General features: G+C 46.2%; 3 long non-coding RNA genes across 4 annotated transcripts; 1 reads left to right on the top strand and 2 right to left on the bottom strand.

The window, feature by feature from the left end:
* Positions 1-24,172: 24,172 nt before the first annotated feature.
* LOC140607564 (uncharacterized) lies at positions 24,173-29,915 on the bottom strand. Its single transcript, XR_012009535.1, has 3 exons — positions 27,993-29,915; positions 27,694-27,909; positions 24,173-24,972 (listed from the first exon to the last, which is right to left on the bottom strand). It is a non-coding gene; the product is annotated as an uncharacterized lncRNA (long non-coding RNA).
* A 2,202-nt stretch (positions 29,916-32,117) lies between these two features.
* On the bottom strand, positions 32,118-41,393 carry LOC140607071 (uncharacterized). 2 transcript variants are annotated; one of them, XR_012009233.1, is made up of 2 exons: positions 41,168-41,393; positions 32,118-34,249 (listed from the first exon to the last, which is right to left on the bottom strand). It is a non-coding gene; the product is annotated as an uncharacterized lncRNA (long non-coding RNA). The 2 variants fall into 2 exon arrangements; XR_012009232.1 differs by having other exon boundaries at positions 41,208-41,393.
* A 1,437-nt stretch (positions 41,394-42,830) lies between these two features.
* On the top strand, positions 42,831-56,427 carry LOC140607563 (uncharacterized). The gene is made up of 3 exons (XR_012009534.1): positions 42,831-43,598; positions 53,355-53,426; positions 54,197-56,427. It is a non-coding gene; the product is annotated as an uncharacterized lncRNA (long non-coding RNA).
* Positions 56,428-71,898: the final 15,471 nt, after the last annotated feature.

Here is a 71,898-nt window from a genome sequence, read left to right as displayed (position 1 = left end):
TGCATGCTTAAAACATCACGCTTACTGCATGTGAAAAGATTGGTCCAATAAATACTGATAAAGGGTTGCTGGAGCTCATCTTCTAGAGATGGGTGGGCGGTCTTTAAGGAAGAACAGAGATCTCCTTTGCCAGGGTTCCATGAGCCCTACAGAGGTGGGTTTTGAGGAGGAAATGCACAGCTATAGCTGGTAGAATTTGGTGGAATCAGTTCTCCATTTTATACTCGCTCTCAATCTCCCCTATAACTAATTATAAATTTGTGAAGGGTAATTTTAATCATCTTATCAAATGGGAGAAAGAAAAAAAAAGAGAAAGAAAATGGGATAAAAATAGGATTTTCTATTCCAAAGACAAAACGTCTGAAAAGTTACAACTTCTACAGATGTGTGCCTCGCATTTGCAAAAGACAGGTGCCTTGACAACCTTGTGGATATGGGAAACTTGAAGTGGGTGAGTTTTACACATATTTAAGGAAATTACCAGAGGAAATCTTTGGTGGTTTCTTTGTAAAATGCATGGTTTCTTTCAATATTCATTATCCAGACCTTCCTGCCTTAATTTGGATTGGAATAGAGTGTCCCAAAGCTTTGGTCAAACAAAAAAATAGGCTTGGTCTGGGTAAAAGTCAGAGTAAGCAGAAAGGTCTTTGGCACCTTCCTATCTCTCCTTTTGATACCCATTCAGCGTTTTGGGGATGCGTGGACAATTTTTCTACCAGTCTCTACAGTTCCTTAGGTCACATTTCTTCTTTATACATCAAATGCACTGGCCAAAAACTCTTTGATTATTTATTTATTTATTTATTTATTTATTTATTTATTTATTTATTTATTTATGGTTTGTTTGTATTTTAGAAGCTTCTATGGCATGGAGACCCCTAAGAGACTGAGAGTTTCTAGAATCACCTATAATGTATGTTCTGCGTCAATGTATAAGCTACTCTTCTGAGAAACCTGATGTTTTTTTGCCATCTCTGATAATAAACCCCTTTTTGATATCCAGATTACTTAGTCAACAACTGCAGCAGGAAGAAGTAACAGGAACTAACCAGAAGCATCCTGCAGGGAGGTACTGGGCAGAGATGGAATAAGTCCATTTTAGATGGTGGTGTGCCTTCCAGCTCCAGGTTTGAATCAACATGGAGCTCCCAGAACTCTTCCAGCTTAAAGAACTAGTGGCTTCTCTCCTTTGGTCTTTCCTGGGCTCTGATTGATTTTAGTATAACTCTGTTCTTGGCAATGTAGACTTGGAAGCCAAAAGTGGACTCTTTATACTTTGATCCTTAAGGAAACTGGAACCAATGCAAGTTGTTTATAAAAAATAAAATTAAAAAAAAAAAAAGCCAAGGGTGAGGTCCCCGGGGGTGTGGTATGAGGATTGTGCTAGAGAAGGGAGGCCATGGTCCAAGCAAACACTGCTGAGAAAAGTCTTCCAGCTGGACTGGGTTCCTAACAATTTCTCCGGGCAAAGGGGAGATCCACTCTCAGATAAAAACGCAGCTCATCACCCTCCGAGCAGCAGCTGGGCTGGCAGCCAGGCTAGGAGAACAATGATTTCCTAGCTTTTCAATTTGATTATTAGTTCATATTTATTGGAAGCCTGTGATACACTTAGCCTTGTAGCCAACATGCAAGAGGAGGCAGCCCTAATGGGATTCATTTTTTCCTATTAAGTTTTTCCATATTTCATCAACTGAGTCAGCATCTCACTAGTTAAGAGATGTTAAGCCAAATCTCATCTGATCGCCATACAGCTACTAAAATGACTCTTGCCCTCCTTGTCATCCCAGCCGTTGGTCAGACTGGCCTGTGCATGCCCCACCCCACCCCCTACCTCTGTCAACATCTGTATCAGGGGATCCCTGGGTGGCGCAGCGGTTTAGCGCCTGCCTTTGGCCCAGGGCGCGATCCTGGAGACCCGGGGTCGAATCCCACGTCGGGCTCCCGGTGCATGCAGCCTGCTTCTCCCTCTGCCTGTGTCTCTGCCTCTCTCTCCGTGACTATCATAAATAAATAAATAAAAGTTTAAAAAAAAAAAAAACATCTGTATCAATGAGGTGAAATGGCCAATGTCATTGAAAATGCCTCTTCTATCAAGGATTTCCTATTATTGCCTAGAACAAACCTCTCCAGTGTTTAATGTGGTATTTTAACTAGCTTTAGGGATAGAAGAGGAAGGAAATGGGTCAGGATGGTGAGCGTTCTTTCCTGTTTGTTTCTAATATTTACTGAGGGCCACCGTCTGTCGGACTCAATGTTTTGTGAATTCTCTCACCCCTCCTCACAAACCTCCTTAGGAGACAGGCCATGTTCTTGGCCCCATTTTACAGCTGTGGAAACAGAGGCCAGGAAAGCTATAGGACATTTCAAGGCCTGGCAGCTAATGTTTGTCTTCCCACCAACAACCTGGGCTGACCCACTCTGGATACTGCCTCCTGTGGTTTTTGGTCAGAGCCCGGTGTCCTGAAAAGTCAAAAGCCGATGGAGAAATACCAAGTAGCATCTCCACTGTTCCTCTAGGAAAATAACTGGGGAATTGCCTATAAAACTCAGGTCTGTAGAAATGTTGATGATTAGAGGTATGACTTGCAGGGCATCTTGAAACTTGAAGCATCCATTTAAGAATGCACGCTTATGCTTGAATTTGCTCCTGAGACCAAACTGTCGCTGTCTTATTTTAAAATTGGACTTTTTAGCAGGGCACTGAAAACCCAAGTTGCCATGGGATAAGCTCAGCTTAGATGCATCCAGGGGGAGAGCTGCTTGCACGCTTGTCGAACAAGCTGGTGGCTGTCTGACAGTTGAGCAATCTCACCCCGTGAGTCCAAATGGAGCATATGTTGGCGACCATCCCTGGGGATTACTGGTTCTGGTGCTACCTGAGGTTGACCTAATGAGGAGTTGTTTCAACTCCTGTGTTTGCCCATTAGATGAGCTCTGGATGAAACAATTTGGGTATGAGTAAGTGCTATAGGGGTTTGCATACGAGGCCAAGATTTTTGCAATACGTTGATGTTTATTCTTCTGGGGATACAGGGATTGTGGTTTATAGCCAGATACAGAGCCATCGTAGACTGCCAGCAATAGTGGAAGCCAAGAGCAGAGGGAGCCGATGGCAAAAACGGTGTCCTCTGGGGTATTTTAAGGCATCCCCATGGATGTCCCTGAGAAAGTCAAAGTAAAACATTTAAGTCAAGTTTTTGTAAATGACTCTGGGTCCAGAAGAAATGTTTCTCATGACAGGAGATTAATGAAACACATCGTCAGGTCCTGAGTCAGCACTGTGTATTCAGTAGGATCTTGTTGGGGGAGCTAGTTGGACAGTAGTGGGGTGATATCCTGTTTTCAGAGAGGGTAGTAGATACCTGTGTAATCTGGCAGGAGTCCTGGAGCCCATGGGTCCTTTCTAGGTGATCATCTCCAAAATAAGAATTTAGTGCAAGACTCAGGCATCATTACACTGAAATGAGGGGTTTAAGGAAGGCAGACTCCAGATTCTAGCGGGCTAGCTAAACAAGCTCTTCCTCCCTGAGCATACAGGGCTCCATAGCCTCACTCAGCATGATGCCCCCGAATGGGACAGATGCAGTTTATGCCAGCAGCCACCCACCAGTCATGTTCCAGACTGCTCTGTGGACAATGCTGGGTATGTTATCCAGGTCTACCAGTGTCGAGCTCACAGGTACATGGAAGTGTTGGTTCTTATGGACTATACTTAGCTCTACATCTGCTTAGATGATGTCAAGACAGACCTGCAATTTCCACATATTTGTTTTTGCATTCTTATGTCTGGCCCAAATCCCCTCTTTATCCCATAAATATCTTAGGTGGTGATATTTCCTGTTAACTCCATCCCCTGGACCTAATACGAGAGGCTATGAAGAGTGGGTGTGTGACCAATTTTATTGGTGGCCTGAGATCTTTCCTCTAGATGTTCCATTTACCTGCTGCGTCCCCTTGTCATTGCCCCTGTACCTGGGAGGTGACATTCTAGGACTAGTAACCAGTAATTGTTTCCGTTCCTCGTAACTCAGGGAAAGTTTAAAAACTTCTTAAATCTCACTCTCCTCACTGGTGAAAAAAAAAGAAAAGAAAAGAAAAGGGTCATTGTCGGAATTAACATTTATCTCACGCTCACATGTGTGACCTCATTTAATCCCTATGATGACCCCATGAGACTGTGCTGGGTATTTTCAGTTTGTTCTCCAGATCCACCCTATTCTGTGCCCAAGAGGCTGAGCTGTAGGGACAATATCAATAGGTTGGCTTCCTATTGATCCAAGTATCAAGCCCTTGGCTTCCAGTTGGGTTCAGCTAAGGGGCAGGAGACAAAGGTGAGCCACTCCCTACCTTTCAGAGTCACCCTGTCCAGTTGCATCCCTCCATCAGAGTTCACAACTGCTCTTTGGGCATATCACTCTTCTTCTACATTCTTGTCCTTCAGCCCTGAGAGTTGGCCTTGAGGTAGTGCTCTATCCCCCCTAGTTCCCTACACTTTGCTCACTCCTTTATAAGTATTTCCTTCATTAACCTGTCCCTAAATTACCTAATTTGAGTGTGTCATCTGTTCCTCCCAGGACGCTGACTAATATAGAAGTCATTGCTAATGTGATTCCCATTTTACAGGCAAGAAAACTGAGGACTGAGGAGAGCAAGCCACTAAGGCTAAGGGCTCCCACCTTATAAGAGGTGTGCAGGTCCGGGTGTATCTGAGTTGAGGCCAGTGATTGATGACTGTACCTCAGGACTTCTGTGCGGTTCCTTCCTGTGTTGGCAGCCCCTGATAATGACGTCAAAAACTCACCAGCTCCGAAGCTCTGCTCTCAAGGCCTACTCATCCCTCCCACCCCGTCCCCTGAAAGGGGAATCATGCAGATCCACCTGCTTTCTCATTCCTTCATACTCAGGATAAAAGACGTGAATCTGTGTGGCAGCAGATCTAGTCTGGGATGCAGATGACATCACAGTGCCAAGAAGCCCCTTGAGGAGTGGCCGAGAAAGGCTTCGTTGGCTCTGTGCCCCTTCATCTGAGGGACACAGCATGGAGGGAGTGCTCCATGAGGTGCAGAAATCGCTGAGCTGTTCACCTTGTGCTGGAGTCATTCTTCAGAGCATATATACACTTTCAGGGGACCCGCGAAGTTGGCTCAAACCCTGTCTCGAATTTCTTCAGATCTGGGTTGATAGAAAATGCAGGTGCACATGGTTGACAGGATTCCAAGCACTCTCCTCTCCTGCTTTTGTGCATCTTTATTACACTCTTTTCCACTGATGCTTTGATACCAGTGGGTGAAGTTTTGTTAATATGCTTGATATGCTGTAAGTTCTGGATATTGTTGAAAGAAAGAATGAATGGGATGAAAGATCCTGCTTAGATCCTACATGGAGAGTATGGAGAGGCACTGGAATCACTTCCCATCACTCTTTCAGGGCACAGATTAAGGTCAGGACCAAGAGAAAAGATTTGCTGGGAATTTAATAATGGCTGGGAATACTTTCCAGACAAATAGTAAATGATAATAGTCCCATTTTTGAGAGCGTCATACTTGCCAGGCATTGTGCTGAGGTTTAATAGGCAATACCTCATTTAATCTTTACAACTCGGTGAGATTGAGAAAATTATCCCATTTTACAGACGAAGAAGGTCAGGCACAGCGAAAAAATCTGCATTGCACCCAGATATGTATTTCTAAATGGCTGCATTAGCATGAAAAGCCAAATCTGTCTTCAGACCTCAGAACTTTGGCTAATTATTCAAAACTCTGGGTTGGATGCCTGGCATTTATGGTCTGTTAATCCGATCTTGTGGGTATGGTCTAGATGCCGCCCTAACGTCCCACCACACCTATAACCTCACCACCCAAGCAATTTCTCTCCCTACATGATTCCTTCTCACCCTGTCCCCTGTTTCTTGAGGCTTCTTTCTCTCCAGTTTCCTCTTCTCATTGTGAAATGGTTTTCTCTCTGTTGCTGCCTGTCCCAGCCCTTAGGCGAGAGGCACTGAAATTGATTCGCTAGCGTTTGCCCTGACCTGTCTGTCGCATCGCACAGCACACCGGGGGATGCTTTGCCTCTCCGCCTTATTAATCATTTCAATTTGACATTGTGTGTTTTATGGTCTTTACTTCCGCCCCCACTTTGCCCCCATTCAATTATGTTTACCTTTTAAAGCAGCACTGGAAGGGAAAAATCTATTTCTCCTGCCAAATGTTAAAAAAAAAAAAAAGAAAGAAAAGAAAAGAAAAAAAAAGAAAAGAAAAGAAAAGAAAAGAAAAGAAAAACACTCGCTACACACACACACACACACACACACACACTCATTTCTGTCTTCAGTTTTCATCTTTAATGAATAGGAGACAAATAGAAGAGGTGAGTAAGCTCCACCTCCTTGTTTTTAATAACGAGTAACAAGGATGTTGTCCAGAGTATGAAGACCTCTAAAGCAATGTGTCTCACACTTGAACGTGTGTATAAAGCACCGAGGACATGATGTGAGAATTCAGATTCTGATCCCGTGGATCTTGGGTGGAATGTGAGAGATTTCTGCATTTCATGGCAGGGACAAGCCAGGTAAAACTCTAAGGGCGGCTCTCATGTTTCCCTCCACCCTGTTCTATGGGCCCCCAAAACCTGTGCCTTATGCTTCTCTGTTCCCCACCCCGCAGGGAAGCGTGTCCTTGCCCGTGGAGGCTCTCTCGGGCTCCCCAGAGAGGCCGCATCTCCCACAAATGCTGTTCCTAACTCAGTGGCATCGCCTTTTCGGGCTGAGGGCCTTTTATGGTTTAGGCTGGAGTCTCCCTACTAAGCCCTTCCGAGGATAACAGTGAGTTGTCACTGGCTGGGAGACAAAAGAAATGCATTTTGCTGGAGCCAGTTTTCCCCCAAACGCTAATGGTACCTTTATCTCCAGGTAATTAAAGCTCTGACTGATGAATACATAATTATGCATAAGCCGAACTGAAATGATCACCTTGGTCTTTCATCTTTTCGCTTACTTCATTTAGAGGTAACAGTCTCAGGCCTGCTTCAGAGAATAGCTGTTTCGAGGTGTCTGAGTTGGGTGGGGTCACTTGGGGGCCCAGCCGCCACCACAATTACTGCGCTGTGTGAAGGCCAGGGCTGTCTCGGTGTCCATGAGGTAGTGGCTTCTGGTGGCTGAAGGGGCCTTGGGGGAGGCATAAAATGTGTCAGGATTTGCCAGACTGTGTGGAAGTTCAAGCTGGGGCGTGTGGGTCTGGTCCAGTTCTGCCTCTGGATAAATGAGGTGACAGGGCTGGGCTCTGTCTCTGTTACTGGGGCCACTGGCCTCCCCTCTGCCCCTCCCTGTTTGGGAACAGGCTCGTCCTTCATTCCGGCTGCCCTCGAACATAGCTACCATCCCACCTCTCGTGGCTGGGCCAGGGCTGACTCCGGCCTTCTCTCCCTCTGGGCCTCCTCTCCTTCATGGGGCAGAGACAGCACTGAGTAAAGTTCCAGGTCTCCAAATATCTCATCAAAAAGAAACCAATAGAGCAACCACAGCACTCATGGGTTTTAGACACAAACTGAGCTCAAAACCCTCTTCCTCCTCACAGGAGCTCTGCACCAGCTTGTGGAAATGGAGAAGATTATCGTGCCAACCTCCTAAGGTGAATTAAGTGGAATAAAGTCTGCTTGGGTTTAGCACATGGCCTGGCTACCGTATGGGAGGGCCATCATATGCTCCTTGGGTGTGGAGAGCTACAGGAATGGTTCGAGTCTCCACTTCTGAGGGGTCCCTCCCCCACCACAGGGCTCCCAAAGCTGCTGGGAAATCCGAGGCCATGTGGGATCCAGGTCACAGTGCAATCGGGCTGTTGCCTTAAATGATTGGCATGGGTTTGCAGCTTATCCGATCTCCATAAGCACACAGACATCCGTGTGGGGGGCATGTAGCTAGATCTAAAATTGCATGATGAAATGGGGGAGTGAATCTGAAGCCATTGAGGAATATGTAGATATTTGTTGGGTAACTACTACCTGACCTGCTCCGTGCTATGTATTTTCACACATGTTAATTTATCTCCGCCACGATCCCACATGGTAGATAGTAATACTTTCATGGGACACATGAAGATACCAAGACTTGGGGGGGTGGCTCCTCCCCCTAACTAATCCATGTAGGGCTCCCCCATCCCAAGTAAGACTTTGACACCACTGTCCTCTTAGCCTCACTTTCTAGCTCCTTTTTTCTATTTTCAATTCATACACAGGTTTCTTAAATGTACCTCCCTTCACCTACTAGATAATGATTCTTCAATCCTCTTCAGGTAGGCTTCCATCCTCAGCCTTCTGGTGACACTGTCACTCAAAAGTCAACGATGACTTACCTCTTCCTTTGTCAGATTCAATCACCTTTTCTTTTTTATTCTTCCTTTCTGGCACATTCGACTGCGGATGGAAGTTCTTTCCTTGGGCCCTAAGACGATGAATCATACCAATTTACCTTCTCCTTCTCTCTCTATACTCACCACTGCTTTTCCCCCTCTACTGTCTCTTTTTCCCTCCTCATACTCACGATTTTGGTCTGATTCTTCTAGCACATTCCTTAACAAACCCATCTAAGGTCATGATTTCAACTCTATCCTTTATGCTTACCTTTGCTCCAGCTTGTATTTTTCGACTTGTCCTCTATTGTGCTGCATGCATGGACACCCCAGTCGTCTTTTTGCTAGTATTGCCATGATCTCTAGCTTTGTAATTCCAAAACAGAGGTCCCTGTCTCTCTTTGATTTTTCATTCCCTTGCTGACTTCTCTGTTTTGGTCAAGGTACCATGGCCGTTCAAAGAGAAATCTCAGGCACCTTGGACTACTCTGTATCCTGACCCTCAATGTCAACTTAGTATCTGAATCCTATAGCTTCAGGTCCTGACTGCTCAGTCCTGTCCCCTTGGTGAGGCCCTGAACACCTCACACCTGGCTCATTGGCATGATTTCCCAAATGCCTTCACATCTTCCCTTAGTTCTTTAAACCGGGACACTATAAAACAGAGTGTGTATTCCTCTAGAAATGCCACTTTTTCTATACTTGCCTGCCCAGAAACCCAACAAAATCACTAACAGGTGCCTTAACATGAGTTGAGAAGTTCTTCACAATCTCCATTTTTTTTTTTCTGACCCGCTCTCCCATGGATCATCTACAGGAACTCATCTCAAGTCAACTTAGACCACGTTCTAATTAGGATTAAGTTCAATTACCAGTAACACCATAGCCTAAAATAACCGTGACTTACACTACACAGAAGCTTGTTTCTCTCTCATTTCAAAGCCCAGGATGGGAATGATAGCTGTGCTTTATCGACTGCCCAGAGACCCTGGCTCCTTCCATCACGTTGCTCTACCTTGTGTGACCTCCATCCCCAAGTGCATCCTGGATACAGAGTGGCCATGTCAGGTCCTGCTGTCAAATTCACAGTCCACCCAGAAGGAAGTAAGAAAAAGTGAAGAAGGTTACAGCCCTTCTGTATAAGGACATTTCCTGGAAATTGTATAGACAGCTTCCACTTAAGTCTTATTGGTCAGAATTTAGTCACTTGACCACAGCTGGGCACAAAGGAGGGGGGCTAGGAAGTGTATGCTTTACTATGGCGGGGCATTGTGCATGCCTGGCCAAGACTCAGGGCTTTATTACCAAAGCAAGAAGTGGCAACGGCTGTTGGGATCAACCAATAATCCCTAGCAGAGATAGAGCCAATCCTTTCATTTCCTCACAAAACATGGTATTTTGGTGACCATGCTGTGCTGCATCATGGTCTCCCCTGCCTGACACAGTCTCCTGTTTATCTAAGTCCTGCTTGTCAGGGAAACGCTCTGACTGAGGAGGATGAGCACTACTCCTGGAGTCACATAGAATGGGGTTTGCATCCTGATTTTTACCACTTTCTCTTGCCTTGAGACCTTGAACTCACTCAATGTCTCTGAGCCTCAGTCTTCACCTCTGTCAAATAGGATAACAAAACTCACATTGGTTATTATATGAGAATCTCATGAGGACAGTTTTGATTAAGCACATAACACCGGGGCTGGCACAGCCTGTGAGGTTGAGAAATGAAGGCAACTTGTCTCATCACCGATCATGAGATTTACTCTATTTTCTCAAAAGGCTCAACTCAAGTCCTTTTTCTTTTGCAGAGACTTTCCGATCTGTTTCAGATCAGGGCAGCATCCCTGCTGTCAGCTTTCTTATAATACAAATGCCATTTAAGACGCCCATGTGAAAATGAACATGGCCTGCTTGTAACTTATTTATTTATTACCCTTAGAAAAGTTGAAAGAATAGGGCTTTGACTTTTCTGGAATTGTTACCCTAAATTATTACTTCTTCGTGCACACATGCCCAGTTTTCTCAGTGAGATGAACTATCTCTTGAAGGTAATGCCCGTTTTAAACTGGACGTTTCCTTTGTTTTCCTTTTTTTTTTTTTTTATCCTTTTCATACCCTCCAATGCTGCTTACCAAAAAATGTGCATTTCACTTCTTCCTGTCTCCTCCTGTCTTTGATGATTTCCACAGATGTCTGAACAGCTGAAGGCAACAGGAGTGTCCAGGATAAGATTTTGAGATTTGTTGAAATTGTCCGTTATTGCTTTCCGCCGGCAGATGTGTCCCTCTGTCGCTTCCCTGTACATATCATAACACCCCGTAGCATTCTTAAAACGAACAAACATCTGCAAAGTGAGTGAGCAAATTGTTAGAGACCTGGTGTATGGTGACTGGCAATAACTCCAATGGTCAGTGAGAGAGCACAGACTTGGCCATGCATGAGCCAAGGGTGCTAAACTACATCCTGCAACAGCAAGCTCACTTAGAGGCGGCAAATGGTCCTGAAGATGCTTTGGAGGCATCTCCCCATTTTCCTTAGGGAAAGACAAGCGAATTCCTATGCCAGTTCCCTCTTTTAAAAGAATTTTATGGTTAAGGGACCCTTGGGTGGCTCAGCAGTAGGGTGCCTCCTTTCGGCTCAGGGTGTGATCCTGGGGTCCTGGGATGGAGCCTGCTTCTCCCTCTGCCTCTGTCTCTGCCTCTCTCTCTCTCTCTCTGTGTCTCTCATGAATAAATAAATAAAATCTTAATAAAAAAAAGAATTGTATGGTTAAGATATAAGATATTCTCCAAACTCTCTGGGAGTTGATTGGCTATAATTGATTGTCTTTCTTTCATGGACACTGCAGGGGGTTAGGATGACCTCCCAAAGGCAGTCAGATAGCAGCAACCTCCCTCAGTAATTCACCCCCTTGCCATAGTTATTCTGCAGTAGGTGGGAAGGCAACTCCCCAGTTGCGCCCCTTGTAAATGGCAGATGCTAAAGCCATGTGCCCTGTGTTGAGTGCGTACATGACAAACCTTCCAAGGTCAGAATCATTATTCCATTTTGCAAATGAGTTTAACCAAGGAGCAAAGAGGATCATACAAGAATCACACAGCTCCCGGAGGGGGTGGTGCAGAGGCAAGATTTGAACCCAGGTTTGTTTAACCCCAGAGCTTTTTTTTTTTTAAATTCTACTTTAATTCTACCTCCATGAATATTTCGTTAACAGAGAACATGTTTCAGAAAACACCCACAGAAGCCAGTTTGCTCTAGCTGGTCTGCAGATAGGACGTTTCTCTTCAGTAATACGCGGGTCAATCTCTCACCCCACCACCCCACCCGCCCTCACTGCACTCCCAGAAAACTAAACATGACACTTAATGACCAGGAGAATCTTTTGGTTTGTTCTTAGCCCAGGCCCTTGGAAGCAAGAATTAACAGTCATTGTTTATTATCTTATGTTTTAATTATTTCTACTTTATGACACGGCCTCTTCTCAAAAATCACTGCTGGGCTAGAGATGATCATCGCAGTTAGGGTGCCCGAAGGCGGGCTTGCCCAAGAGAAGGCAAACTCTCACTGAGTCAGAAGTATTTGCATTCTGTCCTCTTTCTGGCACGTAGTCTATATATTTTAGAGTCCGTAATATGCATGTACACCCATGACACACACACATAATAAACCGAGCAGATACAGTACATTATTATGCCTTGTCTAGATCACCAAATAACGTCCCGGCGGAACAAAGGCTTTTAGCAGAAAGATTGCAGAGTATGTTGTCCTTTGTCTTGCTTTTCTCTCCTCTTCTCCTTTTTGCCGTCCACCGCCCTCCACCTGCCCCTCCCTCCCTGGCTCAGAGCACTCCATGTCAGGGCTACAAAGCATCAAATTCCTCACCAGGTTTAATCTCTGCAACATTCCGGCCTTGGAGTTATTAAGAGGAGATTGTGCAGAGCCGTGATGACGGCTAGATGGAGACTTTTCCTGGATAAAAGGTCCTTGCCTGGGATTATCTTTACTTCATTTGTGGTAATCCCACCGCCCCTCAGCTGATTTTGCCATTTTGAGGGCCGGCTGGGGTGGAGGCAGGTGCAGAGACAGTGCTCAGCAGGGCTCAGGGAGTGGAAAGCCATTAGGGGAGTGGACTGGGGAGGGGTCTGAGACCTCTACTCTGGAAAGGTGGGGTCTGAGTGGGGGCCCCCCTGCAACAGCCTGGGTCAGGGGGGCATCTGTAACGCTTTTCTTCAAAATGCAAAACAAGGCCAAACCATTGGTTGGCTTTGAGGTTGATGTTAACAGCGGGGCCTAGGGCGCTGATGCGCAGCGCCTGGGTCTAATATAGACAGTTTCTCTTGTGTTGCATCCTCTTCCATGCTTTCTCCACTTGCTACCTCCAATTGTGTCTGACAGAGGCATGCCTTCCTCTCACGTCTCTCTCTCTCTCCCCAATGACTTGATTATTTCCACTCACTGTTCAAATAGGCAAAGGTGATGGGGTATATGCAAATTAAGATTTTAAAGGGCCCAAATGTAATTTGTCCTTCCTGCTGATGGAAGAGATGGGAAGTCACTTCCTGATAAGAACTTTAGATGTTGGTGGCAGATGATGGAGCAAATGAGCAAATGTCTGGCATATGGTAAGCAGGGAACAGGCGGGGGCCACTCATGGTTGATGAGGAGATTGAGACTGTGTCCCAGGAGATAGTGTGATCAAAGAGGCCACCATGCTTTGAACACCAACTGGGTGCAAAGGGTTTTTAATTGTGGCAGAGTATCAGTATTACCTGAGGAATGTATTAAATGTATAGCATCCCTGGGGGCACCTGGGTGGCTCAGTTGGTTGAGTGTCCAACTCTTGATTTTGGCTCAGATCATGATCTCTGGGTCCTGGGATTCAGCCCTATGTTGGGCTCCCCACTCAGCAAGGAGTCTGCTTGGGGATTTCTCTCTTTCCTTCCCCTTCTGCCCTCCCCCCTGCTGACTCGCTCCTCCTCTCTCTCTTAAATAAATTAATTAAAAAAATACATAGCATCCCGAGCATGCTTGTTTCAGTGTTGTTTTGTTTTAGTTTCAACAACTCGTGCTCCCAGCTGGTATGAGAACCCATAGGAAGATGAGAGGACCAGAGCAGGGAGTGAACAGTGGGCGGGAGTTACAAGACTGGTGGTCCAGCCACAGAGGGCAAGACCTCTTCTATGCGGGTAGCAATTACAAAGGGAAGGAAAAGATAGATACATGAGACATGTCAAGGAAGAAAGGGCACATTTTAGTGACTTATTGCCTGTGGGAAGTGGAGAGGAGAGACACAAAGTTCTGTGCCTTCAAAGTTGAGTGCCTGGGAGACTGGAAATGAGGGGATGGGGAATCATGGAAAAATGCTTGTATGGATGGAAACAGCGTTTGAGGGAAGATCATCCAGATATGTAAGGAGTCCCAGGGGAATGTGTGGAGACTAATGAAAACACCCAACAGGAAGCTTGGGTAGAAGTGTAGAACTTGACTCACAAACATGGGAGTCATCTGCACACAGGTCATAATCAAAGCTCTCGGAATGAATGAGCTCTCCGCGGGCTGGAAAGGAGAAAGATCACATTACTGAGCTAACACTCTACATGGAGGACTCATCACTAAAAGCAAGAGAGAGAATAAAACCCAACCCACGGAGAGCAATTATTGTGAGCGCCCAGTGAGCCCAGCGGTACCCAGCATGAGAATGCAAGGACAGTGTCTCTCATAAACGCTAGGGCTCTCCCATGGCCGTTGAGTCCTAGAAGGAACCCGGTGGCCTTGAATGTGGCTACCACGGCCTGTTTCCTCTCGATGCAGAGACCAGGTTTGAGTGTCCAACTTCCTCCTCCATGCAGGACATCTGGCTTATCAAATTTCCTCTTGATGTCTTTCCTGCAAATAAGCCACCTTGATTTCCGCCCCTTCTCTAAAACTTCTGCAGGAAGAGACCCTCACTTTGAAAGCACTTGCAGATGCCTTGAACTCGTGACCCTTGTATCTGGAACCATATTTTTCCTCCTCTAGGTTAAATATTAATTCAGTCATGTTGATGTTCTAAGGGAAGGGGCTTCAGAATAGAAGCGGTGCCTTGGTGATCTACGTTCAGAGACTAATCATGCAATTTCTCTGAGTCCCAGTTTCCCCATCTAGCTAGAAAGGAAGTGGAACTCAATCTTTTGAATCGATCCGTCACATTATCTCACAACAGTGCTGTATTGTATTACCAAGTAATACAGATATGAATCAGATTCTTCATATCTGATTTATCTTTGCATCTCTCGTGCCCATTATCCATACTGAATTCTCAATAAATGTTTGTTGAATGAATAATCGAGGTATTGGGTTACAAAGGCCAAAGTCAAGTACGATATGGCTTACTCCTAAGCCCCTCCCCTACCTCCTTCCTTTTCTTTTGTCTCAGGGTTTCTCACACTCTGGTTCTCAAAATTCTCACTCTGTGGGATCAAATATCACTGTGACATTATCAAGTGGTGGAATGTGTTTGTATATGTAATTTCTTGTAGGGAAATGCTGTGTTATACTTCCTTTGCGGGTGGGTAATGTTGTGTTCAAAACAGCAGTGAGCAAGGCTTTCTTCCTGCAGGACTTCCCAGATCCTTTATCACACTAGTGTGTGTTGTGACTTTCTAGAACCAGTAGTGTACAAACTGTGTTTCCCAATTACATTTGATTTGTAGAAATCACTCTCCACCCATTTTTTTAAGATTTTATTTATTTATTCATGAGAGGCACACAGAGAGAGGCAGAGACACAGGCAGAGGGAGAAGCAGGTTCCCTGTGGGGAGCCTGATGCGGGACTGAATCCCAGGACCCCGGGATCATGACCTGAACTAAAGGCAGATGCTCAACCACTGAGCCACCCAGGTGTCCCACTCTCCACCCATTTTTATTTTTATTTTTATTTATTTTTATTTTTATTTTTTTCTCCACCCATTTTTAAAGAATATTTCAGGGAACTTACTTTCTGCATATTCTACTTTGCCAATCACTCATTAGTTGTTAGGATATAGATTTTTAAGAAAAAAGTATATATACTAGAATTGTGCTAAAACAACTAGAGTCTTTTTTTCTTAGTTAAGATCTTTCAGAATCCCAAATTTCAGATGTTTCCCTTTCCCCAAAATGGAATCTGAGAGAAGCAGCAATGACATAAGTTCTTAGTGGGCCGCGGGATCAGGATATTTCAACTAAAGCCTTGACAATGTCCATGTAAATTTTTGAAGCATGTTTCATTCCATTCAAAATAGTGTTTGTACTGCAACTTTGAGGCTCCTGTAAAGAGAAGTGAAATCAAACCCCTGGCACACCCTGAGCCCTATAAAATTACTCAGGAGAAACTTGTTGTCAATTACCAGAGTAAAATAATAGGGCGTTTTTTTTTCTCTCTTTATTTAAAATACCACTTCTCAGCCAAGCAGTCATAAGAGTGCCGTCAAGGGCCGGATGTGTTGTTTCCCAGCAGGGTTGGACAGGTTGCTGGGGCTCACCCAATGGGTGGATTTATGGCTTAGCTGGCATTCTGGGTGACACAAGGCAGTCTCGTGAGGAGCTGCAGGAGGAGAGAGTCTTTACTTGTGACAGGACCCATTTTCCTTCCTAAGATGGTACCAACCTCCTGGCCCCACAGTGGCTGCCCATGCCCCGTGAAGATTTCAGTTCTGACGTTGAGAGGCTTTCTGGGAGCATGCTGACATGCCTTCCTCATGCTGCCTATTGCCACCTCCTCACCGTCAAGATGAATGAAGAACTCCCACAGCCCCTGGGAAGCTGCCATATTGGTCTCTGGGGGAAGTACTCATTCACTCCACTCTCCGGATTGATGGGAAGGCAACAAATGCTTGAGAAATTGAGTTGGGGTTTGCTCACGGCTCAATCCAGATGGCAAAAAAAGGAAAATCTCAATGAATGACCCTATTATAACATTTATAAACACCCTCAAGTCACTGGCTCTCAACTAGTAAGAAATACTAAGAGACCCAAGTTACGTTCTTGACTATTTTATTAACTTGTCGTTTGAACATTATTTCATCTCTTGAGTTTTGATGTTCTGAGCTAAAGAATATTGACATTGAAAGTATCTTCTACGAAGTATGTTCTGGCACTGACTACTTTTACTTGTAGTCTAAGAGTAAGAGTCAAGAGTCTGAAATCTGATGCCCAAGCAACCTGTCTAGTTCTGTCCCCTGGGAGAGTAGAGGCTGAGATACCTGCACCACAGAGCAAAGACGGAGGTGACAGGCACTCCTCTCTTTCTCTTTCTAGAAGTATGATGCTTACAACAATATTGTGTGTTGAGCACTATTGCTTATGTCATACACAGTAAAGAATGGGGCTCAGAGAGTTCGAGTAACCTCCCCAAGATCACACGGTGACTGAAAGGCAGATTGGGGAACCAACCCCAAATTTGGAGTCTCTGACTCCAAATTTTTCACTCTTCTTCATCATTATACTGAGGAAATTGAACTTGACGATTCAGCTTTTAACCTCATCTTACCGTCGGATTCAGTGCCTGCCTAGAGGCTGTCTCCTACACACAGCAGCCGTCCAGAATTCAAGAGAGCCATCATAGGTCATCTCTTAGAAGAGTTCCCCCTTCTAAGGTAGTCCTGAATCATTCGGTCTTGCTTTTAATTAGCCTCACTCTTAATGAGGCATCTTTCCTGGCATATCTCCTCTACTTTCTCCTGCTCCAGAGCTCGAGACAGTTTTAAATTTTCATTACTTTTTAGCCACTGGAGCTTAATTACACAGGTCATTAGTTCAGTAAATGCTATTTTTCATCAAAGACAGAACGCATAAACTTCAACAGCCAGTATCGAGTCTCCTCCCTTGATAAGACTTACTTTTCTCATGTGTGGTTTCTACCTGAATCTCTTGTCTACTCCCTCCTTTTGAAGACTTCTGATGTGCCCAGGTCAACCACCGATGTGGCCATGACACCCTACTGTTCGCTTAGTTGCACTGACCCCTTGAGATTCCTACCTTTACACTTTTTTTTCCTTTACACTTTCTGACTCTCTCTCCAGCTCTGTGAGTTATCTATCAACTCCTAATCTTCCATGTTGCCTCTACCACGTTACCCCTTCCTGTCTTGCTTTCAGTTCTCAAACCTACATGCTAAGGAGAAAGCGAAAGAGTCAAGAGTCTGAAATCTGATGCCCAAGCAACCTGTCTAATCCTGTCCCCTGGTAGAGTAGAGGCTGAGATACCTGCACCGTAGAGCAAAGGGGGGGCAGGTGACAGGCACTCCTCTCTTTCTCTTTCATTCTGACTGGTGCCTGTCAACACCCACAGGGATGCCATGAGGTCAAGAGGCCAAGGTAGTTCCAGATTGTTATCTCCCTTCGTATGGTTGGGGAAGGACACTTATTCTCCTTGGAAAAGAAATAGCCAAGATGGCATGAACTAAACAGAACTTTATGTTCTGGGAGGAGAGGAAGAATTTCAGTTTCAGAGACAGGACTACAATCCTGGACATATTGACATAAACGGAGGAAATATTAGGTCACCAGCACTACCTAACTGCAACTGTCATTGCCCTTTTCTTTTCTTTATTTTTTCGATTTTGTTTATTTATTTGTAACAGACAGAGAGAGAGAGTGAAGTAGAGACCTAGAGGGAGAAGCAGGGTCCCTGTGGGGAGCCTGATGTGGGACTCGATCCCAGGACCCCAGAATCACCACCTGAACCAAAAGCAGATGCTCAACCACTGAGCCACCCAGGTGCTCCCACCACCCAGCCCTGATAGGTAAATGTCATGTACTCCTAATACATTCTCATTATATTAGTAAGTGATCCAACATTTTAATATAATTCCAGGATTATTATTTTCAAAAGAAAAACACCTAAGCCATGCTATTAGAAGGATGTATTTTCCTCATATAAGACCAGATGGCGGCATCCCTGAGAAAAATACAATGCTGTTGGCTTTAATGAGGAAGGCTTGCTTATTAGGTAACTTGGGAGTATATCAGCTGCAGCTTCCTATTAAAGAAGGTGTTACGTAAACTTGAACTCCCACCTTCTACCCAACTCTTGTGGCTCATTTACTTGAGTTTCCAAACACACGCAGATGAGATCCTCACTGGCATCCCATAGAATGCTATATTTGCTAGATCTAAGTAGGAAATGAGAAGGGTGGATTTCTTGAGGAAAGAGCATGGGGTGCATTCTGGAGGGTCCTATGAGAGGATAAAGAACATGTGGAAAGAGATGGGTCAGGAGAAGAGGAATCTCCATGTGGGAACTCTGCCTTCCTGAGTTCTGTAATACCTCTTCATCTTGGTACGGGACAAGGAAATAAGGAAGGTGAGGTCCCCAATATCGCTCCTTGAGATCTTCCCAACACTTCGGGGAAAAAATGTGAACATTTGAGCAGATGGATGGGGGAAGACCAGAAAGGCAGAGGGTCCCAGGGCAAGGAGAGATATCTGCTTCCCCTTACCTTGTGGATTGCTGGGGATGATAGACGACAGGAAGAGCACCAACCCTCACCTCCATCGATTACCAGCCACATCACCTCAGGGTAGCCACAGTGGTGGAGGGACCAGAAGATAAGCAGTGACTAAGGCAGTTCCCTGAATATAGGAAGGCATGAAAACTAATCCTAGGATGGTTCTTTCCTCTCATGGCTCAGAAAAGAAAGCACCTGGGAGGAAGAGCCAAGAGCCGTATACCATGCAATTCCTTCACGTGTGCCATCTCCATACTCCATGCTTCACATTCACTTCATATTCCCCATTCGTCATCTCCTTGTTTCCATTGTGCAGCTGATGCACAATAATGCAAGTGGGAGCCAAGTAATTCTAAGCAGGTAGGGAAGCCATTGCAAAATAAAGCATATTTCACTGATCTCAAAATTAAACATAAGTACCTCTTTATACACTCTGTGTTAGTTAAACTTTGTTCAGGTGGATAATCAAGAGGAGGCTTTAAATCTCCAAGTATGAAAATGAGATGTCTTTCTTGGTTTTGTTTGTTTGTTTGTTTCTATATGGTTCAGCCAAGATTTGCTAAGAAATCAGAGGCAACTGAGACCAACGCCCTATCTCTTTTCCATGGATCTCTGAGCCCTGCTGGAGTCCTTGGCTGGGCTTTTCCATGGATCTCTGGGCTCTGCTGGAGTCATTGGCTGGGCTTCAGTGGCTCATCCAGGGTTTCTTTCCTTCATCTTAGAGGATGGGACAGGTTGAGCTGGTTGTTGCCAGCTTCTTGAAAGCATTCCCAGATAGGAGTGAATGTCCCTGCCAGGTGGTTGGAACAGAAAGAATTTCTAGAGAGGAGTTCATGTTGGGTCTAGTTTTCATTACTAATTAAAATCTGTAGGTAATGGGTTACTAATTTGTTGGTTCCTTTTATCGTGCTACTGCTTTTTAAGGACTTGGGGGCTAAGAAGATTGCATTAATGTAGCCCTTGTCTGATTGGGGTAGAGGGGTCTGGCAATGGTCTCCAGAGCATCTGCCCTTGGTTCTCTTTCTCTGGCCTAGTGTTCTGGCTGACGGAATTCAGAAGGGCCTTTCATTCTGGGTCCCTAACCATGGGGAATCCAAGCCAAGCTGAACCAAGTTTCTCCTGTGCTTAAGCAAAAGAGAATCGCAGCTCATTGAGCAACACTCCTTTCCCAGAGGGAAATTCATAATCCATTACCATCAGCCCATTTGCCAATCAGCTTTGCAGGAAGTGGGACCAATGGTGACTCCTAGTTTTCTAGAACAGGCTAGAGTGGAAAGTCTGAGCACTGGGCCAAGCGTCAGAAGGTTTGAGTTTGAATCTGGACACTGTCACATAAATCTGGGAAAGTCATTTGAATTTTCTGAAACTTGATTTCCTTATCTGTGAAACCGGAGTACGAATCCCACTTTGGAGGGTTGTTGGAGGGAGGAATATGAAAATGAAACATTGTTTGTGAAAAGGCAATGGAAAGCATAAAGTGCAAAACATAGTGGGATGTGAAAATTGCCCAGGGAATGAGAAGTCAGAGCATGTTATAACTTATAATAAACGTAATCCAAATAAAAGACGCACCACCCCCGGCTCATTCCCTAATACAGCCTCTCATCTGTAGCAACCCTCGGAGGACTTTTGCTAGAAATGTTGAGTCTCGGGTCATGAGAATAACAGATTTGTTCTTGATTCAACAATTCTGCACCTCTCTGCCGTAGAAAGACAGCCTTGCGCACTCACAGACTACCTCCTGGTGGCCCTTGGGGTGGCCCTTCAGAAGGACTTGGACATTTCTAGAGGATGCCCATCTCATTATTGACTTCTTTGCTTTGTGAGCTTCATATGCTAGGTTTTACATAGGAGCGGCTTCCAATGGCGAGTTTTCCAGAAGCTTATGGCCCCTGCCGTGATTGCTGTGGAAATGCAAGCAGATCTCAACAGGCTGATGAGCAGGCAGGTCCAGCACCAGCCACAGGGAAGATCCTCAGGCCAGCTGCCAAGTTTCAGCCAGGAGGGAACATCTCTTCTGGAGTTTATAACCCTGCAAAGGAGGGAGTCAGTAATGAAAAAGCTACACCACGCCCTTAATACCACAACATTACTCATGAACACCTTGCTGTTAATTAACAGCGGTAAATACCACTGTTATTTCATTTTGCTTACCAGTCTCCCCAGGTAGCAGCAGGGACACCTGGCAGTGGGATGAGGGGTAGCTTGTCTTCACAAAGTTCCAGAGGTCCTGCTGACCCTGGCACCCCGACCATTCCACTGGGTCTCTCATCAAGGCACAGACTGAATCCTAGTCTAGCAGCCCACACTCTTGCACCAAATGTAGGGTATATGGCCATGACTTCTCCAGAAAGTTCAAGTTGGAACCTGCTGATGGTTGAATATTCCAGCAAGTGCTTATTTGATATAAACAAGTCTCCAATCGCCTATGAGCCTCCTTGCTCCCAGAGAGGGCCTCCGGAATGATGGGGTAGCTCTGGCCCAGCGTTGACATGGGGTCATCCCCACTGCCCATGACCTGGAAGGTCTGACTCAAGGAATGGTTTTCAACTCTCTGCAACAACTTGGTTTTCCCCCATGTAGACGTGTCTCCATAGGACATTCAAATTTGACAAGGCCCATAGTGGTTGTTTTTCCTTTTCTGTTAATAATTTATTTCTTTCAATCCGAGAGACATGCGTTGAGGATGACTTCATGCCAGATACTGGAGAGACAGAGGATGAGTAGGATAGGATCCTGGCCTCCAGGAACTCATGGCCGAGCAAGGTGTCTATCCATCTATCCGATGGGTAACAAGGTCAACCACATATAAACGACGATGGTAGAAGTTCAGGGTGTGATGGCAATCCCTGGGAAATGCGGTCATTTGGGGGGAAGGGGTGACACGAAAACTAAATTTCGAAGGCTGAATAGGAGTTTTCTAGAAAGATAAGTCTTGACATTGCAGAGAGAAAAAACTATGAGAAGGCGAAACACGTTCCCCACAGTGAGAACAAGCAGATGGTGATTGTTTATCCCCAGTGGAGCTTTTCTCACAAACTTGTCTGGTTTTCTGATTCCTGCTTCCCTATAGAACCTATACTAGACATGCAATGTACACATTACACCTCTGCTGGCGGGCCCACGCTAACATGCTCTGCGTCTAACACGTTCTCGTATCACCCTGCAACAATACTGAGCTTCTTTTATGCATTGTTTCTTCTTCTTCCTCGCCTCCAAATATGGGGCTCAATCCCCATTCATCCCAGATTTATTGCCTCTGAAGCTCAAATACTTCTCTTTCAAAATTCACTCGATGCCCCCTTTCATTTATTTTTTTTAAAGATTTTATTTATTTATTCATGAGACACACACAGAGAGGCAGAGACACAGGTAGAGGGAGAAGCAGGCTCCCTGCGGGGAGCCCGATGCAGGACTCAATCCCAGGACCCAGGATCACGCCCTGAGTCAAAGGCAGATGCTCAACCGCTGAGCCACCCAGGTGTCCCTCGATGCTCCCCTTTCTACCTGACGTGTAAGAGTGGGGTTGCAGGAGACAGTGTATGAGGCAGGTTGCTTTCTCTCCAGCTCCACCAGCCATTTCCTCCATTCATTCCTCATGGGACAACAGTCTAGGTCTTTCTGTGGCTGTTTCTCCCATCCTGTGAGTCTCCGATTACAAACTTGGCCTCATGTCTCACCTCCATGCCCCATGGACACAGTAAATGTCCTCTATGAGGTCAATGTGACACACGTGAGGGTGGAGAGGGTTCCAGGCACAAACCTCATAGGACTGCAAAGGTCCACAAAGTGCTTCTCTTTTTTTAAATTTTTATTTATTTATGATAGTCACACACAGAGAGAGAGAGAGAGAGAGAGAGGCAGAGACACAGGCAGAGGGAAAAGCAGGCTCCATGCAGGGAGCCTGACGTGGGACTCCATCCCGGGTCTCCAGGATCGCGCCCTGGGCCAAAGGCAGGCGCCAAACTGCTGCTTCACCCAGGGATCCCCACAAAGTGCTTCTGATTTATTTATTCACTCATTCCTTCTTTCACTCACCCGTTGGGTTCCAAAGAAACTGCTAGGTGCTCAGATGGCCATGGTGGACGATGATACCTGCTTCTGTGAAGCTTCTAGTCCCAGGATCCTGACTGGGAGCACTCCTGCTGTGGCCACCAGTCAGGCTCAGATACGGACTTTCTGGTCCCCAGCCACCTTCCCAGAAGGGCACTGCACACGCTGGAAACCCGCAAGTGCCTTTTGGGAGAGTTTGACAAGCCACCTTTGACCTGGAGGAGTCACAGCTTCCAGTGAGGGTCAAGGCAGCTTCCAAACTGGCCCATGGCATCTGAGGAGCAGGGCAGCTGATGAGAAGATGCTCTGGAGATTTTCTGGCTTCAAATGGTTTGAAGGTGAATATTTTACTTGGGCAAGAGATTCAGAGCTCCAACGAGCATCTGATTCATTCTTGGGGAAAACGCACTTCACGTGGTCTAAACTCAGACTCCTTCCCCTGGTGGCCTCGAAATCCTACACAGCTACATCCCAGTAGCAGTTTTTTGGAAAGGAGCATGTAAAATCAGGGTTACGGCAGGGTGGCGGGGACTCAGGGTTCCACGTGTGGGGCTGTACCTGCCACCGGCCTCTCTCCCATTCTTCTTAGGGTCCCTCTCCTGTACCCTCCACCTGGCCCAGGGCTTCTGACTGTCTCGCTCACTGCCACACCTCCAGTACCTACAACCGTGTCGGCAACGTAGCGAGTGCTCAGTAAATTTTTGTGGGCTGAGTGGTTGGATGTTCGTTTTGACCCAGACACAACCACCCAGCTGCCAGCACCTTCTGAAAAGGAAGGCGAGGTGCTTGTTCTTCTCTGGCTTAATAACAGTCTGCAGGAACTGTTGTCTTTTATATGCCTGCTTAGCTCATTGTGAAGGCCCAATAAATATTAATTGATGGACAAGAAGCTCTGGGGTTTGGCTCCAGCCGGATCCAAGTACTGTTTTTTGAGGAAGTTTATAAGAGCAGGGGAATGTAGGGTGTTGTGTTGTGAGTCTGGAGACTCTCCGGACCCCCTCCCGCCTTCTCCCATTCCCAAAGCCTGGGAGAAGTGGGTGGGGACAGGAGGGAAGCGCCTAATTATATTCGTGGGTTCTGTAATAATTACACTTTCAGGTTCCCACTGGTGGTGGGTTTTAAAGAAGCTTTGAGTAATTTCAATTTTGAAATGCTTTGTTTTCCTGGGCTTTGTTTCACCCATCCCTTGTTCATCATCCTTGATCTTTCCCTGGTGCCCTCCAGGGGGAATTATCTGGAGATCAGCAGATATTATGTTACCTTGTTGGCCCCCCCGCCCCCCCCCCCACCACCCGCCGATGGACTTAGTATCCGCACACAACAAAACCGAGATCTGGAGAGACAGACTTGCCAGTGGTTTCCCCACAGGACTCAAATACCCTGAATCAAGCCCATGTTTCTCTGTCTGTTCAAGTCCCTTCCCTGGTCCGACCTGATGGGGTACTAAAATAGTGGTTCTCACAGTCTTGCCCCCAGCAGCCTCAGCAACACCTGGGAACTTGCTAGAAAGGCAAATCCACGGGTCCCACCCCAGAACTCCCAGAAACTCTAGGGTGGGGCCCAGCAATCTGTGTTTTAACAAGCCCTCCAGGGGATTCTGATGCATGGAAATGTTTGGAAATCACTGCTCTAGATTCTAGAGTCTAGAACAATGATTCCCAGGCCAGGCGACCGTGTTCTAATAATCAGCTGCCCCGTTGCCACCCCAGACCTACTATACGAGAATCCCCAAGAGTGCAGACCAAGCATCAGATTATTGTTTAGATCTTTTAAGGAGTTCTAATGATGCAACGTCATGGCTGAGAGCCACTGCACCACAGTAACACCCTTTGCATTGGACAGATGTCAGGGCTATTCCCAGGAGCAAAACACTACAGAGGAGGTAGTGGTCAGAACAAAGGTGTGGGCCTTCCAGATCCTGCCCAAGAATATAACCGGCCCATGGCACCCCAGTGCCTGACTGTAGCCAGCAAGGCCTCCCCTGTGATTCAGGGACCTTGTGTGGGATGGCTCCATGCCACGGTTTCATGAGGAACTGAAATGATTCTTGTGACATCTCAATCTGGGGAGAGAAGCCTGTTTGAATCTGTAGCTCCATGGAGCAAAAGCCTGGAAGAAAGAGAGGGAAGGAGAGAGACAGAGAGAAAGACAAGAGGTCAGGGGTCAGAACCTCAGCCCAGTGTCTGCTGATATTCAGGCCTGGGTGCCGCTTCTCCTGGTCTTCCTCATCAGGCAGGCTAGGGGTTGTCCTCCAGGACAACCAGTGCAACAGACTCACCGGGAGCTCTAATAAAGACTCGGAGGCGCAGGCCCGTGGAAGTAAGAAAGGGCCCAGGCCTTTGCATTTTTATCATGTTCTCCAGGGATTTCCATATCCACCAAGACTGAACAATCACTGCTGGAGGCCACTTGTTTGGTAAAGAGCCAGATAGTTAACATTTGAGTCTTTGCAGACCATGTGGTCTCTGTTGCAACTATTCAAGTCTGCCGCTGTAGCAAGAAAGCTGCCATAGACAATATGCAAGTGAATGAGTGTAAGTGTGTTTCATAAAACTTTATTTATAAAATCATGTATTGGGCCATTTGGCTCATAGGCCATAGTCACTAACCTGCTCTAGGCAATAGATCTTGATGCTGACTGCACAATAGAATCACTATAAGAGGTTTGTTTTTGATTTTGTATTTGTTTTCGCTCTCCTTCTCCCTCCCTCTCCATAACACATGAGAAAATGAGGCTTAAGGAGGTGAAATCACTTGCCTTCAAATCATGCAGTTGATAAGTTACACGAGAATGTTTGTCCCCAGACTCCTGCTGTGGCAGGCAGCCTTGAGAATGGCTACCAGCGATCCCCGTCACCTGGCATGCACACCCTCTGGAACTCTCTCCCCTTGAGGGTGAGCTGGACCCAGCCACTCACCTCTAACCAGTAGAATACAGCAAAAGTTGATGGGTGTCACAGATGAAGGGATAAGCAAAAGGTGGTCTATCCATGCAAAGGAATATTACCCAGCCTTAAAAAAGAAGGCAATTCTGGGGTAGCCCCGGTGGCTCAGCAGTTTAGTGCTGCCTTCAGCCCAGGGCCTGATCCTGGAGACCTGGGATCAGGTCCCATGTCGGGCTCCCTGCATGGAGCCTGCTTCTCCCTCTCTCTCTCTCTGTGTCTCTCATGAATAAATAAATAAAATCCTTAAAAAAAAAAAAAAAGAAGAAGGCAATTCTGACACCTGCTCCAACTTGGAGGAACCTGGAGGGCATAATGAACAGTGAAATCAGCCAGTCACAAGGAAAAGTACTGAATTCCACTCACATAGGGCAGCTAACGTCAAATTGATAGAGACAGAAAGTAGGAAGGTAGTGGCCAGGAGTGAGGTGTGTGTGTCAAGGGGAAATGAGGATTATGGTTTAATGCACAGGGAGTTTCAGTGGAGGAAAATTAACAACTTCTGGAGGTGGATGATGGTGATGGTTACACAATATTATAAATGTATTTAATCCTACTGAGCTGTAGATTAAAAAAGGGTTTACATGGTCAATTTTATGTTATGTGTATTTTACATTAAAAAAAATTAGAGGGGGTGCCTGGGTGGTGCAGTTGAATGAGTATCTGACTTTGGTTTCAACTCAGGTCATGATCTCAAGGTTGTAAGATCGAGCCCCACATCAGGTTCTGTGCTTAGTAGGGGACCTGCTTGAGATTCTCTCTCCCTCACCCTCTGCCCCTCCTCCTGCTCACTCACATAAACTCTCTCACTCTCAGATGAATAAATACATCTTTTTTAAAAAAATTAGTAAAAAAAAAAAAAAAAAGGATGGTGTTTCATTCTCAAGATTAAGCTACAAAACCCCCTGAGATTTCCATCTGGCTTGCTCTCTGATTCTGTCTGTATTAATCAGGGTTTGCTAGAGAAACAACCAACAGGATGGATGGATAGATGATAGAGAGGTGATAGATGGATAGATTTTAAGGAATTAGTTTGTGCAATTGCCGAGGCTCATTGAGTCCAAAATCTGACGGAGGAGGTCAACAGGCTGGAGCCTCAGGGAAGAGGTGAAGTTCAAATCTAAAGCCCGTCTGCTACCAGACTTTTTCCTTTCTCCAGAGCAGGTCACTCCTTGCTCTGTTAAGGCCTTCACATAATTGGATGAGGCCCAGCCGCAACACAGAATGTAACTTGCTTGACTCCAAATCCACCCCTTTAAATGTTAATCTCATCCAATAAGCACCTTCATGAAAAATTCCAGATAAATGTTTAACCGAATATCTGGGTGCCATGGTCCAGCCAGGGTGATGGGTCAAACTAACCATCACACGTGCCCTCCCTCGTTGGAAGGGAAACCGATTGCTAGGTTGTGAGCATGTTCTGGAAAGGCCCACACGACAAGGAATTGAAGGAGGCTTCAGGCTAACAGCTGGCGTGGACCCGAGGCCCTCCGTCTAGTAGCCCTGCGTTCCTAGCAGAGGGGATTAGAAGCAGGTTCGAACCCCCGCTCCCCGAGTCAAGGCTGGAGACGAATCCACTCTGTGAGACTCTGGGCACCCATCTGAGCTGAGCCCAGATTCCTGACCCACCGGAAACTGGGTGAGATGATAAGTGTTTTGTTGTTCGAAGCCGCTGAGTGTTCGGATCATTTGTTATACAGCAACAGATAGCTAATACATTTGCTGTGCTGCTGAGGCTGGTTCTGAGATTTCCCCCCAATGTTTCATCTTAAACATGGGTGTGTGTACTGGGTCCCCAGGACGGAGAGTGATTTGTGACCTTTCTGACATTCAAATGGATTGACTCCGTGATACTTCTCATGCTGTCCCTCCCCAGCTCCATCCTTACCGTGGACAGTTTTAATCCAGTTCCCGGCTGGGGCAACTGAGTTTGGAGTGGCCTGTCCAGAGCCGTGGAACAGGCACTGTGGTCCCAGTACTGGGGCTCGCACGTAGAGCCCCTCAGCCCCCTGGATTGACCATTCCCACGTCATAAGCACGGCCTTCCTTCAGTCAGGGCCCTTCGGCGAGGAGGACATGGTATTGAAGCGGAGCCTTACTGCATCTGGGGAAGGAATTCATTCTGCTGAGCGCTCAGTGGTGGGGCCCTGGCGGTAGGCAGTCCATCCATGTTAATAAATGTCTCACCTAGCAGACAGCTTCAATAAGGTGAACCGCCAAGGGGAGGTCATGCTTGTCAGTTCAGTTTTACGAAGACATGGAGGGCCCGTCTGATGAGGCTCTGGAATTTAGCTGTTGTCCTGAAGGAAAGACAGACTGGCAGCTTCTTCCCAAAGACCTGGCCCCCTCCCTTCCCAGACACGCTCTTGCTCTGTTTCCACTCTTAAAGTCTAGAGACGGCTGGAGTCACGTTGCCCTGCGTGTGCGTCTCTGCCACACACGTGTGTGCTATTAGGTATAAAGTGTGTGGAGCCGTTCTATTTTTGAAAATGCTGCCCTAACACCTATCTCATTCGTTGTGTCAGTAGACGAACTGCAGGCCTTACTCCCCCACTTTACAGGTGGGTATAACGGAGTCACAGAAGTTACCTGCTTCCCTCAGGTTACACTGTCCCGGAGGAGACGTCTTGTTGGACGTGGTGTCCCTTTGCATCACCTTCAAAGAAAATCATGGGGCTCAGGGGCTCCCTAGGGTTTCTCAGGGCTTCAGATTTTCATGAAAGGAAGTAAGCAGCAGAATTCCCTAAGCTTGTAGCATGTGGAGAATGGAAGGAAAAGCAGATAATCCGAGGGACTGTAAGAATCGTTTGGATCAATAGGGACGCCTGCGTGGCTCAGTGGTTGAGTGTCTGCCTTCGGCTCATGGCATGATCCTGGGGTCCCGGGATTGAGTCCCACATCGGGGTCCCCTCGGGGAGCCTGCTTCTCCCTCTGTCTGTGTCTCTGCCTTTCTTTCTGTGTCTCTCATGAATAAATCAATAAAATCTTAAAAAAAAATCATTTGGATCTGGCCCCTCATTTGACAAATGAAGAGACAGGGATGTGCGTGGGAAAGTGAGTCAGGCAGGTCAAGACTGAACTGTGGCCCTGAACCCCAACCGGGGCCACAGCACCGTCCTTCCTTCCGACACAGATACAGATGGAGAGGTTCCAATGGCCCTGAAGGATCTGCATAAGCACCTGTGACTTCCCATCCCCTCCTCCCCCCATATCTAATCCCCTGAAACTCTCTGGCTCCTGGTCAGCTTTGTCTGGTCCTGTTGGGATTCCCTCCTCCCCTGGATTGTCGGATCCAACACCTACCAGTCATGTCTCCTCTTCTGCCCCTGGCCCTCCTCCCCTCTGTTCAGTTTGTCGGCCCATGAGTAATGGTGCCTCTCCTTGAAAGAGGAAAAAGATTGATGGCAGAGGAAAAGAGCAGTGAAGAGTCCCCCTGCCTCCCCAGCTCCAGCAGGAAATGTGCCTGTTGTGTGTGGGTTTATGAAATAGCCACGTCTCCCCCTTCCAGAGAGAGCCGGGCAGAGACTCGCCCGCCCGCAGTCACGTTTCCTCTCTGCAGCCAGGTCCAGGGAAAGATTCTCCAGGGTGGGTGTGCAAATAGGACCACCAATGGGGAGCAGAGGCCACTTTTTCAGACAGGGATATGCAGACACCCTCTAGTCTTCCAGTCCAGCCTGAATTCTGAGAGCGCTTCAGTGGGATTCAGGGGCCTTTTTTTTTTGTTCTCAATTACAGGTCAAATCCTGTTCCAAGAAAATGGAAGATTTCTGCACTGTGAGAACATCTCTCTGAGCTTTTTCCATATGTGAGAACCACCACCTAAAGATAGTGTTGCCAAATAAGACACAGGACCCCCAGGTAAATCTGAATTCCAGATATACCCCCCCCACACACACACACAAAATAGTGTAAGTATATCCCAAATCCAACATAGGGGTATACTCATACTAAAAAATTGCATCCTTTTTGTCCCTGTTGCTAAATCTGACAGCTCTACCTGAAGAGCCATATGGCTTGTCTCTCTCTGGTCTATGTTCTAAAGGATGAGTTTAAAGGTGCTTTGGGTCAACAGAATTCCCTAAGGTCAGGACCTTGGGCATCCTTATTTGATTTCCTCCCTCACTATGTCCCCTGGGGCTCAATTCCTCCTGCCCGTCCAGAGAAAGCCCTTAGGCAGCTAGCAGGGTCAGGTTGATGGCATTGAGTGGAGGAGGCAAAAGAGACACAGGCAGTGATTCTCACCCTTGGATGATCTTGCCCCCAGGGAGCATGTGGCAATGCCCAGAGATACTTCCTGGTTGTCACAACTGGGTGGGGGATGCTGCTGAGCAACCCCCAGTGCACGGACACACAAGATCACACACACTTGCACACACACCAGTGATCTGGCCCCAAATGTAAATAGTGCAGCAGTTGAGAAACTCCAGAGTGAGGAAGAAAACTGGTTTTAAAATAAAGGGCCTAAAAATAAATAAATAAATAAATAAATAAATAAATAAATAAAATAATAAAATAAAATAAAATAATAAAATAAAATAAAGGGCCTGGGGCGCCTGGGTGGCTCAGTTGGTTGAGCATCAGACTCTTGGATTTGGCTGAGGTCACGATCTTGGGGTTGTGAGATCGAGCCCCTCATTGGGCTTCATGCTCAGTGGGAATCTGCTTGAGATTCTCTGCCTCTCCCTCTGCTCACGCATGCACACGTCTTTTCCCTCTCAAATAAATAAATAGAATCTTTTTTAAAAATACAGTACAATAAAGGGCTTGTGGCAGCTCTATGCTCAATGTGGGGCTTGAACTCACAACCCTGAGATTGGGAGTTGCATGATCTACTTAAAAAATAAAAAATAATAATAATAATAAATGAAGGGCTTGAGAGTTGAATACAAACCTTCAGCAGACACCCTCTATGTCCTCTGGCCCCGGGGTGCCATCATCAAGGATTGGAGAGCTAGCCCGGGACCAGCGGGCCCGGGCCCGCCCCACCTCCCCTCAGACCTCAGGACTGCAGGATCCTGCTCCTGACTTCCCCTTCAAGGCTACTCTGGGTTAATTTTAACCATCTTTCAGCAGAGAACAATGTTGGGGGCTGGGCAGTCTACACGATGTGGGCCGAGCCCTCTTCTCTGGCTTTCTGCTCTTCCGGGCCACCACGTCTCTGACACGAGCCATTTATGGCTCTGCATGATTCCTGCAACCCCTTGCCAATGTGCCATGGAAGGTTCTTTGTGCCTGCGTGGAGGCTGAAGGTGAGAAGTCCTCTTGCTTGCTGCCCCAGGAAAGTTGGAAAGCCCTGAGGCAACAAACATCAGGCCAGCCTTGGTCCCAGACCCACCTCTCCTCCTCACTCCCCAGTGCCCCGCACCAGAGTCCCCAGGCAGGACACTGCCAGGGTCAGGATTTATTCTGGTCTGGACGTTACCCCAGCAAAGAAGAAACTCTCAGCTTCAGGAAATGCAATCAATTCTCAATAACTTCTAGTTCAGGGAGGTTTCCAAGGTCAGCTCTCCTACGTGCCTGTTCGCCCTCATTTCATTCTTGGGTAGCCCTCTGCAGAGGTGACCAAGAGCTGAGCCCTCACACCCAGCAGCTCCCTAGCCTGCAGGATGGAAATATGAAAACTGCCCCCTCTGATTCCCTAAGGGCTCTCCTCCACGGAGTCTGGGTGAGTGAAATCCAGTTCTTTCCTTAGAATGCAAAAAAAAAAAAAAAAAAAAAAAAAAAAAAAAAAAACCAACAAACCCCACACAACAACAACACCAAAACAAACAAACAAACAAAAAAAAACCCCAAAACCAGCAACAACAACCAAAAAACCCCAAACCCAAAATAAAACAAAGGCAGAGACAAAAATAAGCAACCCAAGAAGCAGAGGACTCTGCCTTTTAGGTAAAATCCTATGCTATATAACCTTGACCTTGTTTTTGGAACTTGCAGAATTAAGGAAAGGGTCGCATCCTACCAGTTAGATTTCCCACAGCCTCCTACTGCTTCACCTATCACCGGAGAAACAAAATACTTTATTTTATGTGACTTGTGACTTGCCCCTCTACCAAGCAAATGAACTAGCGGCGGGCCTGTTGGAGTTTAGTCATGAAACTCAACTCAGAGCAGCCCGCACCCCTCCCTCGCCTGACCCTTTCTCCGTCTACCCCTCTCTTTGCCCCCTGCAATCCCCCCCCCCACTCCGCCCTCGCCAAAAGATTTATAGAGCAGAGTGGCTTGAGAACAAATGAGCAGACATTAGGCTGATGTGTTCTGCATACTAATGACAAGATACTGCTTCTGTACCTAGGGGCAAAGCCAGGTCAGACCAGTTTAACCATAAACTTTATTTATGGGCCTATAACCTTGCAGCTGCAGTAGCTCTGCCCAACCTTGGGACCGAGATCTGTCTCTCTCTCTCTCTCCAGATTCATACAGATCCCTTCAAACAAATCTGAGGGCTGGGGGAGAGAGTGCTGGTCGCTCTTCCTGAATGATCTCCTAGGCAGATCCAAGAAGTTTAAGCCAAAGGGAAACATTGTGAGTCAGACAAGAAAATCGTGGCAGTAAGAGTAGTAGCAACCACAGCGATACTAATACTTCTCATAAAATCATGATTCCTCCCAAGAGCTTCTGGAGGAAGAATCTACTCGATTACTTCTGAGTGTTTCACAAGTTACTGTTTAGAGTGACTCATCTTGGATCTTGAATCAAGGGACGAATCGCTTGCTTTAGGATGGCTCAAGACCCTTCCTTCCTGCAGGGAATCTTCTGAGTCTGACTGCCTCTCATGCATCAGCAGTCTGGTGCCCCCAGTCCAGAAGGCATGAAGCTCTCAGTTCAGTGACTGCTCCCAGTCCCTCCCTCCATCCTCACCAGACCCCTCCTCACTCGGATTCCTTGTTCTGACCATGTTGGCCCAAGTTCTGTAGTTACACCCACATCAGTGCAGCAGAAGAAAGTAGCCAGGGTCATAGGTTTAGTGCCCACTGAAATGGAGTTGATCTTGCTTGGTGTCCGTGCACGGACTTAGCTCCAGGATAGAGAAGGTGCGGAGAGTCTCAGTCATTCAGTAAAGATGTATGGGTCACCGACTATGTGCCAGGCACTGTGCTTTGTGTCAGGGATACTGCAGTGCACAAGATGTAATAAGCCCTTCCCTGCATTGAGCCCAGTGGACGGAGGGGAGCCCACTCCCATTGCGGAGAACACATTTCAGAGCGTTTGCTGGCTCTGTCCAGTTTCTGACTTGTTATCTGTACCACATGTCTGTCCTTTGGATTGCAAGACAAGTGGCATTAGATGAGTGGTTGGATGGCAGCCTCAGGGTCCTGGGGGCTTGGGTCATAATCGCTGCCTGTCCTCAGAACGGTTAATCCATTTCATCTTCCTGCACTCCAGCCTGCCTTTCAGAAAGCATCCATGACATCTTGAGTAAAGAGCGACAAGAGTTTGTGAATACCTGTGGCCTTCAACAAAAGCTCAGGAAACCCTCGGTCACCCTTCAGCCTTGTTGCTTTTCTCTGGTACTGGGAATTTGCCTGTCAGTTCTGATTCCTCTGAGGTGGGAGGTTGGATGAGGCCATTCCTTGAGATTTACTCACAGCAAAATATTCCCCTCTGGGGAAGGACCCTGGCCAACCTGTGATGAGACGCCAAAAGCTGCTCTGTCAATACAAGCTCCTGTTCCGTACGGCTTGGGTGCTTAGCTACTGCTTAGTGTTGAAGGAAGGTATGGAAAGATTGTCCATTGGTTCTTTTAGGGAGTCTACTTCAATTTCTATCTTCTACTTCCTTGTTTACCCCCTGGAAGTGGTAGGTCTCTTTTTGGTTTGGAAGACACTGAAGGGCCACAGGGGTGTGGGAGGATGAGAACAGAGTAGCTGGTTTCTGTGTTTCTTGGGGATGGGTGAGGCAGTGGGTTGGGGGCACAGAGCTTTGAAGTTGAACCAGATTCACTTGCCTTGTGTTAAGAGATCCATGGAAGGGACGCCCAGGTGGTTCAGTGGTTGAGCATCTGCCTTCAGCTCAGGGCATGATTCCAGGTTCTGGGGATCAAGTTCTTCATCAGGCTCCCTGCATGGAGCCTGCTTCTCATTCTACCTATGTCTCTGCCTCTCTCTGCTTGTCTCTCATAAATAAATAAATAAAATCTTTTAAAAAGAGAATGGGATCCATGGAAAATGCCTTGGCCATTGCATGGCAAGTTGTTTGCTGAGCCTATATGCTTTTTCATGCTGGGGGTAACAAAGCAGCTAGGCTGAGACAACAAGAGTTTGTAGATGCTCCATAGGTGAAAGCTGGACTAAATCAGCTCTGGTTCTTGGACTGGGAGCTACCTCATTTTGCTAGTCACTGGAGAAGAAATTACCAAGCCCTTCTAGGAGAGGCCGTTTAGTTTTGAAGCTCCAGGAGAGGAGAAGGAGACCCTCATCATTGCATGCTCAGCACACAGGGAACTGTGGATTTCACACGAATGAAGAGAAAAGATTAGCATATTGAAGATCTGGGGACCTGAGGGTGGTGGAGGGAACTGTAGGTAGGCTAGTGGACAGGCCTTGCCTTACAAGCTGTAACCTTGGACAAATCATGTCACTTACCTGAACCTCAATATAGAAAGATTTGAGATGGGTACAATAATAATTCCTGTACTAGGTACCTTGAAGGTAGGAAATGTATTTGTAAGGTCTATGTAAACTATAAAGTATAATAAAAATGCTAGAGTTTTGTCTGGTTTTTGTTTTTTTGATGTTTAGATGATTAACTGGACAGTGTAAATCAGGTACTGTTGAGGATTTGTTGTATAAATGAATGCACAAATGACTGGAGAGTTTGAGTTCCCTGCAGCTGAATCATACTGAGTCAATGCCCACATATATATATCTATGTGCTTATGATCACTTGTCTAAATGTGCTTTTTAATAAATTCATTGACTCTCCTGGTGATGGTATGTGCACATGCGTGCTAGACTCCCAAGGAGAACATGAGCTCCTGTGGGCAGGAAGTAGGTTTCTCCCTTTGCTGATGTTCATTCAGTGCCTGCTACAGAGGGCTGTGTGCTCAGCTGGAAGTGACTCCCTTACCTGACCAATTAATTGATTAACAAACTACGAGTAGAGGGGCTCCTGGGTGGCTCAGTTGGTTAAGCATCTGACTTCAGCTCAGGTTATGATCCAGGGGTCCTGAGATCGAGCCCCCATCAGGCTCCCTGCTCAGCAGGGAGTCTGCTTCTTCTTCTCCCTCTGCCACTTCTCTCACTTGTGCTAAATAAATAAATAAATAAAATCTTAAAAAAAACACACAAGAGAAACAAACTAAGAGTAAGGATGGACTTTCACGGACATAGAAATATGTCTGCTGGTTTCTTTATGTCTATGACATGCCTTTGAGATCCCTGGAGTTGGCATCTAGAGATACTAACTGTAGGATAGCAGGGAGCTCTAAGCATATTGTGCTCTTTGCTGGTACTTGCACTGAATGTGGCTGAATGGTAACATGTGGATCAAGATTCCTTTACACCTCCTCCCCCAGTTAGTTTTGTCTCTACTACTTCAACATGAAGAGATCTTGAAAGAGTCACTTTGCTCTCTGATTCTTAGTTTGCTGATCTTTAATATTGGATCACTAAGGGCTGGCTACTTTGTAGCTATTGTATGGTTTGGAAATAATATGTGTAAAGACCCTATCATGAATGCCTGGAGCATGATAATACATAATAGGCATTTTTCTCCCTACTGCTTTGGTACTGGTACAGACTCAATTTAAGACTGCATTTGCTGGGATGCCTGAGTGGCTCAGTAGTTGAGCATCTGCCTTGGACTCAGGGCGTGATCCCGGGGTCTTGGTATCAAGTCCCACATCAGGCTCCCCACAGGGAGCCTGCTTCTCCCTCTGCCTATGTCTCTGCCTCTCTCTGTGTGTCCCTCATGAATAAATAAATAAAATCTTTTAAAAAAGGAGACTGCATTTGTTAAGGGTAGAAACCAGTGTTCATGTTATCTGTTTGCTTCCCTGGGAGACAAAGGGTCATTCTTTTAATATATATATCTGTTGCTAGCTACATCGTTCATGCATCTGTTCCATTTATCCCAGTTTCATAACTCCTGAGATGCTATTTCTGCACTTCAGCAGAGCCCAGAGAATTTTTTTGTCACACGCCTTTCATTTCTTACTTCATTCATCCATCAAACATTTATTAAGAATCTCTCATGTTTCATGTGCTATCATGGGCACTAAGATACTGGTAGGCCAACAGCACTGAGTTCAGAACATAAGCAAACTCATATATAACCTACTTCTAAACTCAAATCACAAAACTTTGATAATAAAGAAGGTTTCTATTGGTCCTCTGTTCACTGCCTGAAAGGGAGAATTTTTAACCCATTGCTGAGGTTCAAGATGCCCTTATTCCTTTTTGGATGATGTCTTCTTTCCCAAAGCCAACAAAAAGAAAGATAATTGAGAGCAGGGTTGATAGAAAGATGCTCAGCAACTCTGCATCAGGGATCAGAAAACTTTTTCTGGAATGGGCGAGATAGTAAGTTTAGGCTTTGTGAGTTATAGTTTCTCTTGCAGCTACTCAAGTCTGACATTATAGCATAAAAGCAACCACAGACAATACATAAATGAATAGCATGACTATGGCCCAATGGAATGTTATTTATAAAAACAACAGGAAAACAAAACAAAACAAAACAAAACAAAACCACTGGTGGGGAAAAAAAATCAAAGATTTAAATAAATGGAGAGATATACCATATTCATGGACTAGAAGACTCAATATTGTTATCAATTCTTCCTAACTTGATCTGTAGATTCACCACCATTCCAATCAAAATCTAGCAAAGTATTTTGTAGATATTAATAAACTGATTCTAAAGTTTATATGAAAAAACAAAGGGTCTCAATTAGGCAACAGTATTCTGACAAAGAAAGGCACAGTTGGAGGATTCATACTATCAGATTTAGAAGGTTTACCAAAAGGCTAGTCATCAAGCCAGTGTGGTATTAGCGGAAGAATAGATTAAATCAATGGAACAGAATACAGAGCTGAGAAAAGGACTCCTAGAAATACAGTCAATTGATCTTTGACAAGGGAGCAAAGGCAATTCAGTGGAGAAAGGATAGTCTTTTCAACAAATGGTGCTAAAACAGTAGACACCCTTATACAAAACAGAAGAACCTAAACACAGGTCTTGCACCTTACACAAAAATTAACTCTTGAAGAAAACATAGGAGAAAATCTTCATGACTTTGGGTTTGGTGATAAGTTCTTAGATAAAACATTAACACCGCAGTGCATGGAAGCAAGGAATTGTTGTCAGACTTTATTAAAATTGAGAACTTCTGCTATGCAAAAGACCTCATTAAGAGAATAAAATGATAAGCTATAGACTAGAAGAAAATACTTGCAAAACACTCATCTAATAAAAGACTTGTATAAAGATATACAAAGAACTCTTATAACTCAATGATAAGAGGAATGCCTGGGTGTTAGAGTCAGTTAAGTAGCTGACTTTTGGTTTCAGCTCAGGTCGTGATCTCAGGGTTGTGAGATCAAGCCCTGTGTTGGGCCCTGCACTCAGTGTGGAATCTGCTTAAGATTCCTTCTTTCCTTCTCTCTCTGCCCCTCCCCTAGTCATGCCCTCTCTCTCTCTCTCTAAAATAAATGAATAAATCTTTAAAAAAAAAACCTCAAAAATATGAAAATAACCCAATTAATGAGTAAAAGATATGAACAGAACTTCACCAGAGAAGGCATTTGGATGGCAACTCAGCACATGAAAAGATACTCAATGTATCATCAAAGAATGATAAAACAACATGAATGAAAGAATGAATTAAAACAACAATTTTTTTCTTCATATCTATTAACATAACTAAAATCCAAAACCTGACTATACCAACTTTTGGCAAGGATGCAGATCAGCAGGGACTCTCATTTGTTCCTGGTGGGATTGCAAAATGATACAGCCTCTTTGGAAGACAATTTGGTGGTTTCTGATGAAACTAAATATCGTCTTACCCTACAATTCAGCTATCACACTTCCAGGCACTTACCCAACTTGTCTGGAAACTTATGCCCACACAGAAATCTGCCTATGCATAGCAATTTTATTCATAATTGCCCCAAACTGGAAACAACTTAGACGTCCTTTATAGGTAAATGGATAAATAAACTGTAGTATATTCATAAAATGGAATATTATTCAGCAATAAAAAAGAAATGAGCCATCAAAGGACATGGATAAATCAAATGCATATTGTTAAGTGAAAGAAGACAGTCTGAAAAAGCTACAAAGTGTAAGATTACAATGATATGGCATTCTGGAAAAGACAAAACTATAGAGATGATAAATAGATGAGTGCTTCCCAGCAGTTCAGATGGGACGGATAGTTGAAGAGGTGGAACGTGGGGAATTTTTTAGGGTGCTGAAATTGTTCTGTTTGATACTGTAATGATGGGTATAAGAACCAAACAATTATCAGAACCCATGGAACTTTATAGCACAGAAAGTAGACTATACAAATTTTTAAAAATCACTCAAGCATTTGGAGGAATCCCCAGGTGGAATGTAGCATGCAACAAAAGAATTTAAATTTTTTTTTAAATTTTTAATTATGTAAGCACATAAATGATTGAAGTTGGGGAACAAGTGCTGATCTAATTAACTTTGAAATGAGTGGAGTTTGCAAGACTATGGGCATATGAGTTAAGCCATTATGCACGTATGCCAGAATTGGACAATTAAGTTGATGGATGGAGAATGGTGGGATCTGGCTTTTTATTGTTGGAAAGGGATATTATAAATAAATAAGTAAGGAGAGGAAGCGAGAAGTATCCATGGGGTAATGCATTAACGACATCAGTATGAACGCATAGTTAGCTTCATATAGACACAGATAATTACACATAGAGATATGTGTAGATACATGTGTAGGCACAGGTGGGTATACATACATATGTCTCCTTGTTCTGTCAGCTGAGAGAATCGAAAAGTCACGATTCCTCAGGAGCAATGAGTACACCTAGTGCCCATGATCTATAGTGAAAACAAACAAACAAACAAACAAACAAAACAACCCAAGGATCTTTGGAGAAATGGCTAATTCTTCGGGAACAGGAAATATACAAAATGACCCTGGAATATCCTATAGTGCAAGAATGTGAGAAAATGTTCAAAAAACAAAGCAACAACAACAACAACAACACAAACACCCTGCAATGATGGGAGTATGTTAAAAGGATACAGAAACTAACTGAAAGCTGGTTGAGCAAGAAAATTAAATTATATATATATGTGTGTGTGTATATATGACACTAAGAAGCAATTGAATGAAAAAATGGATAGGTAAATCTCCAAAGAACTGGAGAAAATTCCAAACAACTTATGTAGCTATTGCAACTGAGGTGTGGGCTGTGCATGATGACTTTCTTCCAAGGAGTACAGTATAGACAGGGAGCAGAAAAACAGTAACTTCTCGGTGGACAAACCTGGCAAAACCTGCCTCAGTCAGGTGATCCAGATGAACATCAACAGTGATAAATCTTGTGGATTGCATGTGCCCTGGAAATGATCTGATGAGAATGGCATTTTACGTCTGTGCGCTGCCTCTCCAAAACACATTATCCCAGTCTAATCATGAAAAAGTAAAAAAATCAGACAGACCCCAACTGAGGGACATCCAGCAAAATGCTGGACCTGTGTTCCTTAAAACTGTCAAGGTCACTGGGGCGCCAGGGTGGCTCAGTTGGTTAAGCATTGACTCTTGATCTAAGCTGAGTCTTGATCTCAGAGTCATGAGATGGAGTCCTGCATTGCATTCCACCCTGGGCATGGAGCCTACTTTGAAACAAACAAACAACAAACAAACAAACAAACAAAACTGATAAGGTCAAAACCAGAGAAAGTTCATCTGAGAAATTATCACAGCCAAGAGGAGTCTAAGGAGACATGATGACTATACGTATAATGTGAGATCCTAGACAGGATCCTGGACCACAAAATGCTCTTTAGGGGAAACTGAGGAGATTTGAAGTTGGCCTTAAGTTGATAATAATGTTCAGTAGTTGGTAATAATAGGCGAATAACTGGGTGTAGGACATACAAGGAATTTCTGAGCCATTTTCTCAATAATTTTGAAAGTCAAAAATCATTCCCAAATAAAAATTGGCTGAAAAAATAAATAAATAAATAAATAAATAAATAAATAAATAAATAAATAAATAAATAAATAAATACGGGGAGCAGGCTGGGTTTTGTCTACAGGTTGTAATTTGCTGACTCCTGCCCTGGAGAAAAGTCTTCGAATCTGAGGACTCATTAGAATCACCAGAGTGACTATTTAAGAATTTTATTTAAAAAAAAAAAGTAATTTAGATAGTTCAGTTATTAAGAAAGTATAAAAAGTCTCTAGTCAGCATTTTCATGATTTACGTATTCTTCCCATCTTCCTTTATGCAGAGACAGACATGAAAGTATGTTTTTGACTTTTTCCCCTTCCTATCATAGCTACTCTGTTTCTTTTTTTCTTTATATGTTTCCCTGAGATCTTTCAAATCAGTGCAATCAGAGAGATCTTTCTCATCCCTTTTCACGAATGCGTAGTATTCCAGGTTGATAATAGACTAAACATTATTTAACGTACCTCTTCTAGATAAACATTTGGCTTGTCTCCAATCTTGACTATTACAAATTGTGTGGGTGTGAATAGTCTTGTATGGATGAAAGCGTAAGCTTGTGGAGGGATATTTTGGATGTCTGCACCCCACTTCAAATAAATCAGAAATTCTGGGGGCAGGTCCTGGCCATCCTCATTTTGACAAGCTCTTCGGGTAACCCTAATGTGTACCCTAGAATGAGCAGCTTTTTGGCTGATCAAACACACCCAGCAAAGTAAGAGAGCAGTAGGGACACTTTCAGCGGGGTTTTCCAAGTGGGACAATGGTTCTCAAGCCTGGGTACACATCAGAATCACTGAGGAGCTATTTAAAAATATGCCCATACAAGGCTCACCCCAGAACGAAAGTGAATCATAACCAATGGGGGTAGAGTCCCAGCACAACTTTGTAAAGCTTCCTCTGTCTTTTTTTTTTTTTTTTTTTTTTTTAGATTTTATTTATTTTTTATTTGACAGAGAGAGAGAGAGAGAGCCAGAGAGCACAGGTAGGGGGAGCGGCAGGCAGAGGGAGAGGGAGAAGCAGACTCCCCACTGAGCAGAGAGCCCCATCTGGGACTCTGTCCCAGAACCTGGGCCCATGACCTGAGCCCAAGGAGGATGCTTCACCGACTGAGCCACCCAGGCGCCCCTTCCTCTGCGATTCCAGTGCATGGTCAGAGTTAAACCCACCCACCACTCAGGGGGAGAAATGCACCTTGTCGAGAGGGAGGAGTTCCATTCATTCAGACCTGTACCTGTGCTTCTTGCTGAACTCTGCTGCTCCCTTTCTGTCTCCATTCCCCTCCCGGCCTCGTGTCTCAGAGAGTAATGTGGAGGTAGATCTAGAACAGAGGATGAGTGGTGCGTCACTGTGAGTGCCCCCCGCCCCCTTGCAAGGGCGGGGTGGTGGGCTCGTCCAGCCCACAGGTAGCATGACCATGAAGGGGACGCCCGCTGCCGGAGAGCCCGCATCACTGCCCATCCGTGAGCTTCCAGATTAATATTTTGCCAGCCCTTGATGAACTTCTGTTTCCTTCCGGCAGCCTCTCTTTCCCATCAGCAGAACTATGTGGTGAGTGATGAGGACATTGGAGCACAAACAGAAACTTCTCTTTCCTCATCTTTACTCGATTTCAGTGAGTTGGCTTGAAATCCAAGACATGACATACTTTGGGCATTGCTTCCCCGTTGTGTCATGGGGAAGGACGGATTTCGAAAGAGAAACAAAGACATACCCCTTGGTAATTGATACTTGCCGAGAGCTTACAGAACCCTTGCCCCAAATGCATGCTATTTTATCATCCTCATTTTATAGTGGGGAACTGAGGCCCAGGGAGGTTAGGAAATTCGTTCAAAGTAATGCAGCCAGGCAGTTTCAAAGCAAGCGGATCTCCAAACCAGGGGTACACGGCTCCCAACCCCAAGCTGTATGCTATACCTTCTTCTTCCGATAGGAACTGAATATTTTCCCCTCATTTCTGGGAGCTACCTTAAGCCTACTGTACATTCTTGACAGTTGCCATCTTTGATGGAACCCAAAACCTTGTTGGCCTCCACCTTGGGGAGAAAGAAAAGGACTCCTTTATATTACCTGCCCTTATTCCAAGATGCACTTTCTACACGAGGTAAAAAGGACTGTTTTCCATCTCCAATAAAATCATAGTGATTTTTCATGGCATTGTACCCACACGTTCTTTGTAAAGTTCCTCCTAAGGCACCTCAAACGCCACCGGCCACAACACCATTACAGTAACCTTTAGAGTCACCAGGTGCATAGAAGTGTTATCCTTATTCCCTCATTTAATGATCATTGTGCCCTATTCAATGAGCAAACTGGGCTCCAGGAACTTAAAGAACTTGTCCAACGTCATGTCGGTAGGAAGTGGTGTATGGCCAGGTTCAAATTCAAGTCTCGCTTGACGCCCAGGCCTATGCCCTGCCCATCCCAGCGTGTTTTCTAGGGAAATCTTCTTTTCACCCCTGGTGCATCTTTCCCACCTTCCTCTTACTACCCCGAAAGACATTCAGACGTGTTGAGTTGCTATTTCTTCTCCTACCCAGGCCAGAGAGCATGAGGATGGAGCATGGATTGATATGCAGCTAAGCCTGGTCTTGCCCAACCAGCGCCAGAAGAATTCCAGGCATTAGAATCCGGGCAAGGAGCTGGAGTGAGAACCCAAGGGTTAATATTGCTATAGTGGGAAAGTTATCTGCTTTGTTGTACAACACAGCTTCCCAGCACTACAGAAGGGGCTATTAGCATGCAAATGTACTTTGCCTCTTGCTTTTTAATGTTTTACTTCTCTTAATTGCTGAAACCGGTTGTAATTTCTGAGCACTGCTGGCTTCAGGGAAGTAGTTTCCTCTAAAGGGATCTATCATTGCACCTGGAAAGATTTTTGAATTCTAATTTTATTAACCATTTGGGTGAGGCATTTTCTCTTTTTACCGAAAGAAGAAGGAGAGGAAAGAAAAAGTCCAGGTTGAGTTTAGAAACCTTCTCCTTTTGCCTTAGTCTGGTCCAGTGCTTTAGCTTCCCCTGAATTCCTTGGTTTTGAGTTTTGACATTCCGAATAAGAGATCAGAAGTCACATCTGATATTTGACGAAGAGAAGAGGGAGCTTATTAAAGATTTCAGGTGTCAGACCAGTGGTAATGAATTTGCAAGGAGGAATTTCTCTGACTGCTACTTGGATTGGAGCATAATCTATTCTCTCATTCAGAGGTATTTAGATGAGTGCATTATTTCTGTGGTGCTCACTGATGCCAAAACTACCTCCCATGAAGTAGAAATGACCAGAGAGCCTCTGTCACCGTAAGACCCATGTTAGACCAAGCAAGACACTCCGCCAATTTAAGGCATAATTGCCTCTTCCTCCGCATCCACACATCCATCCCAACTGAATTCTTTGGAGACATTCTGAAATCGGGTGTGCGGGCTCCAGAAAACAAGTCCCTCTTGTAGACTTTCCACAGGCGCCACTGTTGGTCAAGCCATTTTGCGTCCTGGGAAGTCCGTTCCTGAGGAACTCTTGGAGATCATAAGCCTGACCTGGCACTTCTTTCTGGTTGAAAAGCAGTCTTGGAGAGCCTGAAACCCGCAGAGGCCATCACTGCACGCAGATCCAGGACCGCTGTTGGCAGAGGTGGGTACTGGAGACAAGGTGGGAGCAGCACAGGGGTGTAGTAATGTTGGGGAAGGGTATAGGATGCCTCGACCACTTGAGGCAAAGGGTTGATAGGAAAATTCTACCTCTGCTGAGCTTGTGATACCACACGCAACATCTTCTTGTCTACCATATAGAAACGATCCTTAGATATTACTCAGCCATTAGAAACGACAAATACCCACTATTTGCTTCAACGTGGATGGAACTGGAGGGTATTATGCTGAGTGAAGGAAGTCAATCAGAGAAGAACAAACATTATACGGTCTCATTCATCTGGGGAATATAAAAAATAGTGAAAGGGAATAAAGGGGAAAGGAGAAAAAAAATGAGTGGGAAATATCAGAAAGGGAGACAGGACATGAGAGACTCCTAACTCTGGGAAACGAACTAGGGGTGGTAGAAAGGGAGGAGGGCGGGGGGTGGGGGTGACTGGGTGAGGGGCACTGAGGGGGGCACTTGATGGGATGAGCACAGGGTGTTATGCTATACGTTGGCAAATTGAACACCAATAAAAAATAAATTTATAAAACAAAACAAAAAAAAAAGAAAAGATCCTTAGGATCTTTTACTGGCCATCCACCACTTTGTTAGCTTTTTAGCTTGCGATTGGATTCTGAGTTTCTGGGAAGCCCAAATGCAATGGTCTCCTGCCTTATTGAGTGAAAGGGCGATATACCCACCACCATAAAGCTAGGGCCAGCCTGCAGGGCGTTGGTTTTCTTGTCTTCCCACACACACTTCTCTGTGTCCCCACGAAGCCCTTCCTGGCCAGTGTCTTAATGAATGCACAGAAGAGAAAACCACAACAGAAAATAGATCATGAGCCTGCCTGTTGATTTATTCGTGGACACATTTGCAGGCCTGGGGGATTGTAATGTCTGAATGGGCCCAAGTTAAAGCCGAAAGAGGTTGTGGCGGAGCTGAGCTCCGGATGGAGACTCTGGAAGAAACCAAAACGAAGACAAGAGGAATGTGCTCCGGGGTCCAGGAGGCTGGAACAGCACAAGGCAGTGAAGTGACATCAGGCCACTAGCAAAGCCCGCCTTTTGACGTGTCTTTTTGGTGGTAGTTAGGAGCCGGATGGCAGTCGGAGGCTGTCCTCTTTCTTAGCACCTCGTTTGTACCGGGCACTTTTCATTCACTGAGGCTGCTCAGGAATCCATGGTTGGAAGTTTTATCTCCATTTTGCACGAAAAAGAAACAGGTTCAGAGAGTCACCCAGATGCTCCAGGGCCTCAAGGCCCCTGAGAGATTAGCAGAGCCCAGGGCTCACGTCCTTTCTCCCTGGTTCCCAAACTTGCCCCTCCACCCCATGCCCCCCCACACCCGACAGGCGTGGAATCTTCCATTTACCCTGACAGAGCCTCAGAGGAGACCGACAGTGGGGAGGGCTCCCTAGAAGGTGGACAGAGTCACAAGTGGCCTCGCTCTGTCCCCAGCCACCCACCGGCACTTCCCCTCCCCAACAATTCCACCTTGTACCCTTTGCAGAAAACATGACTTTTCCCATTGATGGAACTCTGAGGCCAACAATAGTTGCAAGCACACCCCACCCTTTCCTCCCAGACCAAGCTGTAGGGCTGGCTGGGCCCTCCTAGCCCCCCACCCCACCTGCCTTGACCTTCCCTTGCCTGGGGGGAGCTTTCTGCATGACAATGTCTGGTCCCTGCTGCCCCGAGCTGCCCTCTGGCTATTAGCACCTAATGAAAATGTAACCGTATTTAACCCCCCACAGCCCCAGATTAGCAGGAGAGAGCCCAAGTGGGTTTAATTCCTTTGTATGATAAGCATCCCGCTCTCCATTTGGACGGTCCGGCCCCTTCTCCCTGGAGAGGACGCAGAGCTGTGTAGGGCGAGCTTGGACCTCTCAGCTGTCCGGGCACAATGGGGAAAGTATCTTTTGTGGCATTAACGGCTTTGGGGAGGGGAGAGGGGAGGGTGCGGGCTGCTGGGGAGGGGTGCAGTTGAAGAGGAGGAGAACAATGTGTGAGAAGCTGAGGCTGTGGGTTTCCCACACGGACCAATATGTCCCCCCCACCCCCCTCTGGGAGAGACAGATCCGCAGCGACCAGCCCACAGCTGATCCCGCCTTGATTGGCTTTTTTTCCCATTGTGCTCTCAAGGGACGAAAATCCTTTTGTGGCGTGAAAGGAGAGGCGTTCCTGCCGTCCCCTCCCTCGAACTGATTGGCTGTGTCACAGGATGGCCAAATCCACCCGGATTAATGTGTGGCCGACCCGGCCCAGAGTGGGGACGTCTGAGTCCGCCCCTTTGGGCCAGGGTGTCTGCTGCCCTGGGAGCAGGGGAGGGGGACCCAGAGGGGCGGGCCACCACCTTCTTCATATTTATTATTCTCCCCACCCTCCCCAGCCCTGCGGGGATGTTTATTCATGGGCCACATCTGCTGGCTGGCAGGCGACATGTCTCTTGTTAGAATGCCTGGAGTCCCCAAGGAGCCGGGAAAGTGGGGCACATTCCTTAGGACAGGCCTCTGCGCTTTGCTCACATCATCCTTTGGCTTTTGAACCCACCTGTAATCTTAGGCCTCCCCGCCGCCGCCCGCCCGGCTCCCGCCTTTACCTGCCCTGAACTTCTCACCTGGAGATTCTGGGTTCTCTCGGCTGCCTCCCAGTCCCCGGGCCCGCCTGGAAGGAGAACACCTCTCTCTGCTCTTTGCTCCTCTGTTGCTTCTACTTGAATCACATTCCCCTCTGTGGCTTCTTGTATAAATAAATCTCAGGCCTTAAAATATTTATTTATTTATTTATTTATTTATTTATTTATTTATTTATTTATAATTATTTATATATATACAATGTATATATATAATTATATAATATATATAATATATATAATAATATATATACACTTTATATATATTAGTATATATACTAAATATAATATAGAATAACATACACTATAGTATAATATAGTATAATATATACTATATATATATATATATATATAACCTCTTTCGTTGTGCTTATCATTCTCTACCGTAAGTAGTCATGATTCCTCTCAGGACCTGTAGGATCCCAAAGGTCAGGCTTTGTCTGTCTGATTTACCCCTGTCGCCTCACCTGCCCCCATCTAGGTCTGATTCATAAGGTGTGTACTTGGGTCACTCTGAACCTGCTGGTGGAATGAAATGAACATATGCAGCTGGACCCCAGGTCTCGGACCTCTCCTTCAGACCTGTCAAGGAACTATGCAATTGCCTTTTTTCCCCATTTGTAATGTGACACAAATTTGCTTCAACATAGTTTTCCATTCGTCCGCCCCCTACGTGGTTTTAGCAGTAGCGGGCCTTGGCGCTTGACATCTCCAAAGATGGGATGTCGAGGAAATAGGATAAGGCCCCAACACAAAGAGGATGGACAGAGCCATGCCCAGATTCAAGGGGACAGGACATTCTGTCAAGCTACTCCCAGCCCTGTCTGTCTCTAGGGCCCGCTGGGTGACAGTCAGCCTAGTAAGTGCTTCTGTGTGGGCAGCTGGGAATGTCTTTGCGATTTCCTATTGTAATCGATATTGGTTTTGGGAAATGGGATGCCCTCCAACATACTCAGGAATATGGCAAAAGAGGGAAACTATTTTAAAAATAAGAGAAATTGTAGCGTTTTTATGGACAAGCCTGGTCAAATCTGTATAGGTTTTAAGTGATGAAGTACTAGCAGACCAGGCTGTGCTGGAATTACACAATTTTAGCAGCGCCATCAAGAATTGAGACGAGACAGTGGCTAGCTCTAGGTGTGAGTGAGGAGTCCCTGAGATCCTGGGTGTGGCTTCTAAGCCAATTTAAGGATGCTAAGTAGGACATCTTTCAGGTATGCAGTTGAGAGCCTACAAGAAATCAGAGAATTGGACTATGATTGGCCCAGAGATGCTTTGACCTCGAAGCTCTGCTAAAGTATGACTCCACTCTATCAGTCATTTACCTATTAGCATGAACTGATTCGATCAAATTGCCATTATTTAAATCTTAGCTGACATCACGGACTGTAGGTAATGGGAACTTGGTTACCAGGAATCGGTGTGGTAAGGGTGGAATAAAGGCTAAGAAAGCCCTAAGATCCTCCAAGAAAGGATCCCAGGAGGGGGAAAAGTGCAGAAAGGGAGGGGAGGGGCTTTTGGGCAAACTCCACCCCCTTGAAAAAAAAATTTGCCTGAGAGCATTCCTGTCTGGGTAATATGACTTTTCCACCTCTCTGTTCCCAGAACCCTGCATATAATAGTTATTGCTGCAAATTGCTCCCTTAAAGGTTAAATGAGAGGACCTAAGAGCCAAAAGCACCGTTCAAAAGGAAAGAACAAAACAAAAAAGCCACATGAGTTCTTAGTTCCAATTAAGCTTGACAAAATACTATTTGAAATACAATTCATTCGCAAATTGGGATCAGTGCATTAGACTGGGCTTGGGAGCTGAAGTCAATCAGCGGGGTCGGGGAAGAAGTGGCTCCGCCTCCGAGTGGATCTGAACCACCTCCCCTGATTAATGCGGAATCCCAGGGCTTATCCGTACCACCCATCCCAGTGTGTCTGCCAAGGGGGACTTGCGGCAGTGACCTGGGGGTGTCAGACAAAATGCAAGTCTGGGTCCCCAGCCAAGACCCGCCTCTTTAGAATTTGGAAAGGGGTAGGGCCCTGCGAATCTGCATTTTAACAAGCACCCAGGTGATCCTCATGCATGCTCAAGTTTGAGAACGGTTGGGTTGAGTAGAAGAGCTAAATCCAAAGGCTCCACCGCTCCTCAGACCCCACTGCAGTACTCACTGCTCTCCTGAGAAGATGCTCAGCTGTAGGGAAGCTGATGCGTGAGCTCAGAGTTAAGCAGCTATAAGAGTGATGAACACTTAAAAATGAAAAAAAAAAAATCCCACTTTCAATTCAATTAGTGAACTCTAAGAGCCTGCTTATTTTTTTTTAAGGGGGCTTATTTTTAATAGAAAAATGTTCCTGTTTGAACATGGAGCTTTACCTTCCAAGTCATAGAAGGTTGAAAGGTAGCTTTGTGAAAGTGATGGGTTAATGAAAATTTTGAGAAACTTTTCTTTTTAAAGATAAGATGTTTGTCTCTGGTTGCCATGAAAGGGTTGAGTGCCTTCTCTAAGTAGGCTTATACAGACCTCCATGCATCAATCCATAAATAATGCATTTATTCATAGCTTTCTAAGAACTCAAGCGTTAGGACAGAGTTTTGTCTGAGAGGGAATTTTGCAAAACTTGAGCATTGCTCTGGATGTTTATGCCTCCGTTTCAAACTGACTTGAATTGGGCTTAGAATGGTTGGGAAGAAGATGGCCCAGGGGATATGTTAGGAAAAAAAAAAATCTCAGATGGGTCTTGGTGTATCAGAAGGAAGCACTGAAATTGATGTTGTTTCTCCCAATTTAGTTAGACAGCCATTTTATACTTAAAAATATCAATTTTTAAAAATAAGAGGAAACCTGGGTGGCTCAAGTCATTTAAGCATCCGACATTTGCTCTCAGCTCAGGTCTTGATCTTGGGGTCTTGAATTCAATGCCCACCTATTTAACAAATAAATTAATTAATTAAATAAGATAAAATAAGAAGAAACATCTTTAGTTCTGTTTCTAGTTTTAAGAGAATCTGCACACCTTTTGTAAAGGTCCAGGACGTTAGCTACAGCTGAGTTAGTGATGTCATAATGAATTACTTCTCGATAAGATGCATGGCTGGGGAGCAGCCTTCTAGGACAGAATTTATATAACCCAAAGTCAAAAACCACAGTTTTCTAAAGCAAGCCCTCTCATGAAACAGTTTTCTATAACATCTTGTGTCTCAATGGTTCAGAACGATTGTGCGAGTACAAATACCATAAACCTCAAAGATGCTTTGTAAAACCTCTGTATTTTCCTACGTATTATTTTATGTTCACCACAGTTATACACATAGTTCTTTGCTTTTGTATTGAAATATAATAATATACCCACAGAAAAGTGCTCGGATGACAAAGGTGAGCAGCTTGATGAATTTCGTGTACTGATCACACCTTCGCAACCAGCGCTGGGATTAAGAAGCAGAACTTTAGAAACCCCTTCGTGCTTCCTTCCAGAGACTCTTCCCCCCTTCCCAGGGAGGGAAACCCCTATGCTGACTTTTAACACTCTCAATTTGTATTGCTTATTTTTGAACCTTATATAAATGAAATCACACACTACGTGTGGTTTTGCGTCGGGCTTCTTGTCATCCAGTCTGACTGTTGCATAAAGTCATAGACTGTTTATTCTCATTGTGGTAAAATATTCCATTGTGTGAAAATACCACAATTTATTTTTCCATTCTGCTGTGGATGGACATTTGGATACTTTCCAGGCTGCGCTCTTATAACTGGAACATGCATGGAGTTCAGAGAGGTCTACAAAGCTTGCAAGATGAGGACATTTTCTTAATTGATAAAATCCTAGCTCATTTTTGAAATATGATGCTTAAAAAAAAAAAAAAAAACAAAAGCACTCCCCCAAGTTGCAAACGTGTCATTGTGCTACATGTTGTACTAAGGAAAACAAACAGATACTGTCCCTCATCTCCAGAGGCTACAATCTAAAATAGGTAAAACGAAAATAAAATAAAATAAAATAAAATAAAATAAAATAAAATAATAAAATAAAATAAAATAGGTAAAACGTTAGCATGAAAAAAAGACATAGATGATACAGAAATACTGAGGGAGCATGAGATGATACCGAAATGCTCACAATTTGCACGTGTAAATTTTTATTTAGAACTAACAGCATACTTTGTACTACTGATGTCTCTAGAGGATTTTATTTGCCGTTGACCTGGTTTGCCGTGGAGCTCTGTATTGCTGGGCTTCATGAGAACCGAGGGCTGGGCTCTCCATCCAGCTCCCACCTCTCAGGAGCCAATGCCCTCTCATTCTGCTTTGCAGATAGAGCTGCTTCACAAGCCCCTCTGGGAAATTGCTCTGCTCGGTGTACTTGCAGTTTCTGCTGCACCGTAATATTGTGGCCATGACCGTGGTTGGCCCCATGCTGACCCAGCCTAGACTCCACTTGCTCACTTCTCTACTCAATTCCACCTGCTAACTGGAACCGCATCTTGTTCTCTGTGTCTTAATCACCAAGCCCCCAGGGGTGCAATCTGCTTGGCCCAGCTCCTCTTGTGTTCACTTGGTGAATGGGACGAGTTGAGTCAAGGGATGCAATCGACTGTTACTTGGGTGGTGGGTCCAGATGTCCTGCCTACGTGTGTATCAGGTGCAGTGGAATCGGCTAAATTTTAAGAGATCCCTCCCAACCTGTGAGCCCAAGAATGATGGCATCATCCAGTTCTGTCTCTGGCACAGGGAGCAGAAAGTCCTTCGGGGACCTTCCATTCTCTGCCTGGAGACACCTTCATTGTCATTCACCATCATCATTATCAGTAATTTTGATATTGAAGCTCCATGATTCACTTACTAATTTTACCCTTTTATCGAAATGCACCATTTTCTTTCAGGCCAGAAACAAAAAGCACACTTTAAGTGGTTTAAATATACACAACAACAAAATAAATAAATAAATAAATAAATAAATAAATAAATAAATACAACAGATAGTAAGTACACATGGGGGTAGTAAGTCTGGAGGAGTCTTCACTGAATCCTGGGTTTTTAAAGATTTTATTTATTTGAGAGAGAGATATATAAATAGAGAGAGAGAGAGAGAGAGAAGAGCCAGGTGGAGAGGTAGAGGGAGGAAGAAGAGAAGCCAACTCCCTTCTGAGCAGGAAGCCTGTTGCGGGCCTGGATCCCAGGACCCTGGATCATGACCTGAGCTGAAGGCAGATACTTAACTGACTGAGCCACCCAAGCACCCCTGAGCCCTGTTTAGACTGGAGCCAGGGAAATGATTACAGGTCCCCATGTCCCCTGGGGGCCAAAATCTAAAATAATGACACTGTCCAAAGAGCAGCAAACTTGTTTGTGGCTCTGACTGAACTGTGTGGGTCCTTTTTATATGGAGAAGATACTCTGTGATTTAGACATTGGTTCTTAATACTATTTTAAGTGCATTTATGCATGCACACGTATGTGAGCATATATGACATACATATATACACAATATGTACATAATTAAATAGGGGGGCAAATACACAGATACATATATACATACATATACACATATACGTGTATGTTGTGTATATATAATTTTATTATATAGTAAATACACTAATATATACATTATTTTATTATATATTATTAACATAATATATCACTATAATTTATTATAGTAATTTTTAATATTAATTACATTAATACATGGTTAATTATGTATTATTGTATATACGTATATGTAATGATATATGTATAATACATAATTAATACATAATACAAAAAGCAAAGTGGTTCTCTGAGCCAGTCTGATTTGCCATCTCATTTAATTCCTGGAGTGCTGGTACTAGAAGGGCTCTCTTTGCTTTTATAAAGAGAAACTGAGGCACAGAGAGGAAAGGTGGCTTGGCCAGGGTCACAGAGCAAGCCAGTAAGAGCAAGGACTGTCAGCTGTCTGCTCTCTGGCTTCCGAGCCCATCAGCCCTCTGCCCTTGGAGTGCGCAGCCCAGTGCTGTGGGACAAGTGTGCGGAGCTCACGGTCGGGCAGAAAGAAGCGATGTCCTGCTCCCCCAGGATGCCGTGTGCCGGAGAAGCCCACTGAAGGGGACTGTGGCCGGGGTGTTTTTGACCCGTGGGCGCCTCTGCGGTGCTCAAACGTCAGGACTCTGGGGGGTGGACCAGCAAGCAGGCCATGGAGTGAAGGCGGGAACTAGGCATTTCCCTCTGCTCTGTATCCTCAGTGCCTGTCCCAATGCTTGGAGCAAACCAGAGTTCCAAAAACATTTGCTAAGTCAACTTCCTTATTTAACTGGCTTTCAAATATAAATACCTGTGGGGTGGGTTTGTATTTCAAATTGTCATCCATGAGTTGACATTGATGAATGAATGAAACGTTTGGAGGGCAGGTTTTCTATCAGGGAGAGGGAGACAGTGTGACATCACTGGCTTCTGGGAAATGGGGAGCGAGAACAGGTATGGACCGGGAAGACCCCAACCACGAGGACACATGGGGTGTGTTGCACAATTTGCACCCGGACTGCCCCAGCCAGGTGGCCCATGGCGGCCGTGAGAGACGCCTCTCCCAGGGGCCAAGCCAGGGTCTCACAGGTAATCCTTCTTGGGTCTTCACCCATTTCCTATTTTCCCTGAGTTAACAGATGTTTCCTTTCTTTCCCTTATTGGCTTTCATGTCATAATTAAGACACGCTTTTCGGCCACGTGTCCTCACACACACAGTGGTTACTGCACCAGATCTTATCCCTCTGCCCCCTAGCCTGGGTCCCCGGCCCGCTGCTTCCTTTAACCCCTTCCTTCGCGCCTCCTCCCCATCGTACTACTGTTTACTGAGCATTTCCTTGGGCCAGGCTCCAGATATGGGTTCAATTTCATCTCTTTCACACAACAGCCTCCTGAAATGAGTTGGTACTTGTTTCTACACTTTATAGGTGAGGAAACTGAGCTTTCCAGTCCAGTAAGTGGTCAAGTTTGAAACCAGATTCTCTGTTAAAGTCCCGGCTCTTGGAATGACACCCCGTATTGTCTTGCTCTGTGAATTCTTAAACTTGACGCCCTGCATTAACACCATGGAACGGCCGCTGGTGGGTCTTCCAACAATCCAGTCTTCCTCAGATCTGCTATTCATTCTCCTTTCCAGGCTCGACACACCCTCACATCCCCAGCATCTGGCCAGGCGTGCCACACCTCTGCTCTCCTGCCAGCCACTCAGGTGTGTCAGTAATTTCCAATGTCTTTTCTTGGCATTCCCCCAACATCAATTTGAAAGTTTCTCTAGTTTCAAGAGTTGAGTTTGCATTTTAAGATGAAATCTAGGAAAAGGGATTTGATAGCACTTTGATGTCATTGGGCAACAGTGAGTTGGGGGTAGAGAAAATCTTGATTTGGGATGTGCTATCAAATCCCTTTGATATTATTGATTGAATGATCAATGAATGATCAATCATTCATTCAACCCACCAGACATGTTCAGCATCGCCGAACCTAGACACCTAAACAGAGCATCTTCAGGACACAGTGCTTCCTTCCTGGGTCAAGGCCCCCGGCCTCAGCCTGATGCCTGTGTAGGATGCCACATGCTGAACAACTTGAAAGAACTTCGGAGAAAAGTTGAAGGCCGCCAACAGCGTCTTGCCATCACCATCTTGATCGTTAGTGTTAGGTTAGCCTGCATTTAACACGTGCCCTCTCCCTTTAGTCGCTTTGTCCTTTCCCAGATCCATAAGCAGTGGTGATGAGCTTGCAGGCATTTCTGCTAACATCAGACTTATATTCTAGATTAGGAAAGAAACAAAACAATTTGACCCTAATGTTCAGGGGATGGGAGGTTCATCTTTGTTTCCTCCAGTTTACTTATTTCCAACACTGACAACGAATCCATTACATCGTGATATAACATCATAATTTGTTTCTTTTTCTTTTTAAAGATTTATTTATTTATTTATTTATTTATTTATTTATTTATTTATTTATTTATTTTAGACACAGAGAGAGACAGAGACACAGGAGGAGGGAGAAGTAGGCTCCATGCCTGGAGCCCGACGCGGGACTTGATCCCGGGACTCCAGGATCGCGCCTTGGGCCAAAGGCAGGCGCCAAACTGCTGAGCCACCCAGGGATCCCCTTGTTTCTTTTTTTAAAGATTTTATTTATTTATTCATGAGGGACACAGGGAGAGGCAGAGGGAGAAGCAGGCTCTCTGTGGGGAGCCCAATGTGGGACTCGATCCCAGGACCTCAGAATCACGACCTGAGCCAAAGGCAGACGCTCAACCACTGAGCCATCCAGGTGCCCCCATAATTCTTTTCCTACTTTTCTTTCTTTCTTTCTTTCTTTCTTTCTTTCTTTCTTTCTTTCTTTTCTTTTCTTTTTTTTTTTTTTTTTTTTTGGCTCATCTTTAGGAGACATTTCTGGTCGGTTAGTCCTTTCAGGATTCAAGAAGGTGTTAAGGTGTTAATAAAAGATGGTCCAAAAAAAGAGCAAAGAAAGTGGAACCACTTCTGGGAGTTTGTTCACCTGGAGCAGAGTGATGACAGGTCAGAGTTGGTAGTTACCTTTATACTCTTGGAGGGGAGGTAGAAGAGACCTCGCAGGACACATAGGATGGGTCAGGCATTTCTGGGCAGGTTTCTCCCTCGGATCCCCACAATATGAGTGAGATTGGTGCCATGTCCAGACTTTCGCACAGGAGAAAACTGAGGCTCTCAGAGGGTAGGTGTTTGACCTACGGTGCTCAGCCTGCAGTCAGCAGAGCCGCCTCCACACTTGACCAGGCTGGCTGCTGCACCCTTGCCCTGCAGCCCAACCCAGGGGACGCTGTCCTCTGGTGGTGACAGTTCCATCTTGTTCCATCCTTCACGAGTGAGAGGACAGAAGGAGAAAGGGGAAGCGTGGCAACCAAAGACTTTTACATTTAGATTGGGAATGCCACTCAGGAAACCTGGAGATTTGGCCTTGGGGGGGCAGACAGACAGACCTGGGCTCAGATCCTAGCTCTGTCAATATTTTGCTCTGTGTGCTCTTTATTTCTGCTCTCTGCAGCAGGGCTCTGAGGGCCAACTGCTATGGCATAAATTGCAAGCAATGCTTAATACCTAGGAAGGGTCCCGTGTTGGCAGGTGTTACTAACAGACTCTGTGATGGATTGTCCTATCTTAGGCATATGCTTCTGAGAAAATCTTGGAGCTCAATGCATTTGGTGTGCTCACCTGCCGAATGCATTCCGCTTCCCTCAGGAGCCTCTGCAGTTAGTTGATAACCAGTGAGCAGTTGAATCACTGTGCTGCAAAGGACTATGATCTTTTTTTTAAATTTTTATTTATTCATGATAGTCACACACACACACACACACACACACACACACATAGAGGCAGAGGGAGAAGCAGGCTCCATGCACCCGGAGCCTGACATGGGATTCGATCCCGGGTCTCCAGGATCGTGCCCTGGGCCAAAGGCAGGCGCCAAACCACTGCACCACCCAGGGATCCCCAGGACTGTGATCTTTTTGATTCTGGCTTTCAGATCTCAGGGCTGGAGCTCTAAGAGATGGTCTGGGAGTCTGGCCATGCCTTCCTCCACGATCGCCTTCAGAAAAGTGGAACACGGAACTCAAGATGCAAGTATATCCCCTTGTGACTCCAGTCGGTGGAAGGCATGGTGGAGAACAGCAGGTGGACAAAGCTTCCCTGGGCCTGGCTTCAGGTGGGACACCTCTCACCAAACCCACAGATTATGGGGCTGACCCAGACCCAGGCAGAGCAGGGGATGGCCCGAACCCCCCAGCTACCGCCGCAGGCTCCCCTCCGAGCTCAAACACTCCCAAGCCCCTCGTTAAGGACCCCATGACCCCAGAACTGAAGGATGGTCCCAGGCAATGACTTTGACTCTTGATAGAAAAAAAAAAAAGGAAAAATGTGTGAATGAAAAGCAAGAACTCTCGGAATTTGAGAGTTTCAGCCTGTCTTTTTTTTTTTTTTTTTTTTGAGGATGACAACATTTTAAAATATATGCAAATGAACGGTTCTAACAGTGGTGTTTTTAGAGCTTTTACTTCTAATAGAGGAAGTTTCCGTAGCACTCAGGACTATAATGATTTTATGAAGATCCTTACATGGGGGGTGAAGTCAAAACTCTGAATTTAAAGTGCTTTGGGGGGACACCTGGGTGGCTCAGCGGTTGAGCGTTTGCCTTTGGCTCAGGGTGTGATCAGGGGATGGGGGAGGGGATTGAGTACCGCATTGGGCTCCCCCACAGGGAGCCTGCTTCTCCCTCTGCCTCTGTCTCTGCCTCTCTCTCTCATGAATAAAGAAATAAAATCTTAAAATAAATAAATAAATAACGTGCTTTGGAAACATGGTGGCTCATCTTGCCATGGTCTCTGCCAAGGACTCTGGGCCTTTTAGCAACCGCAGGTAGTATCTGAGCTGAGCGGGGGTTCTAAGGCTTGGGGCTGAGTTTGCAGGGTGGAGTCTTCCAGGATTCCAGCACTAAGCACTGACCAACTAGATCTGCACAGAGTGAAACAGAAACAGCAAAATCTGTGCTCCCAAACTGAGCCTCTGCTATGCCTGGGGGTGGGGGGCCCACCCCATCCTTGCACTGGATGCCACTTTATGGCCCCAAATACACACCTGAGCAGAGCCTCTGGCCCCTTACTCTGATTGGCAAGTAGAGACCTTCCCCCTCCCCACCCGCTGGCAGCAAATACCCCTAGGCTGTGGCCGGAGCTCTCTCAGGACACAGCCCGCTGGGGGCTTTGGAGGCGACTGGATTTTCCCAATGGAGGTGAAGTGGCCTCTGAGGCCCCGTGGGAGGGGCGGTGGCGGGAGGCGGGCAGCCAGGCCGGACTGGGACTGTGTGAATGTGGCCGGCTCATTGTTCCTTAGCTTTGTGCTTCAGGCCTCGATGGGGCTGATTTAGAAATCCTAATCAGGGAGCTCTCAGGGCTTCCCGGGTGTGACATAACTTGAGCGGCTCTGGGGGATCCTTTGTTCTCTGATGACAGCTGACTCGGTCTCCAGTGGGAACAGTTTGAACATAACTCCACGCTGCATGCACTGGCAGCTGCGGCCTTAACTCTTTGTTACCCACCTCGGGGTCCCCTCTCCTGCCTGCTGCTTCTGCAGCGCATCAGCTCTTAAAGTCACCTTGCGGCGGAGGGAGGAGGGGGTAAGATGGTCAGTGGGGCAGGGACGCGTTGTGTCCCACTCCTGGGACGCTCTGGGAAAATCCAGTGTCCCCGACCCTGTGCAGGCTCACTCCACCGTCTGGAATGGCTCTTGGTGTGACTCTGGCACAGAATGTGACCGTTCACCTGTCCACAGGTGCTTGGGTGGATATCTCTCCACTCTGGCAGAAGTGACTGCAAGCAGAGAACAGGGACCTTAGACATACGCTCACACTCCGGGGAGTCTTCTGATCTAAAAACAGAGCCAATCAGTTCAGGAAATCTGACGAGCAGGCCAGGAAGCAAACCCCGCAAGAGCAGTGAGTTTGGAGCCAGGTGAACCCCGTGCAGTTGCAGGGTCACGGACATCAAGCCAGTTGTTTCCTTTCTCTCCGGGCCTCTGTATGTCCATCTGTAAATGTGGAGACGGTTGTAATGACAGCATAGCCCCGCTAGATTGTGGGGAGGATGACACGAGATCTTGCACGTGCACGTCGGTGGTTGGCATTACTAGATGTCTGCTGCTGTTGCTGGGATACCAGAAACTTCCTCCAAAGAGAAGGTGCTGCTACCCCAGGAAGCATGGAATGGGTGAACGCTGCCGATGTCTTTTAAATTAAATCATTATTAGTTGTCTTTTGATGATGAGCTAGCAAGGCAGCTAAAAAGAGATGGCTAGAAACTAATATTTGGCACCAGGTCAGTTCTTCATTCCACGACCTCTGAGTGCCAGTCACTGAGGGTAGCAGAGATGACAGAGACACAGACCTGGTCTCAAGTAGCTGAGATGTAAGGTGGGCTGTGTAATAAGAACTCTCCTTTGCAGCTCTAGAAACCCAACTCCAATTAGCATAAGTCAAATGAGAATTGAAAGAAAGATTACTACAGTAGCTCATGGGATCCAAGGGAGAGTTGTTCAGTGATGCACCTGCCAGAGGAGGGAACAACGAGGACCAAAGCTTGGAGTGCGATCAGTACCTCCTCTCTCTAGCATGACTTCTCACTTCCCGTGTTGGCTGGCTCTACCATTCTGTCTCACAGCAGGTTAGTGTAAAACATAGCGGACAACATAGGTGGGAAGCATTCCTCGGTTTAACATTGCATAGAATTCGTGAGGGAACTCATGGACCCAATGATGATCAAATACCCATTCAGGACTGAACAATTCTGGCCACGGGACAGGCTCACGTTCTGACATGGCCATTTCCTCTGAACCACCACAAATGTGGATAGGGGCATTTAACCAATTCTCAAAAGGGTTACTGGGAAGACAGTTGTACAGGAAACCACTGCAGAAGCAGGACCGGGTTAGGAATGGAGTTAGCTTTCTATCTCTAGACCAAAGGGAACCATTGAAAAAATTTAAGCTGGGCTGTGTATGTATTTTCCAACTATAACTTAAGAACAAATAGAAAGGAGAGGATGATTTTAGAAGTGGAGATACCTATCAGAAGGCTATTGTATTGCCCAAGCATTAGCTAATGAGAACCTAAAGTAGGGTGATGAAAAATGGGGATGGCCAGGAGACAGAAGTGAGACATATTTAGGAGGTGGAATCAACAGAACCAGTTAACTGGATACTAGAAGAGACAAGTGAAATGTTGACAATGATCCCTAGACCACCGGGAAAACACATGTTTATAGATACGGACTAAAGCAGTAGCCCAGTACTGCCATATCTGATTAAGTTAGGTTAGTGTTAGGGTTACGGTTACATATATATAATTGGATATATATAATTTATATGTATCCATCCATCTGGAAGGATACGGTAGGATTGCTTTGGTCCCTGGGAGGTAGATGAGGAGACAAAGCTGGGATGTCATCAGAATGGTAACTGTTCCCTAGCCTAGTCCCTCACACAAGTCCAATTCCTATAGAAAAAAACAGCTGCAGGCAAAAGCTCAAAGTGAGAAGTGGGATATAGCTAGTTGACACTATGAGATACAGAGATGGGGAAAAGGGAATATTTCCCATTGCTTTCAAGGCTCTAGAAAGGATCACAGGTCACTGAGGATGGAGGGACACCACACTCTTTAGCGTCTCCAAGTCCTGTGCTCTCTACATCTGTTCAGCAGCCTTCTCCTGGAAAGTAGCAGGGGAAGAGGGCTCCAGCTGTACGGTGCTTTAGAGTTACCACAGGGACTGCCATGGGGGGCAATGCATCACCTGCTCCTCCAACTCTATTCCAGCTTTCTCCAAAGAAGCCTTGCTTTTTTCTGTCTTGTATAATATTTTAAGTTGGGGCAAAAAGGAGGTTCTTTGGAACAACATCATATTTTCTTGGGATGGGTAAGATTGGAAATAAGGAGACCAAATAAGATGCAATTATATTGTTTAAGTGATAAGTTAATGAGAACCTGACATAGGGGGTGGTGGTTGAAAAGGAAGGGAGGAAACAAGATGAGAACCATTGAGGAGACGGGCTCTTCAGGACTTGCAAGTTGCATGTGGGAGCCAAATGGGAAGTGGGGAACAACTGGGATTTCCTAAGTTGGGGCCTTGGCAAAGACAATGGTGCTTCCATTAACAGAGTTTGGGAAGTCGACAGTTTGGTTGGAATTCAATGAATCTGGGTACATACAAGTCCTCATTTGAGAGGAAAGAAATTGGAAGAGGTATATGTGTTAGTTGGATGCTAAGGCCACATAAGTCCAAGACACAAGAGGTAGGCTTCCACCATGAGACTTGCTGATCATCTGAAATGGTGGAGATTTCCGGACCTGGGTGAGTGATGAATGCTATTAAAGAATGTGTTTTAGACTAGCAATCCCAGAATTAGAGATGAGTTCCTGCCTTTGGAAAGAATGTTTCAGGCTAGATGGGGTGGTATGGATTAGAATTCTTTCCAGTGAGAGTTCCACCTGTCATCTGTATATCCATCTGCCCATCTATCCATCCATCCATCTGTCTATTATTTCTTGAGCATCTCTTATTTTCTTAACTCTGCAGTTGTGGAGAGTCAAAGAACAAAGCACAGCTTCATCCCTGGATTAGCAGAATACAGCCAGCAAATCACTAAATCTCCAAAAATAATATTTGGCATTAACTTCTCAGTACTTTCAATTGTGTAGCTGGTCAGGGTAACTAGGGGGTCTTCTTGCAGACCAATGATCAGTTAACATGTTCTTTTTGACTACATGACAGATAGTTTAATTCCAATAGAATGCCTAAAAGTTTTTCTCAGCAACTGGCATTGGGATTAGCTACATTTTATATTATTCATTTCTAATTTAAATTCCTTATTGGTTTCTGGAATGCTTGCGCACTTGCAACATCTGTTCTTCACAATGGTCCATATTTCATGCTCAGATATTAAAATTCATTTAAATAATAGCTTTCGCTACATATAAATGGATCTGTTTTTCACAGTACATAGAGAGCATTGCAAAATGTTCACTATCTTCTCTAAATTTCCCCCACCTTTTAACAAGAATGCTCAAAAGTTGATTATGCTTCAACGTCTTGTGTCACCAGTGGTATAAGCTGGTGAGAAAGTTTGGTGGATTCACCAGCCTGTACCTTTCCAAACAGGAGATTACATTTGTTACTTAAGTCTCCAGATCTCCAAAACTTATTTTCCCTGGTCACCGACAGCAAAACTGTCAAAGGATGACAGTTTGGGTAAATATATTGCTTAGGACTATTTATTATTTTTTAGAAAATTTTAAACAATTTCTGAGGATTCTTTGTTTTGCAAACAAAACAAATAAGTAAACAAAAAAGACAGTCCATCTCGACCTGGCTTAAACAAAAGAGGGGCTTTATTGACCTACTCCATTGGAAGAATGGATAAAGTGGAATTCAGGGTTGGTTTGATCCAACAAATGAATTAAGTCATCAAGAACTTGATTTTATTTTGACCCTTTGCTCTGTCTTCATTGGTGCCATCTTTATCTTCAGGCCGGTTTCCTTCAGGGTGGTAAAATGTCCAAAGCCTGGAATGTCATCTTCAAGCCATGCTCTCCAGGAGTGAGGACATTGGCTTTGGTGGCTCTCCCTGACAAAGTTAAGAACTTACTCTCTCAAAAAGTCTTAGCAAGTTTTCCCCCAGGGCTCAGGAAAATGCCATGTGTTGACTGACATAGACTTCATTTACTTGAACCAGTCATTTTGGCAGGAGGATCAGAATTGAACCTCTGATTGGTCCAACCCTGCAGGTAAGTGGGATCAATCTCCATTCAAATCCTATAACTCCTATACAGAAGAGAAAAGAAAAGCTTCTGGGGATTCAGCTATAACTTCTATAGCGAGACTTAGAATTTTTCCAGCATTCAATCAACCAGCATGTTTTGAGCGCCTTCTACAAGCAACGAACCCTACTAGATTTTTGGCAACTCATGCTCTGCAAAACCAGCTGCAAAAATCTTGATCTTTACAACTACTGCAGTGACAAAGCAATGACCTGAAATCCTAGGGCAATGGGCTGAATCTGTCCTCCAGCTGCTGAGGTGAGTGCAGTGAGTGTCCTGTTATAAGAATCATGGCACGTACTTAGAATGAGAACGATTCAAATGACCAAACTTCAAAGCACCTAAGTAGGAACATGGTATTTGCATTTAAAAAAAGTAGGAATACCTGAGAAATTTCTTTCCTCCCGTGTTTATGTGTGATGACAGTTCTTTGAATGAAATAATGTCCACTAGACCTATTGAGTTGTGATAAGCCTCCAGTTAATATTTGACTGTTAGCTTCCTGTTAGAAAACTAATAGCAAAGAATAAACCACAATATAAATTAAGTCTCTTCCTTCTCTCTCTTGAACTTGGGTGTCTGTACCCTTTTAAAATGATGTCTTTCTGCCTGTAAATTTTGAGGACGTATTTCCTGTTTCTCCCAACTGGAGAGAGTGGGGAGAAACCTTCACTGGCATTCAGGTCCCATCTACTGTCCAAAGTGATTGAAGGAGGTTTCAGTGACCAAGTGGTCTAAACATTCTGCCTGTTTTCAAGGCTCCTTGAGCATCTGTCCCCTGCCTATCTGGGAGGTTCTTCAGACTTGCAGGTGAAGTAGAAGAGAGAAGAAACAGACACTGAACAAAAACAGAGCTTTGGAGTGTGGCATCAATGGCATAACTTCCAGTGGGGAGAAAAGAGCCTTCTAGTTCCAAGGACAGAGCCCACCTGTGTTACTTATTTCCCTGTTCCCCATCTCACTGCCTTTCCCTCCTCCAACCCTCAACAGACTAAAGGATCTTGTTGGCTCCTATTGATTCTCCAAACACCTGTGTCCACCAGACTGTCCTTTATGGATATTTCCTGGTCTCTTGGCTTCGGCTGGCTGGTGTCTCCATGGCAACAGGGAGTGGGGAGGGGGACGTGGGGGCAGCTCAGCCCATTTGTCATCAATTGCCACTGTTTTGTTCTGCTTGGTGTGTGCTCTCAATTGAGTCCTGGAGGAGGCAAAGCAGAGCAGAGGGATTCAGCTGACGGGCAGCCCCCCGCCTTCTGAAACTGGGGGTGGAGGGACATAACAGAGGGAACTGCCTTCGGAGACACCCAAGGCACGGAGATTGTAACAGAATGCCCAGCTTCTCTGGGGGAATAATTTTTCTGTAACTGAGATTTTTGTTTGAGGAGGGAGGGTGGCATTTGTGTCAGCCCAAAGACCTTTACAATTTTGTTGAATGGAGAGGAGGAAATTTTGCCCATAATATGGAATACGATGTCCTTTTCTTCTGTGTTGGAATTTCATGTTAAAAAAGGAAAGAAAGAAAGTAGTTGGGCTACCATGGCACCACTGCCTGAAACAGCGTGGGTTATGCATCCTCTGTGTGTTGCGCATTCATTGAGTAATTCACGGAGACTGTGCCCCAGCCCTGTCCCCTCAATCAGACTTTGAAGGTTCAAGCCAGACTCACTGGTTAGAAATAGTCCTGGTTGGACCCAGCCTATGAATCCTTCTCTTGGTTCTGTGAACTCTGTTTTCTTTCACTCCCATCTTTGCCCTCAGCAGAGGTTCAGACCAAACTCCTCCCAGACTCATGGCAAGTTGGGTGATGCCTTCTCTCTCATTCCATAAGGATCCTACCAGTGGGGTCAAATGAATGTCTCCTTCTCCACGTTTTTCTAGATGGCCTCTCCACATCATGGACAACATACCCCAAACCTCTCCCCTTCAGGCCCCACCACCTGAATTCCCAGTGTCCTCTTCCTTCTTCTCTGTTGGCTTTTCTTGACCATCATTTTTGGCTTTTGTTGCCTCCCCCTAACTGAAGTTGGTGTTATCCAAGGATCTGTCCTTGGTCCTCTCTTCATACTGCTCTTCACTCCTTGCAGGGCTGTCCACTCTGGCAGCCTTTACTCTGAGCTCTGGGGCTGGCTCTAAACCTGCCTGGAAGCCAGGTCACCCTCCCCAACAGCCAGCTCTGAGAGACGCCTGCGCGTGGATAGGAACAAACCGTTCGAAACAAAGCTGACTCTCCCCCATTTTCTCTGGGCGTTGTTAGTACCTCTCCTCTCCTGTTGCTCAGACGTGAAAGCTTTAGATCATCCTGAATTACTCCCACATATGACATGACTCCCTCTGCCTCATCTGTCTACTCCTCCTCTTTCTCCTTTCCCTCAGCCTTTATTTTCTTCGTCTTTCCCTCCCTCCCCATCTCATTCCCCACTCTGTCTGTCTGTCTGTCCATTGTTGGAGCCCATCTCAGCACTTCCTTCCACCCACCTAACCAGGGCTCTATGCTGTTCTAGTTTCTCCCCCTCCTGTTTTTGCCACTTCTGACCAAGTCAATCTCTGTTCAAAACCTAACTCTCTAATCCCTAGAAATCAAAGTCCAATCTTTACTTTATGTCAACCAAGGTCCCCCCAAACATGACTTGCCCTCTGACCCCCCAAGCTATTCTCTCCTACTCACATGTTCTCTGACTAAGCTTCGCGACCCCTGGATACTGTTGTCGGGATTACAAAAAAAGCACACTTTTTGGCAAAATACATTGAAAACCTTGAAGGTATGTTTTTGACCAAGTATTCCATTGCCAGGAATTTATCTTAAGGAAATAATCAGACAGCTGCACAAAGATCTGTGCCTGAGAAGCTTCCTTAAAGCGTGATTTGCAATTACAAAAAGATGAAAACAATGTTCAGCGTCCAATAATATCAATACAATGGAACACTGGGAAGCCATTAAAAAATCATACAGACCCGGGGCCCCTGGGTGGCTCAGTGGCTGAGCATCTGCCTTCGGCTCAGGACGTGATCCCGGGGTCCCGGGATGGAGTCCCACATCGGACCTCCCCACATGGAGCCTGCTTCTCCCTCTGCCTGTGTCTCTGCCTCTCTCTGTATCTCTCATGAATAGATAAATAAAATCTTAAAAACAAATCGTACAGACCTATTTACTGACTTGGAAAGATAGTTCTAGGATTTGTCTAGGCTTCTAAGTAAAAAAGAGGGTACACAGAGATATGAATATATAATTCTTATTAACAAACATATGATTTTTAAGTGCAATATTTATATGCATAAAGAACAGCTCTGCAAGGATATGTATGTACATACGTATATATGAACATACATCTTGTGGCTGGAATTTTAGTTAATGGTTTATTTTTTCCCTTTTTCTTATTAAACTTAAACATTTTTTTACAGTAACCATGACCTAACTACATAAAGTAATGAAAGTTAAATTTCTCCACTCCACTGAAGTAAAGCCATTAAAAAATTCTTTTTTTTTTAAATTTTTATTTATTTATAATAGTCACACACACACACAGAGACAGAGAGAGAGAGAGAGAGGCAGAGACATAGGCAGAAGGAGAAGCAGGCTCCATGCACCGGGAGGCCGATGTGGGATTCGATCCCAGATCTCCAGGATCGGGCCCTGGGCCAAAGGCAGGCGCCAAACCGCTGCACCACCCAGGGATCCCTAAAAAATTCTTTTTTTTTTTTTTAATTTTTATTTATTTATGATAGTCACAGAGAGAGAGAGAGAGGCAGAGACACAGGCAGAGGGGGAAGCAGGCTCCATGCACCGGGAGCCCAACGTGGGATTCGATCCCGGGTCTCCAGGATCGCACCCTGGGCCAAAGGCAGGTGCCAAACCGCTGCGCCACCCAGGGATCCCTAAAAAATTCTTAAAAGAAAAATGATCTCCATTCTTTTGTCACTTTGCCTTTGTTAATCTCATCATCGTGCCTAGCTGTCTCCACCTCCTCATGTGGCCATAAAGCATTATCCATTTCCATTACATTCTCTCTTCAAGGGAGGAGCCAATTCTGGGGTCAAAGGTACAAGGTTAGTGTCCTCATTCTGCTCCCTACTCTCCCAAATTTCTTCCTCTATAAAGGAGAAAAGGGTAATATAATATCTTACCTCTTAGACATGGCATGAGGATCAGATAATGTATATCAAAAAAAAGGGGGGGTGGTTAAAGAAGTGCAAAGTATCACAGGGCAGTCAGGGAGTGTGAGGCCCTGGGGTCTACCTCCTGGGACTGAATTGCCACACGGGGGTTGGAGCCTTTTCAGCCTCAGCCTTGAGTCCAGTATGGACACGGCCCAAGCTGCACATCGGTCTGAGAGCTGGCCCCCAAGAGCTGGCTGTGTGGGGTGGAGGGGAAGGCGAAAATTCCTCCTCACACGTCCCAGGACTTCTTGTCCCTTCCAAGGCTTCCAAAGCGATGCTTAACTCTAGAAGTTATGGAGAAAATGTCCTGGGCCGGTGTGTCTGGCACCCACAGGGAGACCAGCGCCGCCTTGTTGTCTGTCTTCATTTAGTCCCAGACTCGGGATCTGAGGAGGTGATCATCCCCGGGAGCTGGGGGCCCTCAGAGCCACTGGATGGGTGATAAGGAGGTCTCTATTTCCCATCCTACCCCTGGCTGGAGAGTGGGCTGAGCTGCTGAGTGTGTGTGTGCCGGTGTGTGTGTATGTGTCCCTCATCTACTTAAAGTCTCTGTCCCCAAGAAGACTGGGCCTATCACGTACTTTTTAAAGTGACCCAAGACTCAAAACCACCTACTCAGGCCCCTAAGGGATCGAATGGGAAGGACAATCTGGGAAGAAATAAGAAGGATCCATGAGGATCCGTGTCAAGCTCTGCAGAGCCGGGGAGCAGAACCAGCCCTCACCATCGTGGCCTGCCCCTTGGCCGACGGAAGAAGGGGCGGCTGGAGACGATCATGGGGAGTCTTGGAGGTGGATGGCCATCCAGGAGGGGGACTTGGAGGCAGGCATGGAAGGGTGCAAGCGCTGGAGATCATTTGTCTTGGCTTGGTTGGGATGCCGTTTGGCCAGCCTGACTGAACCTGTCAACAGCTCCAAAGTGAGGTCAGCTGGGGGCTGGAGGCCTCATTAGCTATCACCAGAGCTTGCATCTCAACCTCTTGAATCATCCATGATGAAACTCTTTATCAGCCAGGGAGGAGGCAGCCCCGGGGAATAACACTCCTGTATAAGGCTGGATTTTGAGCGAGGCTACATCCGGGAGGACCGGCCAGGATGAGTTAGCCCCAGTACACACTCCAAGATAACCAAACAAGCGGACTCGCCGAAGGGAGTTATTCGGGGCTCTCCATCTGGGATCCAGGGGGAATGTCGGTTGTTCTTCCCAAAGCTGGCCTAACTTAACCCTTCGGCTTCCCGGCCTCACCTTCCTTCCCTGCCAAGTCCAGCCCCAAGGGCGAGGGTGGGTGGGGGGGCACTGGGGGGCAGGTGGGAGGTGGAACCATCAGCCCAGGGATGGGGCATGGAAACAGTTTCACTTCTGCAGAAAGATTAGGACTCCTGGTGAGGCCGGGAGGGATAAGCCCCGGGGAGGACTCAGAGTTTTGTCAGAGTTTCTGCTAAAAAAGAAACAATTGCCATCCTGGGGCAGCACATCTGAGAGATAGAGGAGAGGGGCGGAATGTCCCGGGCCCCGGGCATCTCCAAAGGCTTCAAGGCCGCCCCCCGAGGTCCCCCGGGGGAGGCTGGCCCGGGGACGTGTCCCGTGGGTGACAAAGAGGGACAGGCTGCCTGCCCTGGTAATCCTGGGGGCTGCAGTCATGAGGGAGGCTGGAATTTTTAGTACAGCCTTGAAAGCCACTCTCAGCCCACCCCACACCCCACCCTCGGGGATGGGAATAGGGCAGGACGCTGGCAAAAATAAATAGAAGCTGCGGTCCAAACTGACCAGGCTGAAATTGTTACTTGAACGGCAAAGACAAACATGTGCCAGATAGTCTTCCCAGGCTTGTTTTCCATCTTCTCATCCTGTGTCCCCGATCGAAGTGTTTCTAGAAGAGCCCCGGAGGGAGCAGTGGGGGGAGGCCAGAAGGGAAGCCGGGCGAGGGGCGAGGGGTCCTGCAGCACCCCCAGGCTGGTGCGACCCCACGGGGACCCTCAGCACCCAGCCCCGAGCTAGGCCCGGCTGCTTGCATCCCAGCCTCCGACTGGCGCTCACTTTGGAAAGGGGGAGAGAAGTGGGCTGCATAGGGCTTCCCGAGGAATTCGGGGGGTGGCGGGGTGGGGGGACTCCGTTTGCAGCCCCGGGGAGTTTCTAATTGTCCTCCTTTGAGCGTTAAGTGTGTTGTCCTTTTCATTTTTGTCAATCATGTCACCTTCACTAAGGAAGGAGAGAGGAGGCTGAGGGCCCCCCCTGCACCAAGCCCTTCTTGGGAGTGATGGGGGGGCCATGGCCGAGCTGCACCCGTTCTGGGCTTCTGGGCCCGCTGGGCTGCTAGGCCAACCGAAGGCCAAGCCAGTCGCCTAAAGGGGTGCATTCATTCCCTCCTGGAGGAGCTGCAGTACTGCCGGACAGCTGGGCTAAGGGGGCTGCAGGGGGTGCCCCTGGGTGGGTGGCTGGGGTGGGCGATCTCTGTGGTCATGGGTGGCTGGGGTTCACGGTCTGCAGGGGCTCCTCCGGCACCAGGGGGCTAGACGAGTGTGGAAGGGGTCGTGCTCCGACCTTCTCCCTGCTGACACACGTCAGGAACTGTGGGGAGCGTGGATGCCCGAAGGTGTCCCTTAGACTGTCCCCGCACCGCGAGCCTGTCCGACCAGACGTGGACTGAGACCCGGCCCGGGGCCCTGGGAATGAGTTAGCGTGAAGGTCCAGAAAAATAAGCTTTGTGATCGGGATGCTCGCTAAACTTCCTGTGTTTGCTTTGTTTGTTTTCCTTTGGTTTTTCTTTTCGAGGTCCCCCCCTCCTCCCTGCTCTCTCTGTGTGTCCCTATCTCTGTGTCTCTGTCTCTCGTTCTCTCCCTCGTTTAAACTTCAGTCTCTCAGCTGGACGAGGGGCTTCCGCGGGGGCAGATGGTTGGCCACACTGGGGCCGGAGCTCGGAGGGTGAGGGTGAGCGGTAACCCGGGGCCGGGCTGGCCTGGTGGTGGCTGTGAGAGCCGGAGGGAGCGCAGGGCAAGGGAGGAAGCTCGGGAGAGGTGCTGGCCCTGCTTGCTCAGCACCCCGCCCACCTGGACAGTCGGCTTCCAGTTTTCAAGCCTTGGGGATTCTGTGTTTTGTTTAAATCAGGGAAGCTGTTTCCCTTACATCCTTCCAAAAATAAATAAATAAAAAGGCTGTCGTATCATCTTACAGATGCCGCTACCAAAAACAAAGGTTCAGAACTCTGGCCATTCTTTAAAAAATCAGAAGATCAGAAAGTGGGAGTGGGATGCGAGGAAGGATTTTAGGGACAGAGGAAGCCAGTTACCTGGTTTATTTATGTCTCGTGTCACTCTCACTGCCACCACTAGTAACAACATGTCACTGATACCACTACCATCACCATCATTATCACCATCATCACTACCAGCACCATCACCGTCACCACCATCATCACCACCACCACCACCACTACCACCACCATCAACAATAACATCAGCAGCACCATCATCACCAGCGCCACTGTTACCACCACCATTATTACCACCATCACGGTCACCACCACCATCACCACCACCACCATCATCACTGTCACTATCCCAATCACCACCACCACCATCACTACCACACCATCACTACCACCACAACATCAGCAGCACCATCATCACCATCATCACTGCCATCACCACCATCATCACGACCACTGTTATCACCATCATCATTACCACCATCACCATCACCACCACCATCACCATTAAGAACATTATCACCACCACCACCACCATCAATACCACCACTATCCCCACCATCTACCTCACCGTGATTACCAATACTACCGATCCACCATCACCACATCCACCATAATTACCACCGCCACTGCTGCCACTGCCACTCCCCTGCCATCCCAACTACCACTATAGCCACCACCAGGTAGCTCTTAAAAACATCAAAGTTAGGTACTACCAACCTTAGCCAATATAACACATTTCAGATTGTTGGACCAGATAGGGGCGCCTGAGGCATAAGGGTGCATCTTATTCATATTCCAAGTGATGCATTCATATTCCAGGTGATGGGACCAACAAAGTACTTTCTAGGGGATTCTGTAAACTACTGGGCAACAGCAGAACTTGATGGGAAGTTTCTATCCTTGGATCCCAAAGACTCGGGTTCTTGCCTTGGCTCTGCCATTTACCAACTGTGACCTCGAGCATCTCACTTCTCTTTGGGGCCCCAAAGTCTTATACATAAAACAAGGATAATGAATACCCATGGCCTCATGGATTTTAAAAGAAAAAACCCATGTAAAACACTTTTCACAGTAGTTAACCTATAAACATGCTAAAAATCCTTCCTTTTTTCCATCTCTCTCTTTCTCCTCTTGTTCTTCCGACTTTTCCTCTTCTTATTACTCCCAGATTTGAGACCCTCATCCATCCCCAAACCTCTGACTCAGGCAGGGCGCCATGAATATGGGATAATAATAAGGCTTCCTACACGTGGGCCTCATCTCTGCTCCTTTAGCTCCCACCATCCCACGTGCACAGGACACTCTCCTTTCCTTGAGAGGACGGAAAGCAATCCCAGGCCTTGGGCACCCAACATGTGGAAGATGGGTGGGGGCGCTCGCAGAGGAGTGGAAGAGGAGGGCCAGTTCCTCCGGAGAACGGGGTCAGGCTCTGTGCAAGGGCTAATTAAAAGGTTAGGCCTCATTTCTTGTGTCTTCCAGGAGAGCTCACAGGGCGAGCAGGGGGAAGGCCGAGGCCTCCTGAAACCGCCTGCCAACTTTGTATTGCAGCTGCTCGCTGGAGAGCGGCTCCAGAGAGCTGTTTGCTTTGGCCAGATGCGCTCCACGGAAACAGTAGTAGGACCATGTTGGGGGAGTGGCGGGGACCGGGGCAGAGGGGGCCCTGCGCGTTTTCAACAGAGAGAAGAGTTTTCTTTACAGGTGGTGTCAGGCCTCAGGCTGCCTCAAGGAACCAGCTGTGACTTGGGTTCAGGATGCTGGCCTGCGGGGACACATGAGATGCTGGGGCTGAGCGTGGCGGGAAGAACAGCTGTGCCTGTTAGTGCAGAAGTGGGCAGCGTGCCGAATGCAAGTGAAGCAAGGGTCCAAGGAGAGCCAGACTTTGGCTTTTGCTCTTCCTTCCTCCTCCTCCTCCTCCTCCTCCTCCTCCTCCTCCTCCTCCTCCTCCTTCTTCTTCTTCTTCTTCTTCTTCTTCTTCTTCTCTTCTTCTTCTTCCTCTCCTTTTTCTGCCTGTCTCCATTTGGGTTGAGTTTTTATGGGACAGTGAAGAGTTTGTGGCTCATGGGCCTGTGTGTGCTCTCAACCCAAAGAGGAACATAAACCAGAGGACGTCAACCAGAGGACAAGCCTGGCCAGCAAATGTCACTGGTAAAGGTGGCTGGCCCGACATGAGCTTCCGGATCTCACTCCTGCCGCTTCTCACGTGGTTTGCAATAATAAAATCTGATTTCTTGAACACCACGAGTCCCCAGAGTGTTACGGGTCGTACATACACATCCTCATTCAGTCTTTTAAAGATGAGCAAGGGGTGCCCAGATTTAGGGCTCCAGTTGTTCGTATAGGACGGGTCCTTGCTGCTGACACGAGATCTGGGGCACGTCCTGCCTGCCTGGAAGCCTGGCGGATTAGTAGCCAGGGAGGCTGCAGCGGGCAGTGATAACTACTTTGTGGCAAGTCGCACAACTTATCCAAGGAGTATGCAGGGCCATGGGACCGAGGTGGGGTTGAAGATATCGTGTAGGGTGCAACAAAGAGCTAGTCATGGGAAGCCTAATGAAAGCAGATAGTAGCCTCTCCTGATCCTGGGGAAAGGGCCACAGTCCTCCCCTGTCTTGGAGAAGCAGCATCTCTGCAAGCCCACCTTGATCTGCGAGGATAATTTGAGGTCTCTGCACAGGGCTGGGGCTGAAGGAAACAGGGCTAAGCTTGGCGACAGAGGACAATCTCACGCCTACAGTTCCTCGAGGGGAATTGCTGAGGCTGATCTGAGTCTTCTGTGAGCAACTGTGAGAGGCAAGAATCTTCCACGTGAGCCCGAGCAACTGCAAAAACCCCAAAGGAGCTTCTAGGCCCCCCAGACTGTGAATGCTCCTTCCCTTGATGGAACCCAATAGGCTGCTCCTGGCCCCTTGGTCGTGTACCTTGTTGCCCTCTGGGGCAAATAAATATCCAGGAAGGATTTGTC

Source organism: Canis lupus, chromosome 16 (genome assembly GCF_048164855.1).
Source record: "Canis lupus baileyi chromosome 16, mCanLup2.hap1, whole genome shotgun sequence".
Classification (NCBI taxonomy): domain Eukaryota; kingdom Metazoa; phylum Chordata; class Mammalia; order Carnivora; family Canidae; genus Canis; species Canis lupus.
This window is presented reverse-complemented; position numbering and strand designations above follow the sequence as displayed.